The sequence below is a fragment of the Helianthus annuus genome, chromosome 11 (assembly GCF_002127325.2).
Source record: "Helianthus annuus cultivar XRQ/B chromosome 11, HanXRQr2.0-SUNRISE, whole genome shotgun sequence".
In the NCBI taxonomy this organism is placed as follows: Eukaryota; Viridiplantae; Streptophyta; class Magnoliopsida; order Asterales; family Asteraceae; genus Helianthus; species Helianthus annuus.
This window is the reverse complement of record NC_035443.2, coordinates 172,150,988-172,223,076: the sequence shown is the minus strand read 5'-3', so window position 1 is coordinate 172,223,076 and position 72,089 is coordinate 172,150,988. Positions and strand designations below refer to the sequence as shown.

At 35.9% G+C, this 72,089-nt stretch overlaps 4 protein-coding genes and 1 long non-coding RNA gene across 5 annotated transcripts; 2 read left to right on the top strand and 3 right to left on the bottom strand.

Annotated features, from left to right (window-relative positions):
- Window positions 1-16,479: 16,479 nt before the first annotated feature.
- On the top strand, window positions 16,480-22,351 carry LOC110887310 (E3 ubiquitin-protein ligase PUB23-like). Its single transcript, XM_022135021.2, has 2 exons — window positions 16,480-17,151; window positions 21,732-22,351. Exons 1-2 carry the CDS (start codon window positions 16,545-16,547, stop codon window positions 22,349-22,351), a joined length of 1,227 nt encoding a protein of 408 aa, XP_021990713.1. The 5' UTR covers window positions 16,480-16,544.
- A 957-nt stretch (window positions 22,352-23,308) lies between these two features.
- Window positions 23,309-24,625, top strand: LOC110891052 (E3 ubiquitin-protein ligase PUB23). Its single transcript, XM_022138713.2, has one exon. The coding sequence runs from the start codon at window positions 23,390-23,392 to the stop codon at window positions 24,467-24,469; it is 1,080 nt and encodes a 359-aa protein (XP_021994405.1). The 5' UTR covers window positions 23,309-23,389; the 3' UTR covers window positions 24,470-24,625.
- A 2,705-nt stretch (window positions 24,626-27,330) lies between these two features.
- LOC110891051 lies at window positions 27,331-30,792 on the bottom strand. Its single transcript, XR_002564972.2, has 3 exons — window positions 30,541-30,792; window positions 30,220-30,297; window positions 27,331-27,655 (listed from the first exon to the last, which is right to left on the bottom strand). It is a non-coding gene; the product is annotated as an uncharacterized LOC110891051 (long non-coding RNA).
- A 4,253-nt stretch (window positions 30,793-35,045) lies between these two features.
- On the bottom strand, window positions 35,046-36,533 carry LOC110888752. Its single transcript, XM_022136261.1, has 3 exons — window positions 36,041-36,533; window positions 35,512-35,659; window positions 35,046-35,409 (listed from the first exon to the last, which is right to left on the bottom strand). The coding sequence occupies exons 1-3, from the start codon at window positions 36,531-36,533 to the stop codon at window positions 35,046-35,048; spliced, it is 1,005 nt and encodes a 334-aa protein (XP_021991953.1).
- Window positions 36,534-60,005: 23,472 nt separating this feature from the next.
- On the bottom strand, window positions 60,006-65,656 carry LOC110891050 (digalactosyldiacylglycerol synthase 1, chloroplastic). The gene is made up of 7 exons (XM_022138711.2): window positions 64,613-65,656; window positions 63,839-63,871; window positions 63,637-63,724; window positions 63,052-63,533; window positions 62,492-62,758; window positions 61,349-61,704; window positions 60,006-60,674 (listed from the first exon to the last, which is right to left on the bottom strand). The coding sequence occupies exons 1-7, from the start codon at window positions 65,255-65,257 to the stop codon at window positions 60,149-60,151; spliced, it is 2,397 nt and encodes a 798-aa protein (XP_021994403.1). The 5' UTR covers window positions 65,258-65,656; the 3' UTR covers window positions 60,006-60,148.
- Between the last annotated feature and the right edge of the window lie 6,433 nt (window positions 65,657-72,089).

The window sequence follows — 72,089 nt, the reverse complement described above, 5'->3', positions numbered from 1 at the left end:
AAGTTCTCGAGAACAATGTGTTCATTTATACATATTCGGATTTGAACAGGTTATGATTATTTTACATATTGGATATAATTAGAACTCCTGATGAGTTTCTAAAGCAATTGAGTGCTTAAAAGGACCCTAAGGCATAAATAAACTCAAGCTAATTCGGGTCAGAACTGAAAGTCAAAGCAAAGGTCAAACTTTGCGACTTTCGGTCGCGAACCGAGCCTATACTTAGAATTGTCGGGTTGAATCATGCTTAGACATGATCAACTAATAATTACCAAGTTATTAAAGTGACAAAACTGATTTCATAGCTTTTATATTATTAGCTATGAATTTTATTTAAAATAAACCCGATTGACTTTAATTTGACCCGACAATTAAACTAAGTAAACGTGGTAATTAGGAGATGCCCTTTAGAGGGTTAAATACCTACCTAATTACGATCACGTAGCCATGTTCAACGCGAACCATGGCTCAACCGATTAAAAGTCAAAGTGTTTATCGATAACGCTTGACTTTTCGGTTTAAAACGCTAAACGATTAAACTAAGCATGAAGGAATCACTTACAAAAGTCCAAAGGACTTGGAAGAGGTTCTCAAGAAGCTCAAGACCCTCAAGGAATGCAGAGAATTAGAGAGCAATTCAGAATTGAGAAGAGGTGCAAGTGAAACCCAAAATCAAAGGGGTATTTATAGGTTTTCGAGAGCCGTTAGGATCATTCCTCGTAAACCGTGATTCGATCTTGGCCTTACAAGTGTGCCCCCTGATTTAGAAAACCATGGGTGCCCCTAATTCAACCCATAGAATCAAGGATTGAGAGAGAGAAGCAAAACCACAGCTGGTTTTCAATTTTCTGGTTGCTGGCACCCCCATACGGACCGTATGGTCTGGTATACGGTCCGTAAGGACCTTGGCTGCAGCAGCAAACTTTCAATAATTGACATATTTGGCCCCTGCACTCTCAATTGTCATTTCCGACACTTCCAAAGGCCGTTAAACCATTTTTAAGGCTCTACAATGATGCCTAAGCATAAGGAACATGAAACATGCCCAAAAATATGTCGGATGTCGGTTCGTTTGGTCGTACGGTCCCGTTGTTTGGCTAATTACGACGAAACGCGGACGGACGCTAAAAACGATCCAAATTATGCGACGAATGGAATTTTATCAAGCCAAACACTAAAATGAAATATTTTAGTGCTTACATAAATTTTTGGGTGTCCGGGGATATACAGAATGCGAGATATGCGCGAAAGTGCAAACTTGTGCACTTTTTGACACTTTTAGTCCCTGCATGACATAAAAGTGTATTCTTGCGCACCAAACCCCTCTAAGCCTATATCTAAGCTATATAAAGGTTAATTAGAGTATACTAAACTCATGGTCATATTCCGGAAGGTCCGATTCCTTACGAATTGACATACTTTTGCAGTTTGACGCTTTTAACCCCTCGCATACGAATATTGTCATAAATTTCTCATACTTTATCGAAACCTTGTGAAATTTTTATCACACATTCTTGTGAGTATAATTAACCATTACAAAGCTTTGGGTCTGCTAAAAGATCACTCAGAGGTATACTTTAAACATGTTGACACATTTAGCCCCTGTAGTTTGTAATTCCTCACTTTCTTTCACAATTGGCTTCGTATGATCCATGATTTATTCGTTTAAGGGTATAAACATCTTGTAGGGTTATTGAAAGGCATATTTATCCATTTTTGACATTTTGAACCCTTACGTTCACATACTTTCCTTGTTTGTCAACTTTAGTCCTTCATACGTAATCTTTCACACGTTCCAAGCTTATGACACGTGTCAGTACATTATTGGACATGAATTTTTCGAGGTGTTACATCCTCACCCCCTTAAAAGAAATCTCGCCCTCGAGATTTACTGAAATAACTGAGGGTACTTTTCTTTCATTGTGGATTCTACCTCCCACGTGTACTCGGGTCCTCTGCGGGCATCCCATTTAACCTTCACAATAGGCACATGCTTCCTCCGAAGCTTCTTAACCTGTCGATCCTCAATCGACAAAGGTTTCTCCACAAATTTCAAGCTCTCATTTATATGCACATCCGTATGTGGTATGACTAGTGACTCATCAGCTAGACATTTCTTCAGATTGCAGATGTGGAAGACATTATGAATGCCACTGAGCTCTTCAGGTAAGTCTAACTTATAAGCCACTGACCCTACACATTCAATGATCTCGAATGGTCCTATATACCTTGGGCTTAACTTACCTTTCTTGCCAAATCGCATCACTCCCTTCCAGGGTGCTACTTTAAGCAGAACCTTATCACCAACCTCAAACTTGAGGGGTTTTCGCCTTTCATCAGCATAACTCTTTTGCCTATCTCTGGCAGCTTTTAGGCGATCACGAATCTGGACAACCTTGTCCGTCGTTTCAAGGACTATATCTGGTCCTGATAATTGAGCTTCCCCTACTTCTGCCCAACAAATAGGCGTTCTGCACTTCCTACCGTACAATGCCTCAAAAGGCGCAGCCTTAATGCTGGTATGGTAGCTGTTATTGTAGGAGAACTCGATCAAAGGTAGGTGCCTATCCCAGCTACCTCCTAAATCGATCACACATGCACGCAGCATGTCTTCCAGAGTTTGAATTGTACGCTCACTCTGCCCATCCGTCTGAGGATGGTAAGCCGTACTGAAATTTAAGCGCGTACCCAAAGACTGTTGGAAACTTTTCCAAAAGTGTGACGTGTATCTGGTATCTCTGTCCGAGATAATAGCCACAGGCACTCCATGCAAAGATACAATCTTGTCAACATACAATTGGGCCAACATGTCAGAACTGTAAGTTTCCTTAATAGGTAGGAAATGTGCTGACTTAGTCAGTCTATCTACTATCACCCAAATAGTATCATTTCCTTTCTTAGTCTTTGGCAACTTGGTGATGAAATCCATCGTCACCATTTCCCATTTCCAAGTGGGAATTTCAGGCTGTTGCAGCAAACCTGACGGCTTTTGATGCTCGGCTTTAACTTGAGCACACGTCAAGCATTTAGCTACATAAGTGGCTATAGACTTCTTCAAACCTATCCACCAATAATTTGCCTTTAAATCCTGGTATATCTTATCAGCTCCAGGATGAACGGAATATTTGGAATTGTGGGCTTCCTGGAGGATAACTTCCCGAAGTCCTCCATAAATAGGAACCCAAATTCGTCCATTAAATCTTAGGATTCCGTCCTTGCCATAGGATAACTGCTCCTCAGTTACTCCTAGCTTCTCATCAGGATAGTTAGCTTCCAACACAGCTTCCTTCTGTGCAGCTAACAACCTTTCATTCAAACTATTCTTGATCTCAATGCTCTTGGCATTGATTCTTATAGGCTTCACTCTTTCCTTTCTGCTTAAGGCATCGGCAACCACATTTGCCTTGCCTGGATGGTATCTTATCTCACAATCATAATCGTTCAGAGTTTCCATCCAACGTCGTTGCCTCATGTTCAAATCTTTCTGATTGAACAGATGCTGAAGGCTCTTGTGATCTGAATAGATCACACACTTGGTTCCATATAAATAGTGCCTCCAAAGCTTAAGTGCAAATACGACGGCACCCAACTCCAAATCATGGGTGGTGTAATTCTTCTCGTGCACTTTTAACTGGCGTGAAGCGTAGGCAATGACCTTGCCTTTTTGCATAAGCACACATCCCATGCCGGTGTGTGATGCATCACAATATACTACAAACTCATCTATACCTTCAGGCAACGTCAGCACAGGAGCGTTGCTTAACTTCTGCTTCAAGACATCGAAGGATTCTTGCTGCTTAGGCCCTCAATCAAACTTGCTATTCTTGCGGGTTAGCAAAGTCAGGGGTGCTGCAATTCTTGAGAAGTTTTCGATAAATCGCCTATAGTATCCTGCCAGTCCTAGAAAGCTGCGAATCTCCATAGGCGTCTTCGGCTCTTGCCAGTTCATGATAGCTTCAATCTTAGCGGGATCCACTTGGATACCACGCTTACTAACCATATGTCCAAGAAATTGGACTTCACGAAGCCAAAACTCACACTTCGAGAACTTGGCATAAAGCTTCTCTTGCTGAAGTAGCTTCAGTATGCAACGGAGGTGCTGCTCATGGTCAGCTTGATTCTTCGAGTAGATGAGAATGTCATCGATAAAGACAATGACAAATTTATCCAAATATGGTTTGCAAACGCGATTCATGAGATCCATGAATGCGGCAGGTGCATTAGTGAGCCCAAAAGGCATCACTAAAAACTCATAATGACCATAACGGGTCCTAAACGCAGTCTTGTGCACATCTTCATCTCTAACCTTCAACTGATGATAGCCTGACCTCAAGTCGATCTTAGAGAAATAACTTGCTCCTTGCAATTGATCGAACAGATCATCGATCCTGGGCAAAGGATACCTATTCTTGATAGTAACCTTATTAAGCTCACGGTAATCAATGCACAAACGCATTGATCCATCCTTCTTCTTAACAAACAAGATTGGCGCTCCCCAAGGAGATGAACTAGGTCTAATAAAACCTTTGGCTAGCAAATCATCAAGTTGCGTCCTCAATTCCTTCATCTCTGTTGGTGCCAACCTATAAGGCGCTCTAGCAACAGGTGCTGATCCGGGGATGATGTCGATTTGGAATTCCACTTGCCTATCTGGTGGCAAACCAGGTAGTTCTTCAGGAAACACCTCAGGGTATTCAGAAATGACTGGAATATCTTCAATCTTGGGCTTCTGCTCGTCGACTGAGACTTGTGCCATATAAATAACACAACCCTTCTTTTTGCACCTAGATGCCTTGAGCATAGACGCTTGCTCAGGCAGTCCGTGCTTGGTATCTCCTCGAATGGAAAGTGACTCACCAGACGGAGTCTTAACCACCACTTGCTTCTTGTTGCAGATGATCTGGGCTTGGTTATGCGATAACCAATCCATGCCCAATACAATATCAAATCCGGCTAACTTCAAAGGAAGCAAAGACATATGAAAAGAGTGGTTCCTAATGGATATAAAACATCCATCTAAAACGGTTGAGGCGGTTTCTAAGGTACCATCGGCTAATTCCACTTCATATTTCACACTTAAGGTTTTAACAGGTAAATTCAACAACTTACAGAACTTATCATCTACGAATGACTTATCAGCTCCTGAATCAAAATGTACTCTAGCATACACATCATTTATGAGGAAAGTACCTGTAATCACGTTGTCGTCCTGAATTGCCTCTTGCACGTTCATTTGGAAGACCCTAGCATTGGTCTTCTTGGCCTCCTCAGGCTTCCTGGCGTTTTTAGGGCAGTTAGTCTTAATGTGCCCTTTCTCGTTACAGCCATAACATGTAGCATCTTTAATTCTCTTGCAGTCAATAGTCTTGTGCTCTCTAGACTTGCACAACCCACATGCAGGTGGTCCTGATTGAGACTTGGTCTCAAGCCTGCACTTCCCAAAGTGGCGTTTCTGGCAAGTTGAGCACTTTGGCTTTTCCTCTGTTCGCTGACTACCTTTTCCAGACCCACACTTCTTGGACTCAGTTTTCCCTTGTGCTTCCTCTCCGACCCTCGTGAGTTATCCTCCTCACGCTTCCTCTTACTCTCTTCAGAGTTCTTGAGCGATCTTAACCTGACCGCATCCAAGGTGAGGGATAAAGATAGATCAGCAACCGATCTAAAAGTAGTGGGTCTCGAAGCCTTAACACTAGCTTTGATCTCTGGGGCTAAACCCCCAATGAAGCGAGCGATCCTCTTGGGCTCTGGTGTCACAAGGTATGGAACCAATCTAGACATGGTATTAAAACTGGTGAGGTAAGCTTGACAATCTAAATTCTGCATCACCAATGATAAGAAATCCGATTCAATCCTTTCCACCTCATGCTGTGGACAATAGTTCTCCTTAATGAGAACAACAAACTGCTCCCATGACATATTATAGAGTGGGATCTTCCCAGCAACTTGTATGAGAGACTTCCACCATGCCAGTGCCTCTCCTTTGAACGATTGGGATACATACTTCACTATATCCCTTTCAGCACAACCGCTGATATCAACAATAGTATCCATTTCATCTAACCAAGTCATGCAATCAATCGCTCCTTTCTCCCCAGTGAAATCCCGGGGTTTGCAGGAAACAAAGTACTTATAAGTACAAGACTTGGCACGTGGCTCATCATCGAACACTATTCTTTTGGATGGAACACTATGTTGGTTTGAGGAATGTTCGACATTCTCTTTCTTAGGTTCATTCTTCTTCGAGGGTGGCTTACTATGAGCTTCAGAATGAGTCTTAGGAACAGACTTAGGGTGGGGTACCAAAGAGGTTCTACTATACGTCTCACTAACCTCCTTGAATTGCTCCTTTACAGCTTTAGACACAGCTGTATCAATCAGTGAACGGAGCTCTCCTTTGGTTATATTAACCCTATCATTATCATCATTTTCGAGAGAATGACTGTTCACTTCTTCCGACCTTGCCATGTAGCTTTAATTGCTACATAAAATCAAATGAAGGCGGGGTTTATACGGAAGCTTATACGGTTTTATCGTTTTAAACGATTTATTAATTATGGATTTTAATACACACTTTAGTTAATTATACAGGATAACCCTAAATCATATATAATAGCACAAAAGGCCTAGTCACATAGACAGATTTAATTAATAAACCAGGATTTTACAGAATCGAGGTATTAAGGTTCGAATCAAAGTTCATTACCTTTTCCTGACAGGGAGTTGCAGGCTACCACTGTCCTTAGTCCCAGAGGACGTTAATTATAGCCCGTGGGCACTTCATCCTTAAGGGATGATTGTATAAATAAGGGAATTTAGAATAACCCCTTTTTAATAATGACTTATGTGATTTTATCGGATCACACTTTGTCAAGCATATAACATATCAAATGTTAATAAGGGTTGAATCCTTTGAATAGGTTTTACCATTTTGGCCATGTCTGTAATGACAATTAGGCTAGGTTTTACCTTTAAGATTCTTTTAATATTTAAGCGCAGAGCAATCCTAATTTGAGATGTTAACAATGATCTGAATCTAATTGAGGAACTACCATCTTGGCCCTGTCTTAGAACGACACTGGAGCTAGGTCTTGTCCTTTTTAGATTTTGCCATTTTATCATAATGGTAGATCTTACAAAAAGGAATTATATTATTATAGAAATGGTTGCCCTAAATAGGTCTTCTAAAAATGACTTGCCCATGCAAGAGCTAATAATAAATAACAAAGGGAACAAATAAAGGAGAAATAAAACGAATTAGGATTTATCCTATGTTCTTTGTCTAGACTCAAGAATTTGCAATTGTGTAACTGAGATTAAACACAAAAGGCTAGTGTTTAATTCACTCAGCGTTGGCTCTGATACCAACCTGTCACACCCCTATTTTCCACGTGTCACCGGTGGGCCCGGTGGGGAGTATCGTGACGTAATCGATATCATCATAGTCAAACAACACAACATATGAATGCACAGCGGAAGCAAAAGATATAGATTTATTTCAACTGAATATATTGTAATGTTTAAGTATCACAAACAGTCGAAACAGATCCACAGGCGGATCAAAATAAAAAGGAAATTGTTCAACAGACTTTGACATCTAAAGCTTGCGAGACTTGAATAATGATGCCTGGAGTAGCCAGCCTATTTCGTCTAGAACCTGCACTTAGCCTTTTTGGAAAATACGTCAGTTTGCACTGGTAAATACAACTTAACTGACTCATTTTGAAAACATTTAAGAAAATGATTTGAATGCACTTAGGCAAAAATATTTTTATAACTTGGGACAGTTAAAATAATCTTGTATACAGGTTTACTCATTTGTCGTCCGTCAGGGCCGGTTTGTAGGGCCGGACTTAAGTTAACTGACACACCACAGGTATAGTGCCCACAAGGTCGATTCCTTATAGTGGGATACCAGTTTTTACATAAGGCAGCTGTCAGGTGTACGCCTACACCCCGTGCTTAGGTCGTGGCCATTTCATGAATGATGCCAAGGATATCCGGGACATGGTCATTTAACCCCCAAGGGCCATATACCAAATAATACATATCAAACAGGTTATGTAAGTACATAAATCACAATACGATTTAAATGACTACATACACTCGACCAAGCGGTACTTTTATAGTACCGTATCCCAAGCCCGTATAGGGAAAATAAGTTAAGAGTATTTACCTGAGCAATGTATAAATCAAATACAGCAAGTGCACGTATCTTTTACTGGGCTCCTAATCTGGAACGAAGGTTTTTAATAACCTATTAGAATCCTAACGGGTCTTTAATTAAGCCTTGACTTAGACCGGTTAGTTTTCAAAGAAAGACACGGTTCAAACGCATGATGAAGCGAAGACCGGTTAGAATGTGGTTTTGACCCAACAAGCTTGAATACTTGTTTAATATGGGTAACTTAATCACATTCTGGATTTTGAGACGAAAATGATTTGGCTTGACCCGTTTCGGCTAATATATGCAAACTAGTCACATAAGCCGATCCGAACGCGAAACATGCGTAACGGGTAACCATAAGAGTCATGAACATGTTCCATAAGTCAATATGCCTTTGATATGTTGTGATATCAGTAGGATATATTCCATTATACCCAAAATGAATTTAAAACCAACTTATGCCTCGAAAGGGTATTTTGGTAATTTCACATAGGCTTAAAAAGGTTAAAACTAGAATTCTGAGTTTAAGACTTTTGCTTACTGCTAAAGTATAGGAATTTACTTAAAACATCAGTAGGTATCAAGTCTTATACACCCTAAATGGTTTTAATGCATACTATGCGTTAAAAACGCTTAAAAGGCGATTTTAGGCTATTTTCGGGTTCTTAAAGGAAAGCTGATATTTTTACTATTCCAGAAGGCTTAACATATTTTATTTATCATATTATATCAGTAGAAAAAGATTTGGCATCAAAAGGTTTGGTAAAACTCATTTTATGGCTTAAAGGGTAAAACCGACAATTACCGAAATAAGCTTAGAACTCTAGGTTATGATCAGCCTAAAAATAAATAAAAATCTTCAAAAATTCTAAAATATTATATTATATCAGTAGGTATAAGGTTTGGCATCAAAAATTGGGTTTAGATAGGTTATATGCTAATCATACGGTTTATTTACCGAAAAAGCTTCTTAATTACGCTAATGGGCATATCTCCTAATCTAGACCTCAAATTGGTGTGAAATTTTATGGACATGCTTATAGATTATTAATAAAGGCTTTAGTCCTTTCACATCTTCAAGAATCTTGTTTTAACATTAAAGGGCATTATGGTCACATTTAGGCATTATGGAAACATGCGATGTGTTTAATTCTAAAGAACCAAGTAGTATAACTTCGGGAGGTTATACTATCATATAACATGATCACAAAGGACCCTAAGGCATAAATAAACTCAAGCTAATTCGGGTCAGAACTGAAAGTCAAAGCAAAGGTCAAACTTTGCGACTTTCGGTCGCGAACCGAGCCTATACTTAGAATTGTCGGGTTGAATCATGCTTAGACATGATCAACTAATAATTACCAAGTTATTAAAGTGACAAAACTGATTTCATAGCTTTTATATTATTAGCTATGAATTTTATTTAAAATAAACCCGATTGACTTTAATTTGACCGACAATTAAACTAAGTAAACGTGGTAATTAGGAGATGCCCTTTAGAGGGTTAAACACCTACCTAATTACGATCACGTAGCCATGTTCAACGCGAACCATGGCTCAACCGATTAAAAGTCAAAGTGTTTATCGATAACGCTTGACTTTTCGGTTTAAAACGCTAAACGATTAAACTAAGCATGAAGGAATCACTTACAAAAGTCCAAAGGACTTGGAAGAGGTTCTCAAGAAGCTCAAGACCCTCAAGGAATGCAGAGAATTAGAGAGCAATTCAGAATTGAGAAGAGGTGCAAGTGAAACCCAAAATCTAAGGGGTATTTATAGGTTTTCGAGAGCCGTTAGGATTGTTCCTCGTAAACCGTGATTCGATCTTGGCCTTACAAGTGTGCCCCCTGATTTAGAAAACCATGGGTGCCCCTAATTCAGCCCATAGAATCAAGGATTGAGAGAGAGAAGCAAAACCACCGCTGGTTTTCAATTTTCTGGTTGCTGGCACCCCCATACGGACCGTATGGTCTGGTATACGGTCCGTAAGGACCTTGGCTGCAGCAGCAAACTTTCAATAATTGACATATTTGGCCCCTGCACTCTCAATTGTCATTTCCGACACTTCCAAAGGCCGTTAAACCATTTTTAAGGCTCTACAATGATGCCTAAGCATAAGGAACATGAAACATGCCCAAAAATATGCCGGATGTCGGTTCGTTTGGTCGTACGGTCCCGTTGTTCGGCTAATTACGACGAAACGCGGACGGACGCTAAAAACGATCCAAATTACGCGACGAATGGAATTTTATCAAGCCAAACACTAAAATGAAATATTTTAGTGCTTACATAAATTTTTGGGTGTCCGGGGATATACAGAATGCGAGATATGCGCGAAAGTGCAAACTTGTGCACTTTTTGACACTTTTAGTCCCTGCATGACATAAAAGTGTATTCTTGCGCACCAAACACCTCTAAGCCTATATCTAAGCTGTATAAAGGTTAATTAGAGTATACTAAACTCATGGTCATATTCCGGAAGGTCCGATTCCTTACAAATTGACATACTTTTGCAGTTTGACGCTTTTAACCCCTCGCATACGAATATTGTCATAACTTTCTCATACTTTATCGAAACCTTGTGAAATTTTTATCACACATTCTTGTGAGTATAATTAACCATTACAAAGCTTTGGGTCTGCTAAAAGATCACTCAGAGCTATACTTTAAACATGTTGACACATTTAGCCCCTGTAGTTTGTAATTCCTCACTTTCTTTCACAATTGGCTTCGTATGATCCATGATTTATTCGTTTAAGGGTATAAACATCTTGTAGGGTTATTGAAAGGCATATTTATCCATTTTTGACATTTTGAACCCTTACGTTCACATACTTTCCTTGTTTGTCAACTTTAGTCCTTCATACGTAATCTTTCACACGTTCCAAGCTTATGACACGTGTCAGTACATTATTGGACATGAATTTTTCGAGGTGTTACATCCTCACCCCCTTAAAAGAAATCTCGCCCTCGAGATTTACTGAAATAACTGAGGGTACTTTTCTTTCATTGTGGATTCTACCTCCCACGTGTACTCGGGTCCTCTGCGGGCATCCCATTTAACCTTCACAATAGGCACATGCTTCCTCCGAAGCTTCTTAACCTGTCGATCCTCAATCGACAAAGGTTTCTCCACAAATTTCAAGCTCTCATCTATATGCACATCCGCATGTGGTATGACTAGTGACTCATCAGCTAGACATTTCTTCAGATTGCAGATGTGGAAGACATTATGAATGCCACTGAGCTCTTCAGGTAAGTCTAACTTATAAGCCACTGACCCTACACATTCGATGATCTCGAATGGTCCTATATACCTTGGGCTTAACTTACCTTTCTTGCCAAATCGCATCACTCCCTTCCAGGGTGCTACTTTAAGCAGAACCTTATCACCAACCTCAAACTTGAGGGGTTTTCGCCTTTCATCAGCATAGCTCTTTTGCCTATCTCTGGCAGCTTTTAGGCGATCACGAATCTGGACAACCTTGTCCGTCGTTTCAAGGACTATATCTGGTCCTGATAATTGAGCTTCCCCTACTTCTGCCCAACAAATAGGCGTTCTGCACTTCCTACCGTACAATCCCTTTCAGCACAACCGCTGATATCAACAATAGTATCCATTTCATCTAACCAAGTCATGCAATCAATCGCTCCTTTCTCCCCAGTGAAATCCCGGGGTTTGCAGGAAACAAAGTACTTATAAGTACAAGACTTGGCACGTGGCTCATCATCGAACACTATTCTTTTGGATGGAACACTATGTTGGTTTGAGGAATGTTCGACATTCTCTTTCTTAGGTTCATTCTTCTTCGAGGGTGGCTTACTATGAGCTTCAGAATGAGTCTTAGGAACAGACTTAGGGTGGGGTACCAAAGAGGTTCTACTATACGTCTCACTAACCTCCTTGAATTGCTCCTTTACAGCTTTAGACACAGCTGTATCAATCAGTGAACGGAGCTCTCCTTTGGTTATATTAACCCTATCATTATCATCATTTTCGAGAGAATGACTGTTCACTTCTTCCGACCTTGCCATGTAGCTTTAATTGCTACATAAAATCAAATGAAGGCGGGGTTTATACGGAAGCTTATACGGTTTTATCGTTTTAAACGATTTATTAATTATGGATTTTAATACACACTTTAGTTAATTATACAGGATAACCCTAAATCATATATAATAGCACAAAAGGCCTAGTCACATAGACAGATTTAATTAATAAACCAGGATTTTACAGAATCGAGGTATTAAGGTTCGAATCAAAGTTCATTACCTTTTCCTGACAGGGAGTTGCAGGCTACCACTGTCCTTAGTCCCAGAGGACGTTAATTATAGCCCGTGGGCACTTCATCCTTAAGGGATGATTGTATAAATAAGGGAATTTAGAATAACCCCTTTTTAATAATGACTTATGTGATTTTATCGGATCACACTTTGTCAAGCATATAACATATCAAATGTTAATAAGGGTTGAATCCTTTGAATAGGTTTTACCATTTTGGCCATGTCTGTAATGACAATTAGGCTAGGTTTTACCTTTAAGATTCTTTTAATATTAAAGCGCAGAGCAATCCTAATTTGAGATGTTAACAATGATCTGAATCTAATTGAGGAACTACCATCTTGGCCCTGTCTTAGAACGACACTGGAGCTAGGTCTTGTCCTTTTTAGATTTTGCCATTTTATCATAATGGTAGATCTTACAAAAAGGAATTATATTATTATAGAAATGGTTGCCCTAAATAGGTCTTCTAAAAATGACTTGCCCATGCAAGAGCTAATCATAAATAACAAAGGGAACAAATAAAGGAGAAATAAAACGAATTAGGATTTATCCTATGTTCTTTGTCTAGACTCAAGAATGTGTAATTGTGTAACTGAGATTAAACACAAAAGGCTAGTGTTTAATTCACTCAGCGTTGGCTCTGATACCAACCTGTCACACCCCTATTTTCCACGTGTCACCGGTGGGCCCGGTGGGGAGTATCGTGACGTAATCGATATCATCATAGTCAAACAACACAACATATGAATGCACAGTGGAAGCAAAAGATATAGATTTATTTCAACTGAATATATTGTAATGTTTAAGTATCACAAACAGTCGAAACAGATCCACAGGCGGATCAAAATAAAAAGGAAATTGTTCAAGATCACTCAGAGGTATACTTTAAACATATAAAGGTTAATTAGAGTATACTAAACTCATGGTCATATTCCGGAAGGTCCGATTCCTTACGAATTGACATACTTTTGCAGTTTGACGCTTTTAACCCTTCGCATACGAATATTGTCATAACTTTCTCATACTTTATCGAAACCTTGTGAAATTTTTATCACACATTCTTGTGAGTATAGTTAACCATTACAAAGCTTTGGGTCTGCTAAAAGATCACTCAGAGGTATACTTTAAACATGTTGACACATTTAGCCCCTGTAGTTTGTAATTCCTCACTTTCTTTCACAATTGGCTTCGTATGATCCATGATTTATTCGTTTAAGGGTATAAACATCTTGTAGGGTTATTGAAAGGCATATTTATCCATTGTTGACATTTTGAACCCTTACGTTCACATACTTTCCTTGTTTGTCAACTTTAGTCCTTCATACGTAATCTTTCACACGTTCCAAGCTTATGACACGTGTCAGTACATTATTGGACATGAATTTTTCGAGGTGTTACAATGTAATACATGTGCACCAAGAAACATACATAGAAAACTTGTACCCGGTGATTGTGATATCTCAATAAATAGTGTACACGCATGGTACAATATAGATTTCAGAGATAAAAGCAAGTGTTCATGACATTTTTGCATATGATATAGATATCTATGTGTTAAAAGGGCAAATTTTATTAGCAAAACTTCTAAAGAATGAAAGCATGTGCATATTTGGATAAGATGGAACAAATTCCATCATGGATTGATAATGGCAGAAGCATTGATATGAAGTTGATAAAATATATATGGACTAAAATAGTTGGGTCGAGTGTTGTACAACTCGAGATATTCGCCTAAAGAGGGATATAAATTTGATTAAATTAACCATGTTTTATCAACATTCTACTTTTAAAAGTTCTCTATAATCGCAGTTTACAGTGATGATGTCTAGGCATCATCGAGAGCAACTGCCGAGCTTTTAGAGGGGGAATTTTTTGAGTGACATTGGCACGGTCTATTACTCGAACTGCAGTTCGAGTATATATGTAATTATGTTTTATCAATCCCTCAAGTACATCTAGAAGATGATGTTGGGAATAGTTGAACCTTAAAGTATGTTAAAAGTTGTTAAGTCATTTGTTATAAGAAATGCTTATTATCATCTCCTACCAAAGTCGAGATTCTCATTCTAGAAGTACCATCATTAAATGATGTGTGCACTAAAATGTTTTGCTAGATATGTATGGTTATAATATATTTCACTTGAGCTTATTGTCATGATATAACCTTTGTCAAGCGAAGAGACATTGGAATAAGTTCAACAAAATATTTCAGGTATAAACGATATTTGATTATCTTTTACTAACCCATCAAAACAAGTTTGGTTAGTCTTGTAGATGCAGGAATGTAACTAAATACAGTCCTGGAAAATATGATATTTTTTTGAATGAGGCACCTAAAGTCTTGTTAGAAGATTATACAACATTGATCAACATAAAGAATTGCACAATAAGGGATCGAGCGACAAATCATTGACAACACAAGCTTTGATCAACTTTCAAGGAAGATGGACACACGTCACTTAAATGATACATGTTAAAATGAGGGGGATATTTTTTTAAGTTGCACTCTTTTCCCTTGACTAAGTTTTGTCCCATTGGGTTTTCTTAGTAAGGTTTTTAATGAGGCAACATACCTGATCTAGAAGTATCAGGGGGAACTAATGCGCATTACACGCTGCACTCTTTTTCCCTTAGCTATGGTTTTGTCCCACCGGGTTTTCCTAGTAAGGTTTTTAACGAGGTAGCATCAAGCGTATTATGTTGATAACCAAGGGGGGGTGTTATGAATATATTTATTATTAATGTGGTTATCAACACCAAAAATAGATTAGATTTCTCTCCAAGTTTTGTACACCTATATATACCACTATTGTAATCATATCTATCAATGAAATATCAGTCTCTTTCTCCCTACATCTCTTTCTCTTATGGTTTACTATTAGGTTAGTAGGTCATTGTTTCACAACAAATAAGACTACCTAAATGAATAAAGACACTAATTATAGACAATAGCCCTATGAAAGGAAAAAAATCTCACGTTAGACTACCAACTCAAGTGCATTATAAAATTAACCGTTTATCTAATATAATAATTATATAATTATTTAAGATTAATATTGTACATGAGGAAAAGTTAGCATTTGTAGTTATTTATCATGTATTATACATATATAGGGTTAGTATCGAATGAGAAGCACTAGGCTTATTGATATACACACATATGTATAGTTTAAAATTGATTATATACATATATGTATAAATTAAGATTTGACAATGCATATATATGTCTATATATAGTCAATTTTAAACTATACATATGTGTATATTACAAAAAAAAAAAGAACTTAAAGAAAGTGTGTGATTCAAAATACTTCTTAAGTTTTCTTAAATATAGTATACTTATTTTAGGATGCATACTCTATATATATCTAACTAATTATGTTTCTAGATAAGGCATAATTACTTGATGCTAAGATAGTAAGGTGTATCACCTCAAGTTTAGATATTGAGAGTTCGTATCTTGAAAGGTGTATGTATAAGGGTGGATTAGGATTAAAAGGTGTTATAAAAATAAACTAATTAGTGGATGATAAGATAAAAAAAAATCTATAAGAGTAAACCTTATAAGTTTAGTTATGAAAAATAGTATTTAATATTAAGGAATAATACATATTCATTTGTCCAACCATGAAAAATAATACTATTAATGTATTCATAGAATAACTTATTTTGAAAAGCCGCAACCCTTATCTCTAGGAAAATTTGATATTATATAGTCAAAATCACACATTTTTTTTATTTCTAAGAAAGTTGGATATTTAATTCACCATAGTCAAAATCACACATTTTTAACAAAGATTGTTTATTCTTGACACATAGTCCATCAACACAACTTGCCCACACAGTTGTCGGTTATATTGTATTATCCACATGCATTTATGACCAAATTAAAGTTTAGAAGGGCCTCATAACTCTTTTAAAAAGTCAAACCTTTTACGTGTTTTAACTTTCTCATTTTCAATACTAATTTCCCACTCCGGTATATATAAATAACAAGGGACCAAACTATACCATTCATAAGCTTCCACCAATTCAAAAACCTCTCAACTTTCTTACAATTTTCATCTTGTTTTTCAACATCTTGATTAAGTATAAATGGCAGATCTTGAAAATGAAGTTGAAGTTCCTCGCTTTTTCTTGTGCCCGATTTCACTCGAGATCATGAAAGACCCGGTTACACTCTCCACAGGAATCACCTACGATCGAGACACCATCGAAAACTGGTTATTTTCACGAAAGGACAACGTCTGTCCAGTAACCAAACAAGTCGTTGCGGATATCGACCTCACCCCAAACCACACTCTTCGCCGGTTAATCCAATCGTGGTGCACCCTCAACGCCTCATCTGGGGTCGAAAGGTACCCCACACCACGCCCTCCAATCTCCAAAACCGAAATCACCAAACTCCTAAAAGACTTAAACTCCCCTAACCATCAAATGAAGAGTTTAACAAGATTGAAATCTATCGTTTTAGAGAGCGAAAAGAACAAACGATTGACGGAATCCGTTTGTGCGGCTGATTATTTATCAACCATCATAAGTAACGTAAATAGTGGAATAACATCATCTTCACGTGATGAAGCTTTGTATATCCTTTACCACATTAAACTGTCACCGCCCGGTCTCAAAACATTAGGAAAGACCGGTGGTTTCGTTGACGCGCTGACATGCGTCATGCAAAGTGCATCAAGCTACGAGGCGCGTATTATTAGCAGAAGAAATATAAGTTAGATTTTATATTAGATTAGATAGTTAATATATTTTATGTATAATATTTATAAGTCATGACGGTTATGAAGTTTGTTTCATAACCCTCGTATATATATATCATGTAACATCATATAATTCAAGTTACCAATTCAATAAGAACATTATTTATCTTTACTCTGTATTCTCTCAATAACCAAAACCCTAGAGAAACTTCAATCAATTCCAACAAGTGGTATCAGAGCCATCACCGATCCACATCCCCTATTCACACAAAGTAATCTAATCTATAACCAGTCTCAAGAACACAGAAGATCCGCAACATGACATCAAACGGTGGAATACAAACACAGATTCCAAAACTATATGGATCAAAGTATTTCCATTGGCACATACAAATGAAAGTCTTACTAGAATCACAAGATCTATGGATCATAGTCGAAGAAGGATATAATCAACCGGCATCTGGGGCACCCGAAAGTGATCAAAACACATATAAAGAGAATATTAAGAAAGACAAGAAAGCGCTGCATATCATCTTTCAGGCGGCAAGCGATATGGTGTTTGAAAGAATTGCAGTCTGTCAAACATCCAAAGAGGCATGGAATGTTCTGCATAAAACATACAGAGGCGAACAACGAGTAAAAATGGTAAAACTTCAAACCCTAAGATGTGAATTTGATGCCTTACGCATGAAAGAAAATGAATCTATCAAAGATTTCGTAAACCGAACAACAGTCATAGTAAATCAATTACGACAAAATGAAGAAAACGTTAGTGAACAGCGAATAGTTGAAAAATTATTAAGGACCCTGACACGAAAATATGAATCGGTCGTTGTCGCTGTCGAAGAATCAAAAGATTTAAGTAACATGACTGTTGAAGAATTACTTGGTATTCTTCAATCACATGAACTACGTCTAAAACAATATGATGAAGCGCCGATGGAACAAGCATTTCAAGTGCAGAATTTTGAAAGGACTCGATAATTCAGATATGAAAATAATGGAAGAGGACGAGGCAGAGGGAGAGGAAGAATGAGCGGTCAAATTAGATGTTATAATTGTCAGAAACTAGGGCACACTGCACGTTTCTGCAATCAGAGAAAAGATGAAAACGAAAGAACGAATAATGCATTACTGCATGAAGAAGAAGGAGTGAATGACAAGAATGACGATACAATGTTCATGATATTCAATGTAGAGGAGATACCAAAGAACGACTGTTGGTATCTAGACAGTGGATGCAGTAATCACATGACAGGAGATAAAAGTCTCTTTATCACTCTGAATGAGTCCGAGAGAAGAGAAGTAAGAACTGGTGACGATAAAAAACTCGAGGTACTAGGAAGTGGAGATGTTGCCATATCAATAAAGGGAACGGAAAAAAGGGTTCCGAATGTGTTTTATGTAGAAGGACTTAAGCATAATTTGCTAAGTGTAGGACAATTAGTTCAGAAGGGATATGAGGTGAAATTTAGCAATCGAGAGTGTAGAATCAAAGACAAGACAGGGGAGACTATAGGAATAGTCAACATGACAGGAAACAAGATGTTTCCTCTGAATTTAAGTCAAGATTTGATACCTCGTGCATACAGTATGATAACTCAGGATCTATCAGCACTATGGCATCAAAGATACGGACATATAAACTTTGACACATTGCATGACATGGGAATGAATGAAGTAGTTAAAGGTTTACCGAAGATATCAAAGCAACAAAGTAAAGTATGTGAAAGTTGTATGCTAGGAAAACATGCGAGGAAATCATTCTCAAAGAATCCAACATGGCATGCAAGTAAACCACTCCAACTTGTACATTCAGACATATGCGGCCCTATGCAAATATCATCAATAAGAGGTAGTAAGTATTTTATAACCTTCATTGATGATTTTTCGAGAAAAACTTGGGTATACTTTTTAAAACTCAAGTCAGAAGCACTCTATTATTTCAAAACATTCAAAAGTCTGGTAGAGAATCAAATGGATCAAAAGATAAAATGCATAAGAACAGATAGGGGAGGAGAATACTGTGGCAGTGAATTTCAAGAGTTTCTTAGAGAAAACGGAATTCAACATCAACTCACAACAAGCTACACCCCCCAACAGAATGGGGTGGCCGAGCGTAAAAATAGAACAATCATGGAACTAGGACGAAGCATGATGAAAATGATAAACGTATCTAATAATCTATGGGCAGAGGCAGTAGCATGTGCAACTTACATACTGAATCGGACAGTAACAAAAAGGATTCCAAACATAACCCCTGAAGAATCTTGGAGTGGAAGGAAGCCAAATATAAGTCATCTTAGAATATTCGGATGCATTGCATATGCCCATGTTCCAAAACAGAGACGTACGAAGCTGGATGACAAGACAGAAAAAACAATCCTTGTTGGGTACAGTGAACAAAGTAAAGCCTATAAACTCTATAATCCAACAACAGGCAAGGTTATCATTAGCAGAGACGTTGTATTTGATGAAGGTCAAAGATGGGACGAAGTGAAGCCTGTCAAACAGGGAACATACGTTCAAGTAAATGATGTAGACTCGAATGATCATAAGGAGGAAGGACAAAACATAACAGCAGCACCAGAAGATAACAATCCATTAATCAACACAAATGATGAACAATCAGAAAATGAACCAGAAGATGGAGAATATTCATATACGTCCGAGAATGAAGAATTAAGGACTAGAAGTGTCACAGATATATACCAGGAAACACAGCAACTTACAGATGCACAAGTGAGGGATCTGTATGAAAGGAATCAAACAATAACTGAAAATTCAGTGGCCAACTTTGTTCTGTATGCTGATGCAGACCCCACTACGTATAACGAAGCATGCAAGGATGAGAAGTGGAAAGACGCAATGGACAAAGAAATGGAATCCATTATAAAAAATAAAACATGGACATTAGTGGAACCTCCAAAGAATCAAAAGCCCATCGGAGTAAAATGGATCTTTAAAACAAAGTATGATGAACATGGAAATGTGAGCAAATACAAAGCAAGATTAGTAGCGAAAGGGTATAATCAAAAGTATGGAATTGATTATCAAGAAGTATTTGCTCCTGTCGTTAGATTTGATACAGTAAGACTCGTTCTTGCATTAGCAGTTCATTTTGAGTGGCACTTGCATCAAATGGATGTCAAGACTGCCTTTCTAAATGGAAAGCTAACTGAAGATGTATACATAGAACAACCAACAGGATACGTCAAGAAGGGAGAAGAGCACAAAGTTTGTCAACTTAAAAAGGCCTTGTACGGATTAAAACAAGCCCCGAGGGCATGGTACAGCAGAATAGATGGATACTTTCTATCACAAGGATATAAAAAATGTGTTTATGAACACACATTATATTTCAAACATTCAACAAGTACAAGAATCATAATATGCCTATATGTGGATGACCTCATTATTGCAAGTGACTCATTAGATCAAATTCGCCAACTGAAAGAATCTATGGAAAAGGAGTTTGAAATGACTGACCTTGGAATATTGCACTACTTTTTGGGAATGGAAGTCAATTATAATGAAGGGAATATATCCTTATCACAACAGAAGTATGCAAGGAACCTGTTAAAAAAATTCAACATGGAAAATTGCAAACCAATATCAACACCTATGGAGTATGGGATTCGTCTAACAAAGGAGGATCCAGAAGAAGATTTCGATCAAAACATGTATAGAAGCTTGATGGGATGCTTAATGTACCTAACAAACACAAGACCGGATATAGCATTTGCTGTTAGTAAATTAAGTCGCTTTATGGAAAGACCCAAAAGAAGTCACTGGGAAGCAGGGAAAAGGGTATTAAGATACATGAAAGGAACTCTAAATCATGGTATAATATACTCGAAAGCAAGAAAAGGAAAACTCACAGGATATAGTGATAGTGACTGTGCTGGTGACACAGATGATAGCAAGAGTACATCAGGTTATATATTTCATCTAGGCTCAGGTGCAATTGCATGGCAATCAAGAAAACAAAAGGTGGTAGCCCTATCATCAACAGAGGCGGAATATATTGCCTTATCAATGGCCGGATGTCAAGCTATTTGGCTGAAGGGAATCCTAAAGGAACTGCATATACATATGGACTGTACACCTGTGATCCATTGTGACAACAGATCAACTATCTGTCTAGCAAAGGATCCTGTCTATCATGGAAAGAGCAAACACATAAGGGTAAAGTATCATTTCATTCGTGACCTGCTGAAGAATGATGAGATTGAAGTTCGTTTTTGCACAACTAAGGAGCAAGCTGCAGATATTTTTTACAAAAGCCTTACAACCCAAGGATTTCCTGCGAATCAAGACTCTTATTAATGTAGAAGAACTCTAACTTAAGGGAGGGTATTAGCAGAAGAAATATAAGTTAGATTTTATATTAGATTAGATAGTTAATATATTTTATGTATAATATTTATAAGTCATGACGGTTATGAAGTTTGTTTCATAACCCTCGTATATATATATATATCATGTAACATCATACAATTCAAGTTACCAATTCAATAAGAACATTATTTATCTTTACTCTGTATTCTCTCAATAACCAAAACCCTAGAGAAACTTCAATCAATTCCAACACGTATGTACGCGGTCATGTTACTGAAATCAATGTTTGAGGTGGCGGAGCCAATGCAAGTAACGTCATTAAACGTTGAGTTCTTTAAAGAGCTTGTAAACATATTGACGGATCAAATCTCCGAAAAAGCCACAAAAGCAACGCTTAAGTTGCTAATTAGCGTGTGTCCATGGGGACGGAACCGAATAAAAGCGGTGGAGGCTGGAATAGTTTCAGTGTTGATTGACGCGCTATTGGATTGTTCAGAAAAAAGAGTCACTGAGTTGATTAGCATGGTTTTGGTTCAGGTATGTCAGGCTGCGGATGGGAGGGCGGAGCTTTTGAAACATGGTGGTGGTTTGGCGGTTGTTTCGGGGATGGTATTTGGTGTGTCGCCGGTGGCGAGTGAGAGGGCGGTGAGGATATTGTACTCGGTGGCGATGTTTTCGGGTAGTGGGCGTGTTTTGCAAGAGATGACTGAGTTGGGGGTGGTTGAGAAGCTTGTGTTGGTGTTGCAAGTGGACTGTGGGAGAAAGATGAAGGAGAAAGCTAGGGAGATATTAAAGTTTCATTCTAGGGTTTGGAAGAAATCTCATTGTTTAAATTATGATATGATTTAGAAAGAATAGGGTAGAGTGATTGGCGCAAATTTGTAATTAATCCTGTTTGTTTTTGGGCCGCCTCGTTTTTAGGGTTTGGCGCTGTTTTTAATGATGTTCACTCTTCAAAAAAAAATAAAATAAAACGCTTTCTGAAAGAGTCAAGTACTTGTAACCTGAGGTCCCAGTCCCGAGCTACCAGATTGTAAAACTATGTCCCATATATACTAATAGTAATAAAAGATAACTTTATCATCAATATTAAGAACACTAGCTACCTATTCTTTTGTCCGTCTTAGCATGGAAGAATAATACTATTAAGGGAAAGTTACGAAATTGTTGACTGACCAAGAGGGTTTTCAATTTTGTCACTCTCCTGCGTCCTTGGAAGGACCACTGAGCTTCGGAAGAGTCCGCATGTTATGTTAATGCGTCCATGTCCCTAGAAGCTGACACGTGTCCCACATGTTTATGGGAAGAGTCGGTGGACTCTTCCGAAGTGTCGGTGACTCTTCCGAATCCGAAGGAGCGTGATACATGGACTCTTCAACATGATACGCCGACTCATCTCATACTCAGTGATCCTTCAAAAGACACAGGAAAGTAACAAAATTGAAAACTCTTTTGGTCAACCAACATTTTCGTAATTTTCACTACTAATAATGTATTCATAAAATAGTCCACTTTGAGAAGCTTCAAACCTCATTTCTTAGAACGTTGGATATTTAATTCACAAGGGTCAAAATCTCACATTTTTTTAACAAAGAAATTGTTAATTCTTGAATCGATCTTGACACACTGGCACACATTAACACCACTTGCCCATACAGTTGTCGGCTGAATTATCCCACATGCATTTATGACCAAATTAAAGGTTGCCAACTCTTTTATAAAGTCAAACCTTTTACGTGTGTTTTGACTTTCTCATTTTCAAACCCAATTTCCTCTTACAGCATATATAAATAAGAAGGGACTAATTCTTATCATATCACCAATTCAAAAGCCTCTCAACTTCCAATCCATTTTCATCTTGTTTTTCAAAACCTTGATCAAGTATTAATGGCCGATCTTGAAAATGAAGTTGAAGTTCCTCGCTTTTTCTTGTGCCCGATTTCACTCGAGATCATGAAAGACCCTGTAACGCTCTCCACAGGAATCACCTACGATCGAGACACCATCGAAAACTGGCTGTTTTCTCGAAAGAACAACGTTTGTCCCGTAACCAAACAAGTCGTTGCTGACATCGAGCCCACCCCAAACCACACGCTTCGCCGCTTAATCCAATCTTGGTGCACCCTCAACGCCTCATCCGGGGTCGAAAGGTTCCCCACACCACGCCCTCCAATCTCCAAAACTGAAATCATCAAACTCCTCAAAGACTTAAACTCCCCTAACCATCAAATGAAGAGTTTAACAAGATTGAAATCTATCGTTTTAGAGAGCGAAAAGAACAAGCGGTTGATGGAGTCGGTTGGTGCGGCTGATTATTTATCAACCATCATAAGTACCGTAAATAGTGATGAAGCTTTGTATATCCTTTACCACATTAAACTGCCACCAACCGGTCTTAAAACACTAGGAAAGACTGAAGGTTTTGTTGATGCGCTAACGCGCATCATGCAACGCGCCTCAAGCTACGAGGCGCGTGCTTACGCAGTCATGTTACTAAAATCAATGTTTGAGGTGGCTGAGCCCATGCAAGTGACGTCATTGAACGTTAACTTCTTCATGCAGCTTGTAAACATATTGGTTGATCAAATATCCGTTAAAGCTACAAAAGCAACACTGAAGTTACTCATCAGCGTGTGTCCATGGGGTCGGAACCGAACAAAAGCGGTGGAGGCTGGAGTGGTTCGTGTTTTAATCGACGCGCTATTGGATTGTTCGGAAAAAAGAGTCACTGAGTTGATTAGCATGGTGTTGGTTCAGGTCTGTCAGGCTGCGGATGGACGGGTGGAGCTATTGAAACATGGTGGTGGTTTGGCAGTTGTTTCGGGGATGGTATTTGGTGTGTCTCCGGTGGTGAGTGAGAGGGCGGTGAGGATATTGTACTCGGTAGCGATGTTTTCGGGTAGTGGGCGTGTTTTGCAAGAGATGATTGAGTTGGGGGTGGTAGAGAAGCTTGTGTTGGTGTTTTAAGTGGATTGTGGAAGAAAGATGAAGGAGAAAGCTAGGGAGATATTGAAGATTCATTCTAGGGTTTGGAAGAAATCTCATTGTGTAAATTATGATTTGATTTAGATTAAAAAAAAAACAAATTATAGATAGATGATTACAATCCTGAAAAAAAAAAAACAAAAAAAAAACTACATCAACAAGATGTTAGATTTAATTTTTTCGACCCAAATTTTTATGTTAGGGTTTCTGGTAAAGTTGTTTTAGGATATATTTCTGGGGGAGAAAAGATAGATCTCCGTTTAGGTTTTCTTTTGTTATCATATGAAAGTGATAGAGCAAAACTTTTGCATATGCACATCTATGAAAATTTGTTGCAGTGATCTTATTTGGCCTAATAATGTTTTAATCCTTAAAACTTCTTTAAATTGTTGCAATATTTTTTTCCCACGTGTTTTATCATAGTGCTTCTTTTACTTTGTTAGTCTATACTTTCTAAGGCTTTTATCCGTAATTATTTGGTACTGGTTTGACATGCTTATTATCCTTTTGGAGTTTGTAAAATATTATTATTTTAAACCAAATCAAAGAACTCCCTCAACCAAATCGTCTTCAATTCTCAGCAAGTTGGTAGTTGGTACCACCACCACCTTACACTGGGCCGACCATTAAGTGTTAAAAAATCTTAAACTGTAGCCGCCTATTTTGCCCAATTTATTATCGGTCAGGGCTATACATGGTCAAAGTTCGGTTAAAGAGGGATTCGAATCTGAGCACTCCAAGGCAGGAACCTACTAGGTAGTATACCTTCCCACCTCCATTACCACCCGGGCAACTTCATCAGATTTAACTTAAATGTTAGTATTAGAGTTGCACCGGGAGCCTTGGAGGTGGGAAGGACCGTTGGAGACAACTCCTACTAGATTCAGATTGATGATAAGAACCTACCATACTTATCATCTAAAAATGAATTTTTCTAGTAGTGTGCACCATTTACGCCATTTCCCCGACAATATTTCATCAAGTGGTCATGCTAGAGACATAAGCAGTCATGGATAACTATGAGATTAGATCCATCTAGATGCAAAACTCGTTCGTCAACAAAGACAAATCAATGCGCCAACGTGAGCCTGGTGTGGACAATGATTCCTTTGATCCTTTCCTAAAGGAGTAATGTTAATGAAATTGTTTTAGTTTGAGTTATGAAAATGTTATAAGAAGTGTTATTCTTTCAATTCATGATTAAACGTTCGGTTACTCAAGGCTGTCAAATTGTTTGAACTTGATAACTGCTACGTTTACTTAACGATTAATTGATTAAACTTCTACTTAGTTGATTATTTTTCTAAAGGGGTATAATTAGTCAAATGATTTATCGGCCATAAAAAAGCTTAGAGTAGACAAGCCCAACACTAAGACCCCAACAAGTTGAAGCCCATACATTATACTAATAATATAAAAAAGTATATAGATATACAATGCGAATTTGGGTGAATCGGTTATATCAAATTAATTTAAATTCGAATTAAAAATTCTGCTAAAATAAGGATTCTATTCAAATAAACCGAAATTTGAGTTAGGCCATCCGTAGTCATAAAGCCCTTTTGGGGGCGTTATGCGACATGTGGCATGTCACGTCACCACGAGACTTTATGGGGCGTTATGCAAGTTGGGGCCGTAGTCATAAAGCCCCTTTGTCATCATTACTAAATTATTTTAATTTTCACTTTTTAATTAATTTCTAAGTTTTATAAAATTAAAAATCATTGCATTAACTATGAATATGATGCCCGAAGATGAAGACCAACTTTATATCACCCTTCAATTCGAATTAAAAGCAATGTCTCCTTGCATAATATGGATTCCAAACATTCATGATCTATGATCTGGATGTGAATGAGTCAAATTACTTCTCCCTAGGTCTATTAGTGAACCTTCATTCCAGGGATTATGAAACTAGAAATATTCTTGTTATTGTTTCGACTCATATTCCCTAAAAAGTGGATCCTGCTCTAATAACTCCGAATAAATTAAATACGTGCATTAAGATACGAAGGCTTCTTATTCCACAACAACGAAAGCACTTTTTCACTCTTTCATATACTAGGGGATTTCACTTGGAAAAGAAAATGTTCCATACTAATGGATTCGGGTCCATAACCATGGGTTCCAATGCACGAGATCTTGTAGCACTTACCAATGAGGCACTACAAGAAAACTGGGTTTTTAGTACGCGCAAAAGCGTCCTAAAATGCTATTTATAGGACCTTTCATTTAATAGGACCAACGGTAAAAGCGTTTCATGTAAAGGGGTCGTAATAAGTCCCGGAACTAAAAAAGCGTCCTAACATCTCAAATAAGATTATGAAACCAATTTTATGGTCGCGTAATATGTCTTTGAACAACCAAAATAGTGTCCTAATAAAAACATATTAGGACACTTTTACGATGTTCTAACATGTGCTTACATACTTTTAATCTTTTGATACACTTACAAGCGTCCTTAGAAATTAATTGATAGGACCCTTATGATGTAACATTATAGCTAATTTAGTACAAAGAAAAGGGTCTTAATATACCAAATAAGATTATGAAACCAATTTTATGGTCGCATAATATGTCTATAGACAACTTAAATAGCATCCTAAAAATAACATATTAGGACATTTTTACAATGTTCTAATATGTGATTACCTACTTTTAATCTTTTGATACACATACAAGCGTCCTTAAAAATTAATTTACAGCACCCTTATGATGTAACGTTATAGCTACTTTAATATCAAGAAAATGGTCCTAATATCCCAAATAAGATTATAAAACCAATTTTATAAACAGACCATCAACATATAACATCCTAATATTTATTGTATAACATCAACTAATAAAAGAAATAAAACTTCATTATATTTCAAATAAGCATGTTCATAACAAAAACACCACCCATTGCTCTGCACTACTTGAATAATTAATTTAATAGAAAAATAAACTAAAAGCAGAAAACCATCTTAATACCGACACCTTGTGGTCCACTCAACAACTTTTCTAGCAATGTTGTCATCCACACACAGCGCTATCCACATCAAAGCATAATCAGCAGCAGCAACAAGGCACGACCTCAATGGTAAGTTCGGATCAACAAGCAGGTACAAACCCATACTGGGTGGGTTTGCAACTGTTACTTGAGCAGCGGCAGCAACAAGGCGCAACCTGAATGTTATACAAAATGTCAAAACATTGACCATTAAAGTTCAACCCAATCTATGCTTTACTAAACAACTAGTAAAATTATCAAACAATTGCACAACGATGTCAAATGGTTCGACATTAGGGGTGTAAACAAGCCCAGAGGCTCGAGAGCTACTCGTGATCAGCTCGGTTAAAAGCTCGAACGAGCCGAGCCTTAACAAGCCCGAGCTCAAGCCTGAAATAGAGCTCGTTTAGTTCTCAAGCATGAGCCCGAGCCTGAAATACTAAAGCTAAATGAGCACAAACAAAATTTTATTTTTATATATAATATAATAATAATAATAATAATAATAATAATAATAATAATAATAATAATAATAATAATAATAATAATATCAATGGTAAGGCGATCACGAGACGAGCTTTGGCTCGTTTAAGCGAGCTCCGAGCATTTAGCTCATTTAAGATTAATGTAGTATTTAGATCTGCACTAAGTAAACCGGGTACCAGGTGTGGGATTAAACCGTGTTCCTCAACTAATCACTACACAAATTAATAAAAATAACAGTTAAGTTGATATAATGTCTAAAAATCAAATAATTTATTGCCATTTAAATTCCAAGCAAAAATATGTATGGTAAAAATCAAATAACAGTTCAATTAAAAAAGTATTAATCCACATTTAGTTCAATTGAACAGCTTCAATAGCACCACGAAAACATATACCAATAAATTTAGAGGGGGCAATCTTGACCCAAAGCCTTCCAAGTGGGTCAACTTGGGTTGCTTTTAAAATTATGTGGGTTGGTTTGGGTAAGATATTTTAACTAAATGGGTCACAATGGGTCACTTGAAATTCCACCTTGTTATTTTCGGGTCAAAGCGGGTCGACAACATTAAATAAATGGGTCGATGTGGGTTAGTGTCTTAAAGAGACGAGTTTCGGGTCGGGACGAGTTTTGTACTGTTTCGAATCGAACCGTTTCGACGCGTACCGTTTCGACGCGAACCGTTTCGACCCGTACCGTTTCGAATCAAACCGTTTCAACGCGAACCGTTTCGACCCGTACCGTTTCGACCAGTACCGTTTCGAATCGAACCGCTTCGACGCGAACCGTTTCGACCCATACCATTTCGACTAGTACCGTGTCGAATTGAACCGTTTCCACGCGTACCGTACGTAATACGTATGCGTATAATACGGTTCCAATTCGCGAATTCGCTCCATCAATTCAGCGCATCATGCTATCCAATTCTGCGAATTTCCTGCATCAATTCATTGAATTTCCTTTTTCAATTCACTGAATTTCGTTCGCCATAATAGCGAATTTTTAGGGTCAATACGTACATGGGTGTTGGTAAGAAATTCTTGTTCACGTTCTTAGTTAAAATATAAAACAGAAACAGTTGATAGTTTTGTTACCAATCATGAACTTCATTACTACATATGCTGTTAGTTCTTATTATAAAGCTGCTAATCATACTGAAATAAAGCATCTAAACTAATATAATTTCCCACTGTGCTTGACACACAACTTTGTGGAAGTGATTTGACCATTTTTTATCAGCAAACTTAACTATATAAATCCAAATCAGAATCTGTTTTTCAGCTTGCAGTAGACCTAATAAGGACGCAAAATTAAAGACCAAACTCACTAGTTCACAGAAACAAAGGTGCGTCTCTCTAATACCTAGGTACGGTTATGTAATTGAGCACGTAAACAACAGATTCTTCAAACTTGAAGTAGATCAAGGAAGAAGAAACTGAAAAAAAAGTGTCTCAGTGGAGTATATAGACGGTTACTGCAAGTCCATAAAAAAATTCTGACCCGACCCGACCCGAAACCCGTTCTGACCCGGACCCGTTTCGACCCGAACCCGTTGTGACCCGAACCCGTTTTGACCCGAACCCGTTCCGACCCGAACCAAAACAACCCTTTTTTAAATTGACCCGTTTTGACCCGAACCCGTTCTGACCCGAACCCGTTTTGACCCATGATCCAACCCGACCCGACCCGTTTGCCAGGTCTACAAATGTATTAAATCATTTAGTCCACATTTAAAATGTATGCTTTATCCGAGCACCCGAGTCACACCCGCTGAAAAAAACTGATTTGAGCTTAAACGAGCTCGAACCGAGCTTAAAACTGAGCTTGTTTAGTATATGAGCCGGAGCCTAAGCCTAAAAACAAGCTTCTTTAGTAAACGAGCTTGAGATGGCTCATGAACGTATACAAGCCGACTATATATATAATTTTTAGTTAATATATTAAATGTGTTTTAATTATTAATAACTACTACTAATTACAATTTATGAAAAAAATGCCAAATTATATATAAAAGAATTTTATAAATTGATATAAGTTAAATAATAAACAAGCCGAACCAGAGCTAGAGCTGAGAGCCTGAGCTCGAGCTTTAGAAACAAAACTAGATTAAAAAGAATATGGAGATGTTAAACCTTAGATAAAATAAAAGGTTGGATATCATTGCAATAGCAGATCATCTGCATGATTAATAATGTAACCCTAATAACAAATGTTAAGCATTATCATGTATTATATTGCAGCATAGAGTGAGCAAACCTGGTAGTTCTTCAGTATTTGCAAGATTTTTTCTGTCATGTTTCTACTGAACATTCTTTTCCATTTCCTTATGTAGACCTATATTTGAATCTATACACTCAGTCATAAACTAGGGCATGGCGTTAGAGACAATTAACCACCAAAAACCACATAAATAGATAGCATCATCAAGTATAAAAATTAGAGATTTACAGCGATGAACAAAATACGAATATCAAACAAAACACATAACAATTAATTACATATTTAGAGTGACTAAGATCATACAAAAAAAGGCTATAAACCCAAAGATTTGATTATACACGAGTGGCAGTGTTATACCTGAGTGACGGGTTAAACCTAACAGGAAGGTACGACTTGAACAGTAGTGGTGACTTGTTGCTGCTACGAAAATCAGACAGAGGGGAAGAGAACAGTTATCGCAATTTGGGGAACAAAATTGATTGAAGATTAGGAAGGAGCGAGAATATCAAACGATTGGGGAGGAAAACTGATTTTGGTGAAACCTAATTTGAAATTGGGAAACTGATTTTGGGGGAAAACTAAGACCAAGGTAATGGTTAATGCCTACTAAGGGGCATTTTTCACCACATCATCATTATAATGCCCTTTTAAAAAATGTGTAATGGTTAATGCCCATTTCATTTATTACTTTCCATTATTTTTCTTCTCTTTGGGCATTATTATAGAAATGCCCCACCCTCTTCATGCCCTTATAATGCCTAAGGGGGTGGTGTTGAGGGCATTATCAAACTTTTTCATGCCCTTATAATGCTCATTACACATGGTCTAAAATGTTGGCGTCCGAAATAAATTTTAAATTTTACATTTAACAGGAAATTTTATTTGGTTTTAAATTTTGGGTGTTAAACGGGCTCTTTTCATGAGTAGGGTGTAACTGAACCGGGTCGGAGCTCGACTAGGCTCGAGCTCGGCTTGTCATGTTTTTATGAAGCACGAGCTCGGCTCGCGAATAAAACCCAAAGCTCAAGGTTGGCTTGACTCGGCTCGAGCTATTTTGAGAACAACCTCAAACAAGCCGAAAGCTAGGCTCGAGCTCATTTTAATATCGCTTAAAGGAGCCAAAGCTCGACTCGCCAGTGTTATTATCATTATTATCACATTATATATAAAAAACTAAAACTTTGTTTGGGTTCGTTTAGGACCACGAGCCTAAAAGAGCTTTGCATTTTAGGCTCGAGCTCGGGCTTCATAACCAAAACGAGCTCTATTTTAGGCTCAAGCTCGGGCTCATTTGAGCTTTTAACCGAGTGAGTCGATCACGAGTAGCTCTCGAGCCTTTGGGCTTGTTTACACCCTTATTCGCGAGTTGGCGGGTCCAACCTGATGCGAATCCGAACACAAACCCAACTTGAAAATTGTGTCTTACATATGAATCTAAACTCGATTTGAATGTGCGGTTAGACATGAACAAGACTTGTTCGACCCAAAATTTTTGTATTTAGTATTTTAAGATTAAAATTTTACGAGATAAATACAAATGTAGGCAAATGTGGAGCTGGTCTACTTGGTAGAGGAATATTCCTTTTAAAGATGAGGTCCTAAACCCAACCTATTTAGCTAAACGGGTTTACAGGTTGAACCTGAAACTGACCAAAACTCATTTAGGCTAAACCCAAACCCATGATTTTAATATTAGAGTTGTATCATGTTTATAGGTCGTGTGAGTTTTAACGAGGAGAAGAGAGAAAATTTTAAAATGAAATGTTTTACAATTTAAAGTGTCATTAAAAGCTTATTGTAAAGTGCCATTAAAAATCTATATTAATGGCATAAAAGGTAATTGCCACTAAAAGTGTTTACTAAGGAAATATGGCATACACAAAGTGACACTAAAAAACCGTGTGCCACTAAATGGACTTTTTTTTGTAGTGCCTCAATTGTAAGTTATTAGGGTTCCGGTTTAGAGAAAATAGAGTGGGAGTATTGTTCACGACTGAATATGTAAAATGAAGTTTGGGTTTCTCATTTGAATTGATTAGTGTTTGATTTAAGATTGGAGGGGACTAAGAAAATAATGAAAATTTGGGGGAAATGAATTTTGTTAAGAGGAGGGAAATCAAATTTTGGATCACTTTAGTTTGGAGGGAAATGAATTTTTTAAGAAGAGGGAAATCAAATTTTGGATCACTTTAGTTTGGAGGGAAATGAATTTTATTAAGAGGAGGGAAATCAAATTACGATTTGGCTTCGGTTCAAATTTACAGTTTTTTTATTGTTTTAGTTATTTTTTCCTGTTAAATTACGGATTTGCCCCTAGTGTAAAATTATAGTTATGCCATGGTTTTAATATTTTTTTTTTGACAAAACTATGGTAATGTTTTCTATTAATTGGTTGACTCGGTGTAATTTTTATTCGTGTCAGTCGGCTGTCTGGCACACGCTCATTTGTCCTATAAAACTGATGTTTTATGACTCAAATATAAGGTGTCCTATTACAGCGTATTATAATAACACCACAACGATTAAGCGTCCTATAAAGATTAAATTTATAATACACAAGTGTCAAGTGTCTTTTTAAGTTATATTATAATAAAACTCTAGCAAATAAGCGTCCTATAAAACTAATGTTTTATGACTCAAATATCAAGTGTCCTATTACGGTGTATTATAATAACACCACAATGATTAAGCGACCTATAAAGTTTAAAGTTATAAGACGCAATTGTCAAGTGTCCTACTAAGTTAAGTTCTAATATGACTTCAACTAGAAAAGGTTCTATAACACTGAACATTTATGACTTAACTACAACGTGTCCTATTAAGTTATGTTATAATAGGACCCCAGATGATCAAGTGTCCGAATACAATACCACATAATGGGACACTAACAATTAAATGTCTTATAAAGTACTTTATTAGGATCTACATTTTAAGTGTCCTATTAAATTATATGATAATAGAACCCCCAAAAAATCATCCATCCTATTAAATAGTTTTTTAGGACACCGGTTTAGTAGAGTATATTATAAAAGGACACCAAAAATTCATTAGTCCTATTAAATAGTTTTTTAGGACTCTCTTTTAGAAGTGCCCCACAGAAAAGGTCCTAAAAAGCCATTTTTGTTGTAGTGAGGCCATATCGATTAGTATTACACAGAAGAAATCAATTATAGATAATAATAAAATTAGATTCGCTCTTCATAGACAAATTTGGGATTTGCGATCCCAGGAAAGATCGGTCCAGGATCATGGGATCCTTTTCTATCAGATAGGAAGGGCTGTAACACAAAATGTACTTTTAAGTAATTGCCCCATAGATCCTATATCTATCTATATGAAAAAGAAATCATGTAACGAAGTGAGTTTTCTTGCCATATATTTATGTTTACTTTTATCTTAAAAATTACAAGTTTTAAAATAATTTATCAAGTAATCCCATATTTTAAGTCAACGTTTATTTATAACTATATATCTCTATATTTATATTTATCTTCTAATATAATCTTTATACTTATCTTTAGTTTATTATTTTGCAAGTAAATTGCACAAAACATCCTTTATGTTTCCTCAAACTTGCAGGTTACAGCCTTAACTTTTAAAACTTGCGAAAAACATCCTTTAAGTTTATTTTTGTTGCTCGTTTAATCCTTTATGACTAACCAAGTTAATTATCTCAGTTTATTTCCCTCGCATGCCTAACATGTGAGGATCCCACTATCGTTTGATGACCGACATCAACTAACTCGCAAAATGGAATGGGGATGTGGTGCAAACGCAAAACTGCCTGAAACCCAAGCAAAATTGCCTCGGTTTTCACCGGAGATGTAGTCCAAACACAATTGGATCTCTTAAATTTAAGGGGCCATTCACATGGAGCAAGCCCCTTTTCATTCCGAGCTATCAACATCCACTCGGAGGAGAGATCCAACCCCGTTTTGCTGACTAAATGCCAAACAAGCCATATTTGCAAGTTGATAGCCCCATGTTAGTTCTGTATGTGAATTCAAATTGAAAAGTGCATATCATTTTTTGTAATTGTTTTCCTCTTTAGTTTTGATTACTTGATTGAGATTACATGTATTAAGTAGGGAAGAATAAAAACTAATATTTAGGTACAAAGCAATGGGTCATTAATGGGGAAATAAGAAATAAGTGGATTTAATGGACTTTTGTAATACACAAGTTTATAACCTAATAATAGAAAAATAAAAAAAAACAAAGTAAAATGTTCTAATATGTAAATAGTATATCAAAGTTCTTTTTACCGAAAACGTATTTTAACGACTATGTGTGTTAACTGATTACATTGTATTTATTCAAGCCGTGTAGTACACGTGCTTATTCAAGTCGTGTTATACACGAGTAATTAAAGATATAACTATTTATTATATAAAAATATATTTAATCAACCCGTGTAATACACGGGGTTCTAACCTAGTACTAATAATAATAAAAAGTATATAAATATACAATGCGAATTTGGGTGAATCGGTTATATCAAATTAATTTAAAGTCGAATTAAAAATTCTGCTAAAATAAGGATTCTATTCAAATAAACCGAAATTTGAGTTAGGCCATCCGTAGTCATAAGGCCCTTTTGGGGCGTTATGCGACATGTGGCATGCCCCGTCACCACGGGGCTTTATGGGGCGTTATGCAAGTTGAGGTCGTAGTCATAAAGCCCCTTTGTCATCATTACTCAATTATTTTAATTTTCATTTTTTTAATTAATTTCTATGTTTTATAAAATTAAAAATCATTGCATCAAATAAAAAACAATACATTAAAATTAAAAAAAAGTTAAAGAAAAAAAACGTTACACCTAAAAAATAAATTTATTCTTCGGCTTCATTTTCGTTCTCTCATTCTTCCTCTTCGTTTTCTCCAGCATCCAAACCTACGTCTTCAAAGTTCCCGTCTTCGGATTCCTCAACCTCTTCTTCCTCGGAATCTTCTTCGTCGTCACTCTTGTATCGAATTGGGCGAATCGCCCAAGCATGCTCAACCAAATCCGCCTTCAACGTGTTATGTATTTCCTTAGATCGCAATAGTTGAGCATCTGCGAGTCTCTCTTCCATTGTTGCTTGGGTTCCTTCGACCAAATGTTCGGGAATATAGTTTTGGCATATCGTTCTTCCATCTTCCTCAATGATCATATTATGCAAAATGATGCAAGCATACATGGTCATTCGTATTCTATCTTTATGCCACATGCGATAAGGATTTCTGATAAAATGCCATCGTTGTTGTAGAACCCCAAAACACCTCTCGATATCCTTTCTCGAAGACTCTTGTAATTTTTTAAAATATTTTCTTTTCTCATCGAACGTTTCAGAAAACGTTTTAACAATAATCGAATACTCCGGGTATATACCATGGCCCAAATAGTAGCCATGCTCGTAGTCGTTCCCGTTCGCATGAAAATCGGCCTTTCGTATAGTTCCAGAAATGTAGCTCTCTAATAATGGTGAAGCCTCTAACATATTAAAATCGTTAAAACACCCGGCTACACCAAAGAAGGCCGACCAAACCCAAAGGTCGTATGACGCAACAGCTTGCAATACCAAATTTGGCCCTTTTTTATCACCCCGTGTATGTTGACCTCGTCATGCGGTTGGACAATTATACCAACGCCATTAACGACAATCCAAGCTACCAATCATGCCAGCTATTCCATGTTTTTCTAGATGCACCTCATATATTTGTTGAAAGTCGTTCCAAGTGGGACTTCTCAAATAACGTTTTCCATATAACTGGCATATACCTCAAATATAATTTAATACATAAAAGTTTTACTAGTAAGCTACTAAAAAAATAAATATATAAAAGTAAATAAATAAAAGTCAATAAAAAATACCATAGTAAAAATGTTCCAAGCAATCTCGGGTTGTTTTCTCCGCCATCTTCAAGTACTCGTCGTTGATGTCGTACGTGTTTCCGTATGATAATATGCGTAAGGCGGATGTGACCTTTTGAATTGAGGTGAAGTCTAAATATTCTCGCGCGTCCATTCTTTGCTTAAAGAAATCATACTTATTTTCCAAATCATTATTAATGCGCAAAAATAACCTTTGGCTCATTCGAAAACGCCGTCTAAAAACATTGGGTCCGTGAACCGGCGTCGCATCAAAATAGTCTTCCATCAAACGCTCGTTCGCGGCTTCACGATCTCGCAAGATATAGGTGCGCCGCAAGATGGGTCGTGGAGGGGGACTAGGCCGAACGTGCTCAAGTGCTTGTATCATAAAAGTACATGCACTCGTAACCGCTTCTTCCTCCTCCGCATCTTCTTCGGGTGAAAAAAATCTTCGGTAAATATCGGTGAAGGAGTCTTCCGACGGGGAACCCATTTTTTTAATAGGGTGGGAGTAGCTTCAACACTTTTTAAAAAATATATAGAAAAGGAGAGAATAGTTGAGTATGAATTGTAAAAAAAATGTAAGAGTTGGGAGTTATTTATAGAGTGAAATTAAAAAAAAATGATTTTTTTTTTTAATATTATGACCGTTGTTTAACGGTCAAATTTTCAAAAAACATCAAAATCGCGCTGCTATAATACTCGCGCCCCACCTCATTTTGGCATTCATACCTCCCTCCGTGGCGATGTTCCAAGGCGTTTTTCGGCGCTATGGGGGGGCATAGCGCCCTACTACGTTTGATCTTAGGGTGTAAGGGGTGTATGCCTAATGAGTTGGGGGAGAAATTTCACCCATCCAATCATAATATGACATGTCATTTCCCCTCTCATTCTCCTCTCTTGCCCAAAAACACAAGGGGTGGTTTCCCCTAAACCATTTAAAAAAAGAGGAATGATTGGTTGAGAAGATATTGGGCCCCGCCACTTACCCGTCTCCCTCAAGTTCCCCGCAAGCGGCATATGTTCACCGCACAAACCCCTCTCCTCACCTTCCTCGTGCGGCACATCAGAGACGACGGCACATCCCCGTGCGGCAAAACCTTTCCCCGCAAGCACTTGTCGCGACCACCCCGAACACCCTTAGACTTGATTTAATTCGAATAATGTATACCCCTATCAATGTTCACAATAAGATTAGAACCCCTGACTATTTGATAAAAAACACTTTTATCACGCACTTTGATACCGTTACACTAGAAGTCCTTTGATAATTGTAACTAGCAAATTCACCGGCGCATTGTGGCCGGATATGTCCAAAAGGAAATCGGCCATACAAACGAATACGGGCATCGGTTCCGATAATAACGGTACCGGTATCGATTTTGTTCGATCGAATCCGTTCAGCAGGTACAGACACTTGCAATAACTTACAAAAGCAGAAAAGTTACTCTATTTTGCATACAACTTCGCCTTCAACAAAATTATAGTGGAATGTCAAGATAACAAATTTAAACACAATTGTTTAAAAAATTTACCGAGCGCACGTTTTTAGAGAAAAAACATATTAATAATTACTAAGTGAGTTATAATCGTTTATTACTTATAGTATAAGGGTATTAAATAAAATCTTAACATGTGAAAAATAATTAGCGTTTATTGTATAAGAGATGAAATCGAAACTTAAAAAGAATCAAACATTATGAATAAAAATTACATGAGTACATTCACTTTTGGTAAATGTCAGATATACTAGCAAAGATACCCGTCTACGTAAAATAGTAAATAAAGTCTACAAAATATATAAGTGCGTTATTTTACTGATACGTGTCAACTTTCTAACTATATTATTAAACTGTTTCAAGGTCCATCCATGCTCATGAAGAAAACTTAAAATAAGAGTACGTCATACATATTAAGTTAGAAGAGCCCAAAACTAGACCATACCCAAGTTCAGGTACTATTTAAAGACATTTCCTATACTACATTTACCAAGTGGGGGAATAGTGTCTGGCACTCCCCCATTGAACCAACTTTTTTTTTTAATTTAATTTTATTTTCAGTTTAAAATTATGCTTTCGTCTTTCGTTTAAAAATTTGTTTTTACCCCTAGCTCAAAATTACGCTTTTGCCCTCGGTTCAAAAACTCACTTTTAATTTTGTTCTCAGCTTAAAATTACGGTTTTGCCCCAAGTTAAAAATAAAACTTTGGTTTCCCCTCTACCTTAAAATTACGATTCTTCCCTCAGCTCAAAATTACGTTTTTGCCCACAATTCAAAATAAAATTACGATTCCCCCCCCCCCTCAAGCTCAAAATTATGATTTTGCGCTTTCGTCCTTCGTTGAAAAATATGTTTTTGCCCCCAGCTCAAAAAAAAATTGCCCCTAGCTCAAAATTACGCTTTTGCCCTCGGTTCAAAAACTCATTTTTAATTTTGTTCTTAGCTTAAAATTACGGTTTCACCCTTCGTTTAAAATTACGGTTTTGCCCCAAGTTAAAAATAAAACTTTGGTTTTCCCTCTACCTTAAAATTACGATTCTGCCATCAGCTCAAAATTACGTTTTTGCCCACAGTTCAAAATAAATTTACGATTCCCCCCCCCCCCACCTCAAGCTCAAAATTATGATTTTGCTTTCAGTTTAAAATTATGATTTCGCCTCCAGCTCAAAATATAATTACAATTTTGCCCTCTATACAGACATATATCTTATGAGAGAGAAATATTCAGTTTATTGCCCCGCAACGTGGGCGGGGCAAAAACTAGTTTTAAAACATATTGAAACTTCAGCTAACTGTTTGAGAAGTGTGAACAGCAATAAATCTTGTATAATCAAAACAAGAGTACATATTTTTAAGCGTAAATCAAAAACGGTGAAACCACCGATTACAAGCAGCAAGATTAAACAGGTCTTTCAACTGAAAGATTCTGCACTTGAAGATGAACAGCAGCAGCAAGATATGATGAACTCGAACAAGACGAACAGCAACAAGCTTGAGAAATGTTCTAGAGAGCACCAAGATCACTGCACTTTGTTTGTTTTTGTTGCTGAGACAAAGGAGAGGACCGAGAATAAAAAGGGCAGGGGAACCCTAGAAGCAGCCCACCGAAGAGAGCCCAAGAGGAAACAACCCAAACATGCACCAATGGCCCAATCTCGCATAAACGGGAAAAAACACCAAAAAAGGAAAAAATATTGTAAGAGTATTGAATTGGAAAGAGAAATATGCATAAAGGATTAGAATATTTTAACACCCCCTCTCAATTCAATACTTGAAACAATCGAACATATTAAGAAGAGAACAAACCTTTTCATGCGGTCCACAGATAGGCCTTTTGTGAGAATATCAGCAGCTTGATCTTCTGTTTTGATTCCCACCGTTTGGATAACACCTTTAGATATTTTTCTCTCAAGAAATAGATATCTATCTCAAAATGTTTTGTGCGTTCATGAAATACGGGGTTGACTGCTATGGATATAGCAGCCGTGTTATCACAAAATAACTGAGTAGACAGTTTGACATCAACCTTTAATTCCGTTAATAAGTTGGAGATCCACATAACTTCACATGTCGCAGCACACATTGAACGATATTCTGCTTCGGCAGAAGATCGTGAAACGGTGGACTGCTTTTTACTTTTCCATGAAACAAGATTATTTCCTAAGAAAATACAGAACCCATTAATAGATCTTCGGGTTCCCAGACATTTAGCCCAGTCTGAATCAGAGAAAGCTTTCATTTCTAAGGAATCCCCTTCTTTAAAGAAAATCCCTTTCCCAGGGGTACCCTTTAGATATCTTAAAAGTCTCATAGCAATTTTAAAATGAGCTTGAGTGGGAGAATGCATAAATTGACTGAGATAATGGACAGGATATGCAATATCCAGTCTAGTGTGAGAAAGGTAAATTAGTTTTCCAACCAGTTTTTGATATACAGTTATATTTTCTAATGGCTGATTATCTTTCTCACACAAATGATTCAAAACATGATTGGGTTCCATGGGATAACTAACCGGTTTACAACCAGTCATACCAAATTCAGCAAGTAAGTCTAAACAATATTTTCTTTGAGTTAGGCAAACACCAGCATTATTTTTAACAACTTCAAGACCCAAAAAGTATTGTAGGTTGCCCAAGTCTTTTATAGAAAATTTGGATTTTAGCAATAACTTGATTTCACTAACCTGCTTAGGACAATTACCAGTTATGATAATATCATCTACGTAGACAAGAAGAATAGTAAAACTAGAATCTTTTGTCATAGTAAACATGGATTGATCACACTTACCTTGTTCAAAACCCAGATTGAGAAGAACGGATACGAGTTTTTCGTTCCACATCCTTGGTGCTTGCTTTAAGCCAGAAAGGGATTTCTTTAATCTACAAACTTTAGTCCCATTAGATTGATCATAACCATCAGGTAAGCACATAAATACTTCTTCATTGAGCTCACCATAAAGGAGAGCGTTATTAATATCAAGTTGGAAAACTTCCCAGTCAAAGTGGACAACTAAGGATAAAACACATCTAATGGTGACCATTTTTACAACTGGTGAGAAGGTGTCAAAGAAGTCAATGCCTTCTTTTTGGCAAACCTTTAGCAACGAGTCTAGCTTTATATCTTTCTATTTCACCATTAGATTTGTATTTTATTTTATATACCCACTTACATCCAATAGCTTTTCTATTAGGAGGTAAGTCAGCAATTTCCCATGTGTCATTTTTATGTAAAGCTTCGATTTCTAAATTCATGGCATCAACCCAGTTGCTATCAGTTTTAGCTTCAAAATAATTTTTGGGTTCACATCTTTTATTAAGGACAGTAGCAAAACACATTCCTTCAGGAGATAGATTAGCATAATTAAGGACCCTTTCTAGACCATATTTAACTTTTCCATCTACCACAAAATCATCAAGTTTGGAAGGAAATTTAATATTTCTAGAAGACCTCCTAAGAGTAATGTTCGGTTGATCCTGAATTCCTCCCTCAGAATTGTTGTTATCCTCACATTCAGTGTCATGCTCAGCCCTGTCTAGTCCTGATTCTTCACTACTGGGTTATTGATTGTCAGCCGTCCCTAAAGTAGCACCTGAATCAATCGACTGCTCAGACCCATGTCCTGATGAGGTGCTAGTTTGTGTATTTTCATCATTGAGAGGTTGGTCAACATTAGGGTTTTGGGTGTAGTTTAAATCGAATAAGTCAAAAAAGTTTAGGGTATTGGCTTCAGAAAAGGTATCAAGATCAACAGATATTTTATTTTCTTTAAAAGGAAAAACGGTTTCATAGAACCTAACATCCCTAGAATAAAACATCACTTTTGATCAAGACTCCAAAGTTTATACCATTTTTTCTCATTTGAGTATCTAATCATCACACATTTTTCAGCATGTATGTTAAATTTATCAGAGTTATGTAACACAGTGCTAAAACAAAGACACCCTACCACCCTAAGTTGACTTAAAACATGGGCAAAACCAAACACTAGATCATACGGAGATTTCCCATTTAAAACGGATGAAGGGGTCCTGTTAATCAGATAAGCAGCAGTGAGAACACATTCAGACCAGAATTTGAGAGGAAAACCTCCTTGAAAAAGTAAGATTCTAACAACATTTAATAGATGTCTATGTTTTCTTTCAACGACCCCATTTTGCTGTGGGGTATGAACACATGAAGTCTGATGAAGGATACCATTTTCATAGCAAAAGTTATTCATTTGTTTATTAATGAATTTAGTTCCGTTGTCACTCCTGAATATTTTAATCGATTTACTAAACTGGGTTTTTAGCATATTGAAAAAACCTTTAATATGGTAAAATACTTCCTCTTTAGACTTCATAAGGTATACCCATACAGCTCTAGTGAAGTCATCCACAACAGTAAGAAAATATCTAATACCATCCCTACTTGGAACTTTATAGGGACCCCAGACGTCTAGATGAACCAGATCCCCTAATAACTTAGTCTTGTGTTCACTTAAGGGAAAAGGTTCCCTATGTTGTTTAGCCCTATGACAGGTTTCACAAGGTGTTAACTTAGAGCTTGTTTTAATGTTTAATTTATTTCTTAGAACATGCAGAACAGGTTGTGCAGGATGACCTAACCTAGCATGCCAAAGATTAACATCACAATTAGCACCACACACCTTATTTGAAACAAAAGAACTACCACAGAAGTAAAGACCATAAAACTGATTACCAGTCACCAGGACTTTCTTTAGATGAGAATCCTGTATATAACAGTTGTGTTAATCAAAAGAAACAGTAAGCTTACAATCTCTAGCAAGTTTATGAACAGAGATTAAGTTAACACAATAATTGGGAACAACGAATACATCGTAGAGAATGACTTTGTCACTTAGTTTTATATCACCAATTTTGGTTACTAAAGCACTAGTGCCATTAGGATGTTTAACTTTTATGTTGAATTCAGTAACATCCTTTTGATTTATAAGGCAGTCATCAGTTATAACCATATGCTGATTTGCACCAGAGTCAATTATCCACCCAACCTTTTTCCCATTGTTAATAAATTTTGAAAAACAATATGTGACATCCGTCATTTATCCGTATTCATAACCCGACCCGTTTCATATTCGAATTATATTCTCAATTAATCGCAAGTATATACTATGTATTGTTATTATTTTTATTATTAATATTATTTTTGACGATGTGATGAGAAGTTTATGTAAAAAAAATGAAAACTATGTACATATACATATATATATAGGGGGAGGTTCATTTGAGAAGAATCTTCTTGAAAGAAGAAAAATAAATTAATCTAGACCCTATATTTTTTTGATCAATGGTTGAGAACTAAGATATTATTTTTATCCACTTTTAATTAATGCTTTAATTACTAAGGGTAGTATAGACAATTTGATGTAGAATACTAATAAATATTTTATAGAGTTACAAAACTCTCATTAATGTCACCATAATTTTCTTCTTCACCACCATTCATGTGTTGGATCCTATACTAATTTTATTAGGAGTGACAAAATTATATAAAGGTGTTATGTCCTACACATATTTTATTATGATTCGCAAAATTATCTAAAAGTGTTGGAGTCCTACACATTTTGTACCATACAACAAAACATTGTTTTAATAGTGTAGGAAATGTTGAATATTTAAGATCATGTGCAAAATTGTTTTATTGTGTAAGGTGCACAACTATTCTATAAGATAGACTCATTAAATGATTAGAGTCTATTAATTTGAATAGTAAAAACAAATAATAGACTCATTAAATGATTTGTTCAAATTACCTTTATATCCTTTGATCTTTTTATTCTTAATTTATAATTTCTTCTCATTTGAACTCTCCAATATATATATATATATATATATATATATATATATATATATATATTTATATAATATGAAAGACAAAGGTCGGTGGACCTTTGTCTTTATATGTATCTCACAAAAGAAAAAGTACAAGAGGCGTGTACGATCTATTGGGTGACCTATTCCTCCATTCTCTGATCAAATCCCCCGCCGGAAAACAGTCAATTCCGGTAATCATCTCACTAAATGAACAACTGAACGAACGATTGATCGATCGTGTACGTATGGTGGATAAGAAGAAGATCAAGAGCGAAGCTAGCAGCAGCACCAGTACGATCGAAAATGTCAAAAGCGAAAGCGTCGTCGTTGACGTTGGTCGCCGGAGAAGCTCCTGCGGTTAATGCAAATCCGGTTCCAACACTAGCATCACTCACGGTTACTTTTAGATTTCACGCACTAATTAGGTTTACTGTGGCTGTTTAATTTGTTGATTTCACTAATCTGATTAGACATATATTATGTTACAAAAGATAATATGTGAATTGTGATCCTTTTGATGAATAGAAAGTGAACAAGTTTGTACTTTTTAGGGCCAAATTGTGAAAATTTGGGAACTGTTTGGGGCCAGGGTAAAAGTAAATAGATTTCTTAGGTCAAATTGTATCTTATATGAATATTTTAGCATGTTTGAATAAGGTGGAGAAAAATGTTATGATACATGTATAACTTGATTAACAGTATATCTGTTACTATGCAGTTAACTCGGTGATATATCCGTTATCACCGATATATCGGTTATCGGTCCCCATGTAAAATATCGGTGTCAAATATCGTTCGGAATATCGGTACCAATATTATCCGATAATTGATCGATATTTGACTATATCACAGATTTTCCCGATATCAATACCTTTCTTCTTAGTTCTATCATTCGTATTTCTTCTTATTGCTGCTATTAGTGTTATAAGTCTTAATTGGTTAATTGTTAGTGTTTAATGTTTGTGTTTTAAGTCTTAATCAGTTCCTACTTGCTACAATTGTTAGCGTTTTGCAAGTTGTAAAAGGTTAATTTGTTAATGGTAGGAGAGTATACTAAATTGTTAGTGTTAAATTGCTATAAATGTGTAAGTTCTACATGATATTAAATTACCGATATCCCACCGTAATAACCTCTATCTCAAATGTTGGTCCTTGACTGATATCCAGTTTTTTTACCGCATTAACTGCTTAGTGTGTAGCAGTCTCAAATCAATTTGTTTGAGATTTAGCTTTATAATCATCAAAAGTAAGGTGAAAGTGATCTGATACTAGGCTGAAAACATATAGGTTGGAAAAACCATCACTTGAATATTTACTTTCTTAGCATTGGACGCGTGGAAATATTCATAATAAAAGTTTAGGTAATTGCTAATACTTTTTCAAATCTTCTTTGATTTTGTCATGTATTGATTGTTTTATTAGACATGTGTTTTAGATATTCAAATCGTTTTTTAGAGATAGTTAGTAATTGATCCGTTGAGTACTCTATACTTCTACGCTTAATTTGGCGTACACAAAAGTGAGATGATTTAGGTAATTCTTCGACAAGTTTGAACTTGGCGAGTAGATTTAACAATTTCTCTTTAGTGTATACTTAAATTTGCAACAATCTAAATAGTAATTTGTTTCATTTCTTTTCTTCAAAGTTTTGAACCAACAAAAAAGACCCTTACACTTTCAAGTTTTTCCACTTTACACCCTTAATTTTTTGACATGAAACACTATTAACCCTTATATTTAAGTAAGTTGCACATTCACATCTAACTTTTCGGTAATTGACAACTTTGACCTTCTTAACCTTTTCTACTTAATAACTTGACACCTCCTTTGGTTTAAATGACTTTTACGACTTTACACGGTAACGTGGACAAATTATTATACTTTTTTATCTATGTTTTACTTATTTTGTGCATGTTCGTAAACTGTATTTGAAAGCAAGTCGGGTCAAATATGCTACGTTTTCATTTGATGGCGATGTAATTTTTTTAAGTAAAAAAGTCGGGTCAAATATACAGTATAAATTCGAGTTACTTTAACTTTCGACGCCGCCGCAACGCGCGGCGGGTCAAAATACTAGTATATATATGTATATATAGGGTAGGGTTCTAGAGTGAACAATGGTTAATTTGTGAACAAAATGAACAGATCTTGGCCTTTGATTTAGTAGATGATGAGATTTAAGATTAATGGCATTTTTGTAATTATTTTGTTATGTTTTAGTAATAAATAGTTCTCACAAGGGTATTATAGTAAAATTCCATTAAATGTAACATTGGAAACTCAGTAATCATCGCATGATTTTTAAAAATCATGAATTCTCTCTCTATACATTCAAAGTGAAATAACTCCTTCCTCCGGCGAGTTCCTTTCCTTCCTCCGGCGGTGAGTTCCTTTCCTTCCTCCGGCGGCGAGTTCCTTTCCTTCCTCCTGCGACGATTTCAGCATCTCTGTAACCAACGGCGATTTAGGGTTCCTCATCCGTCGATACTCAAGGTGTTGCATTCCGGCGAGGATATGCATCAAAATCGTAGCAGTGGTAAGTTCCTCATCCGCCGATTTCAGCATCTCTGTTACTCTGGTTATTAGGCATCGCCACCGTCAAGGAGGAAAAAACTAGAGTGACATATTTGGTGGATAAAGGTTGTGTCTCACCATCGCCGCCGTCAAGGAGGAAAACCAGAGGAGGTTCGTCGAAGATATCCAGTTGCCGGCGAGTTCACATGTGTGGATTTTACTATGTTTTTATGCGATGTACACATGTGTATTTTATGGGTATTTTTCTGAATGCCAATGTATAAGTGTGTACACATGTGTATATTGCAGGATAGGGTTGATTTAACAAGATAGTGGATTTTACTCTATTTTTATGCGATGTACACATGTGTATTTTGTGCCTATTTTTATGAATGCCAATGTATTAATGTGTACACATATGTACAGGGTATTTTTTATTAATACACTCGGTTATGAAGATTTACTAATACAATGTGTACACATATGTATACGGGGATGTACACATGTGTATATTGTTCGTAATGCAATCTAAGAACACTAAACATACAAATGATGGCATAGAAACCTGTGAAAGCATAGAGCAACATGTTATAGGCCTGCAGTTCTGAGACCTCCTGGACAGACATCGGACCTCTATACCAGCACCAATTCTGTCAAATAAAAATATGGATGGTCCATCCATTATTGCAGATGTTCCTTTTCATATTATTATTGTGTTGTCAATGATAAAGCAATCAAACTGCACACTACACTTAATTGGTAGATGAGATGGTGCATCGTTAATTGCTCCAATTGGTTATTTTATTGAAAGATTAAAGAACAAAACTAGATAATAGCTAGGAACAAAACTACAACATGTACAATATTATTCGAAAAAGAAGCTACTCCATTGAAACCATTACCTGACAAAATATTACTTATAAAAGTGGGAGTATTAAAAATGTAATATATGATTTAATAAAAGGTTATATTTTTACACAATTCAATAAAATAACATATACTTTCAAACCGGAAAATTGCTCTTGGATTTGGAAAATATAGGATCTGGGGAAAATCATTTTGAATTTCAATTTAATTTAGGTAAATGGGGACTGCCAATTTTTTTTTGGTGAATCTGAATTCAAAATTAGAGTATGTGTAGTGGGGCGTTATATGCCCTCATAAAGCCCCTATAAAGCCCCACACACCACTACAAGGGGCTTTATGAGACAAAAAAAAGTGGGTGGCGTTATATATATGGCGCCTGATGGGGGAGGGGATTTCAAAAATGGACCAATAAAAAAAAAAAGCAAGTGTTTTTTTAATTAATTAATAAAATTGAAAATTAATAATTAGGCAATGATAGGTATGGGCTTTATGACTACAGGCTCTAGTGATATAACGCCCCATAAAGCCCCTGTGTGACGTGGCACGACACGTGTCGCATAACGCCCCACAAGTGGCTTTATGACTACGGATGGCCTTAGGACTAATGAATTGGATCGCAAGATTATAGGGAGAAGTTACATAAAATATGGAAACTAATCTTGATAGTCAATATCAATTTTCGATTATAATTAAATAAAAAGTTAAGTTTAAGAGGCTAATTACAATCCTACCCTTATAATCTTAAAAACAAATCAAGGGTCAAGATGAGTTCATTTAGTTCACAACCAAGGGGTTGTTCACTCGTGATCCTAACCCTATATATATATATATATATATATATATATATATATATATATATATAGGGAGCGGTTAACGTACATTACGAGTAATCGTACTTAACGTACGGCACAATCCTGACCGTCAGATCAACTTATCACGCATGGATAATTAATCACGCATGTATCAACTTATCACGCATGGGCACTTATCACGCATTGATAATTAATCACGCACGTTATAATCTCGAAAACCCAACATGCGTGACTTTTCCTTATACCATGCGTGATTACCATCATCATTATCATCTTCAAAACTCCCACCTGGTTTCAGCAATGGACATGAACGTCGAACTATCCGCATTCGATTTCATCAGGCAACCCCTATTCGATGAAATCGAAACCACGTCTCCTCCACCTCTATTTCCAAATTCGACTTTCGAACAGAGTATGCAGAAACATCATTATATTTTGATCATCGTTCCGTAGAACAGAGTACGGTTATATATAACAGAGTAAAAAAATTCAAAATTCATCGTTGATTTTGATCATATTTGAGTTTATAAACGTGCGTAATTTTCAAATGAACGTGCGTAATTTGGTCGCGTACGTGATGTACGTTAAGGCGTAATGTACATTACACTTTCTCTCTCTCTCTCTCTCTCTATATATATATATATATATATATATATATATACTATATAATAAAAGAAACCAATAAAGGGACACTTGTCATTATTCTAGACCATCCTTAATTATAGATAATTATTATTAAATTTAAATAATTAAATATTAATTAAATTAGTATAAATTTTATCAATTTATCATTATTCTAGACCATCTTTAATTGTAGATAATTATTATATAAAATTATATTTACTCAATACGTGTAATAAATAAGGTGTTTAAAAATATATTGTTTTTTTCTTTAGTATATAAAATAAAATAGCATATGACGACCTTAACTAAAAGAACATGACTAAAATATCGATTGGTATGAATTTAAGAATGTGTTGGATTGACAAAAAAAAAATATGCAAGGTCTTCTCAAAGTAATTCTCCTACCTTTTATTTTAAACCTTTCTCTTTATCTTCTATCTTTTAATATGTATATAATAATTTCGTAATCTATACTATATAATAAAAGAAACCACTTTTCGGACACTTGTCATCATATTAGAGCATCTCTTATAGATAATTATTATTTTAATTTAATCTTTTTTAATTAATTATAGATAACCATCCTATTAAATATTATTTAATTTAATATTTTATGGATAATTATTATTTAGTTTAATCTTCTTCTCAGTTATAATATTATTTAGAGAAAATCACGATTTTGGCCCCTGTAGTTATATCACTTTTACCCTTTTAGCTCAAAAAAGAATTTTTTTAACATCTGAGCCCCCAACGTCTTTTTTTCTAACCCTTTTGGCCCCTAACACTAACCCCATCCATTAAATGTTAGGGGCCACAATGGTTAAAAAAAGACGTTAGTGGCCAAAAATGTTAGAAAAAAAAGACGTTGGGGGCTTAGATGTTAAAAAATTCTTTAGAGAAAATTACGATTTTGCCCTGTAGTTATATCACTTTTACCCTTTTAGCCTAAAAAAGAATTTTTTACATCTGAACCCCCAACGTCTTCTTTTCTAACCCTTTTGGCCCCTAACACTAACCTCATCCATTAAATGTTATGGGCCAAAAGGGTAAAAAAAGACGTTAGGGGCCAAAAAGGTTAGAAAAAAAGACGTTGGGGCTTAGATGTTAAAAATTTTTTTAGAGAAAATTACGATTTTGGCAACTGTAGTTATATCACTTTTACCCTTTTAGCCCAATTTTTTTTAACATCTAATCCCCCAACGTCTTCTTTTCTAACCCTTTTGGCCCCTAACACTAACCCCATCCATTAAATGCTAGGGGCCAAAAGGGTTAAAAAAAAAGACGTTATGGGCCAAAAAGGTTAGAAAAAAATTCGTACAATACACGAGGTTTTTTAAGGATATATATTTTTTATTATTTAGTACAGAAAATTACATTTATTCAAACCGTGTAATACGCATATTTTTAAAGATGTAATTTTTTTTATTATTTGGTATATAAAATTACATTTATTCAACCCCTGTAATAAATGAGGTTTTTTAAAGATGTATTATTTTATTATTTGGTAAACAATATTACATTTATTCAACTCGTGTAATACACGTGCTTTTAAAGATATAACTTTTTTATTTTGTATATAAAATTACATTTATTCAACCTGTACAATATTGTTCTTATAGACATAACTTTTTTATTATTTAATATATAAAATTATATTTATTCAACTTGTGCAATAAAAAAGGTTTTTAAAGATATATTATTTTATTATTTAGTATATAAAATTTATTTATTCAACCCGTGTAATACACGGGGTTATAACCTAGTAATTTATATACAATACACGGGTTCTTAAATATAAAACTTTCTTTTTTATTATTTAATATATAAAATTATATTTATTCAACTCGTGTTAAATGAGGTTTTTAAAGATATATATTGTTTTATTATTTAGTATATACAATACAATTACATTTATTCAACCCGTGTAATACACGGGGTTCTAACCTAGTATATATATATTAGTTATTAAGTTAAGGACATTAATGAACATGCTAGTTAATATGGACTTTAAACATTTGAGATGTATGGGCCTTGTAAACAACCGTTTGAAGTTTTTTTTCTTTAATTCTATAATAACTATTAGTTTTTCGTTTTCAAGTTGAAAATATTAATTTCGAAAGGAATATGTACCATCATATTTATCATTTGTAACCACCGAATGATGAAGCTAGTGAATGACCATTAAAACACCACAAGAGCATGGTTGGTTTTCTATACATGAATGGATACCACTAATATCATGAATGACTTACTTGTAAATCCCTCTCTATCTCATTTCTGTCATTCACGAGCACCAAAATAACTCTGACACATCGAACTAGTTCACCGTTACCGTTTTATAGACAACGCCACGCAGTGGCGTCTCTGAGAATTCACGTACCATGTTCGAGCTCGAAAAGTGTGGATAAACACTATAATTACGAAAATGACAAAAATTGTAGTATTTGATAAACAATGCAATTATGATAATGACAAAATCATAGTATCCTAATGAGTTACATACCTTAATAAGTAATAAGTTAATAGTTAACCAATGATTGGTGCAACCGTCCTTGCATTCTTCATAGCAAATTGCTAGATTAACTCTTCATAGCAACTGTCTAGTATGATTATAAACTCATCATATTAGTATTGCACCAATAAACCTAATATGTAGTGGGTTAAATTATAAACCATTAAAAAGTATTTGATAATGGGTCTATATTAGAATTGGTATGTGTTTACATTTTTTTTAAATAACATATATACCGAATTTTAAAAAAAAAAAATCTCGTGCCCCTTGAAATCACAGGCCTTGTGCGGAAGTCCTCCCTGCACACCATCATAGCCGGCCGTGACGCCACGCCACCCCTCGCCTATGCGGTTTGTAGCCGAATGGCACCATAACTCATGAAGGACGTAGAGCAAAATCATCTGGTTGAACAAGTTGGAGTGGATACAACACACATGCTTGACTGTTAGTCCATATGCCCTTCTTAAAGTTTGTATTTCTACTGGTCTCCATGTATTATTGCTTCACTAGGCTATGAAAGATTTGAGTAGGTAAATCCCTTGCTCTGTATTTTCTTTTCTCTTTTGTAGTCTAATAAATTAGTTGGGACTAGTTAGTGAATAATTAATCAAGCTCCTTTCTTTTTCTAGATAGTAGAAATACAAAACAGTAACTCGACTTTTTTACATATGGATTATGGGGAGTTTTGCATAAATTCTTTTATCAAACAAAAATAATATAGATTCACGTTTATATTTTCAACAACACTAACTATAATGAAATTGTTTCCTTGGATACTTACTTCCATATAAAATAAACAATTATCGCTGAGTTCATTATTTTTTTTCTTAGCAGAATGTGTTTAAGAGATTAAGTTGATTAGCAGCCCAACTACACTAGATACAATTGGGAACCAGATTACTTTGAGTTATACATCTTTTATAGCGTTATGAAGTCAAATATGACAGTTTATTGCAAGCTATTCAAAACCCCATAATCTATTGCAAGCTATTCAAAACCCCATAATCTATTATTTATTTACTTATTCTAAATAAATTGTATATATGTTTCATTATAGAAATTAAGCATACACATTAGATATTCTCAAACTAAAACAAGATTCATAATCTTCCATATAGCCTAGTTTATTAACTTATAGTTCCCACCAATATTAAATTAGCATTATCTAAATGATTAGAGTGAATTTTTAGGGTGAATTATTTGGAGTCTACTTTCCACATCATATTACAAGAACTGGTGTGCTTAGATTGCTAGCTAAAACTCTCTCCCCTTTTTATCACCAACTTTTTAGGGTGTATCAATGTGTCTCGTTCAATTATTTTAATCTAAATTCAAGTACGCAATATCTGATGTGTCGTATATGCATTTATTGGATGTTGTTATTGCTGTTTGTTGAGGTTATTGTTGTTGTTGTTGTGTTGGTCATTATAGTCAATAGTCATTCATTCAGTGGATCCACGGCTGACCTTTTCTCATGACCTGGAGATGTCGGTATCGCCCCATTAGTCCTGGGCTGACCTTTCCTCCTAACTATGGGACGTTGGTATCGCCACAGTCACACCCTTTATGGGTGTGGGACGCAAGGAGTCGGTTTTGGTTTTGGTGTCGGTCTTGGTCTTAGTCATTACTCTGTTACCATTCTATGTTCATATTACTTGTGCATTGCTTCCACATGATTAATTGCATGCTTGCTTAATTTTCAAATTAATATTTGGAATTAAAAAGGTAAAACATATTACTTTTATTTCTAAATTTTAAAATGGTAAACCTGTTTTACTTAACCAAATTTTACTCGCCAGCTCTTGTAGCTGACCCAAAAATACTATTTTACACATGATACAGGTGTAGAGGATTGAAGACGGGACTGGATCAGGATCACATAGGAACTTTGCCTTAGTAATTAAAAAGACAAGTTTGATGTATTATTTGAATATTTGAAACTTATATGAAAAGTGTGACATTTAATCATGACATGTTTAATTATGAAATTTTAATAGTGTCATAAGCTTTGGGCAATCATCATGCCCCATACCATTCCGCTGCGAGTCGGGGTGTGACACAATAGATAGGTTTAAGGTCACAATTAGGTTCAGATGTGATAAAGCTATTAAGACAAATAGAATTTGCACACATACCAGCAAAATTACTATTCTGAGAATCACTCTTAGGTTTATCATTCAAGAGACTAAGCAATTGCGTAACCTGGTCACTGGTCAAAGAACTCATAACAGGAAACGAATAAGTAGTATCAGTAGTGACATTATTACTTACCCTGTTACCCTTGTTCCCACTTGTTTTAGATTTCATCCAAGAAGGATAGCCAACAAGTTCAAAGCATTTTTCTATTGTATGACCAGTTTTATTACAGTGAAAACATTTGAGATTAGGATTAAGAGTTTTTACCCCTTTTTTCTTTATATCAACACTTTGATTTGCTCTGGCAGCAAAGCCAACAGCACCATTAGGGGTTTTATCAGAAAAAAATTTTGAGTGTAAATGAGACTCTTCTCTAGAGATGATTGCAAAGGCATCTTTCACAGTAGGAAGAATTTCACGAGTTAATAAATTGGTTCTAACAGATTGATATGAACTATCAAGACCCATCAAGAATTGCATCAGTTTTATAAGATGATTAAAGTCATTAAACTGTTTAGACGCATCACAAGAGCAGGCAGGTAAAGCAAGAAGTTGATCTAATTGTTTCCACATGCAGTTCAACTTATATAATTATCCAGAGACGGGCATACCATTTTTACTAAAGGAGTTGATTTTTTGATAAAGATTAGAAACAACAGAACCGTCTATCTTATCATAAGTTTCTTTTAGATCTTCCCATACCTCAGAAGCAATTTTAGAATAAACTTAGCCAATATACAATTCTTCAGACACAAAATTAAGAATCCATGTAAGCACAATAGAGTTGCATCTATCCCATTGTCTACCCAAGACCTCATCAGTTTTAGACCTAGGGCAAGAACCATCAACAAACCCTGTCTTATTTTTCACTTGTAAAGCCAGGTACATAGCATTAGACCAGATCCTATAATTTTCTGCCCCTTTGAGTTTAACACTCACTATAGATAAATTAGCAGAGTCACTAGGGTGTAAAAACAAGGGGTCACCAGCATCTATCTTGCTAACTAGGGTAGTACCAGGGGATGTAATTGCAGAATCATCACCAGACATTTTGCAAACAACCAAACAAGAACAGAGAGAAGCACAGATAAACAAAAATAAACACAGAGATTAGTGAAGCCTGAATAGCGGTCCGATCAGAGGTTCATCACTCAAAAGGGTCACTACCAAACTCACCTTTGAGGGTATTCGTGACTTGATTATAAATGAAGATATCAGACGGAGAAGCAATAATGAAACTTCCAGTTTAAGTTCTTTATTGCACATAGAAAGTAGAGGAAGAAGAAACGATAGAGGAACTAATCGAGGTAGGTCAAAGTCCAGAAAAAGAAGGCAGTCAAATAACAGAAAAGACATTGAATGTTGGAACTGCAAAGAAAATGGTCACTTTAGAAGCCAATGTACAAAACCAGCTGCAAAGAAAGAAGTAAACAGTGTAGTCTCTGAAGAATCAGGAGATGCTCTCATATGTTGTGTTGAGAATTCAATGGAATCCTGGATTATGGATTCTGGTGCTTCTTTCCATGCTATCTCATGCCCAGATATGGTCAAGAATCTACGAACAGGTAACTTTGGTAAAGTTCGTTTAGCCGATGATCAAATGCTTGATATTACGGGTATTGGAGACGTAGACTTGAAGACCTCATTGGGAACTATATGGACATTGAAAGATGTCGGGGTTATTCCTGATTTGAGGAGAAAATTGATTTCAGTTGGAAAATTGGACGATGAAGGGTTTAGTGTTCACTTTGGGGGTGGACAATGGAAAGTGATCAAAGGCAACTTAGTGAGTGCCAAAGGAAAGAAGCAAGACACTCTATACATGGCAGAGATTCATGCCGAAGGTGTTCATGCCATGACCACCAGTCCGAGTCCATCTACTTTATGGCACAGTCGACTCGAACACATGAGCGAGAAGGGATTGAAGATGTTGGCTCAGAAAGGGAAGTTTCCAGACTTGAAGAAAGTGGAAACTGAATTCTGTGAATCTTGTGTCTTTGGTAAACAAAAGAGAGTCACTTTTGTGAAAACAGGGAGGACACCGAAAGCTCAGAAGCTGGAGCTTGTTCACTCGGATGTATATGGACCAACATCAGTTTCATCTCTAGGAGGCTCGAGATACTATGTTACTTTCATCGATGATTCAACACGCAAGGTATGGGTCTATTTTCTTAAACATAAATCTGATGTATTTGATGCTTTTAAGATATGGAAATCTGCTGTTGAAAATGAAACTAATTTGAAGGTAAAGTGCTTAAAGCCGGATAATGGTGGTGAATACATAAGCAAGCACTTTATTGACTATTGTGCCAAGAAAGGGATAAAGATGATCAAGACGGTTCCTGTAACTCCTCAGCAGAATGGTGTAGCTGAGAGAATGAACAGAACACTGAATGAGAGGGCAAGAAGCATGAGGTTGAATGCATGGATGCCCAAAACATTCTGGGCAGATGCAGTTAACACTGCAGCCTACTTGATCAACCGATCTCCATCAGTTCCCTTGGGTTTCAAACTGCCAGAAGAAATGTGGCAAGCAAAGGAGGTAAGTCTCGAACACTTAAGAGTCTTTGGTTGTAGTTCTTACGATTTGTTAGAAGATGGTGACAGGGATAAGTTAGACTCAATGTCCAAGAAGTGCACATTCATTGGTTATGGGTCAGAAAAGATGGGTTACAGGCTTTGGGATAATGAAGGCAGAAAAGTAATCAGAAGCAAAAATGTCATCTTCAATGAAAACGAATTGTACAAAGACAGAAACACCAAAGGACCAGAAGTTCAAAAAGAATATGTTGAATTCGAAAGTGGTGAGACAAGAAAAGAAGCTTCAGTCGACATTCCAGAAAATGGGGATGAGTCAAGCGACAGTGGGAGCTTAGGGGATGATTCTAGTAATGATTCGGAGGAAGAAGAAGCTACTCCTTCAACTCCAAACCCCCCAGAAACACCTCAAGTTCAACCAAGAAGGTCGTCTAGAGCCACTAGACCACCAAACAGGTACTCACCATCAGTCAACTACATACTTTTGACAGAAAATGGTGAACCCCAGTGTTACTCTGAAGCTATGGGGTTGAAAAATTCATTGTAGTGGGAGCTTGCATTGAAAGGTGAAATGAAATCGCTTGAGAAGAACAAGATCTGGCACTTGACAAAGCTTCCATCTGGGAAGAAGGCTCTTCAGAACAAATGGGTTTTCAGGGTCAAGGATGAACATGATGGTACCAAACGGTACAAAGCAAGATTAGTAGTCAAGGGATTTCAACCGAAAGAGGGAATTGATTTCAATGAAATATACTCTCCAGTGGTGAAGATGACTACCATCAGACTTGTTCTCAGTATTGTAGCAGCAGAGGGCTTGCATCTAGAGTAACTAGATGTCAAGATAGCTTTTCTACATGGTGACCTAGAAGAAGACATCTATATGACGCAACCAGAAGGTTTTCGGGTTAAAGGCAAAGAAAACTTGGTGTGTAAATTGAAGAAGAGTTTGTATGGTCTGAAACAAGCGCCTAGGCAATGGTACTTGAAGTTTGATAACTTCATGGGAAGAGTTGGTTACAAGAGATGTGATAATGACCATTGTTGTTACATCAAGAAGTTCAAGGGTTCTTATATCATTCTACTACTCTATGTGGATGATATGTTAATTGCCGGTTCAAACATGACAGAGATCAAGAAGCTAAAGAAGCAAATGTCTGAAGAATTTGAGATGAAAGACTTGGGAGCTGCAAACCAAAAACTCGGGATGAGTATTTTCAGAAACAAAGAAGATGGTTCTTTGACACTCTCTCAAGAGAAGTACATTGAGAAAGTGTTAGAGAGATTCAGCCTTAAAGATGCTAAGATCAGAAGCACACCTTTGGGAAGTCACTTTAAGCTTTCTAAAGTTCAGTCACCCAGATCAGATGAAGACAAAGCAGAAATGGCTAAAGTTTCGTATGCATCTGCAGTTGGTAGCCTCATGTATGCAATGGTATGCACGAGACCAGATATTGCTCATGCAGTGGGAGTTGTTAGTCGGTTTATGTCCAATCCGGGAAGAGAACATTGGGAAGCAGTTAAATGGCTGCTAAGATATTTAAAGGGAACTTCAAAAGTGGCATTGCAATTTAAGGGGAAGATGTTATTCTGAAGGGTTTCGCGGATGCTGACCTTGGTGGGTGTAAAGAGTCATTCAAAAGCACCACGGGGTATGTCTTCACAGTGGGAGGCACTTCTGTAAGTTGGATGTCAAAACTTCATAAAAGTGTTGCCCTTTCAACCACAGAAGCGGAGTACATGACAGTTGCTGAAGCAAGCAAAGAGCTTATTTGGTTGAAGAATTTTCTCAAAGAGCTTGGCAAGGAACAAGTTGATTGTGCATTGTTCCGTGACAATCAAAGTGCAATACACCTTGCAAAGAACCCTGTCTTCCATTCGAAGACGAAACATATACAGTTGAGATATCACTTTATCAGAGATCAAGTCAGTGATGGCACTCTGAAGTTAAAGAAGATCAAAGGAACTGAGAATCCAGCTGACATGTTGACTAAGGTTGTCACCTTAGAGAAGTTGAAGCTTTGCATAGCTTCAACTGGCCTTCAGGTTAACTGATGAGAAAGCCGCCCACAATTAGTAAAGATGAAGAGGTTATAGAGGTACTTATGAAGATGAAGTTTTAAGGAGAGTAGTTTGAAGTTGTCAAAGCCTTCAAATGAGAGATTGTTGGGTTGTGGAGGTTTTGACTAGCAGGGGTGTTGTTACACTCCTTCTGCATCTAGCAATCTAGCAGGGGTGTTATGTGTTACACTCTTTCTGCAGCTAGCAGGAGTTTCTCTGTTAATGTAGTAAAGTCAACAATCCTAATTGTAACCCATATAAATACTTCTCTTCATGTATTGTAAACTTCTTGAGCACCTAATACAAAGAATACTAGTTGTGGAGATTGGATGTAGATCAAGCTTGATCGAATCACTATAAATCCTGTGTTCTTGTGATTTTAGAGTGTGTGTGAGTGTGTAAGCTTGTTGATTATTGTTCTCGTGTTTGTGTGAATCGTGTTCTTGACCTATCACATACACATACAACTATCAGCTTTGTGTTTAATTGTGTGTATGATACAAGGAATTTTTTTAGCAAGTAAAGTGATATCTCAGTTTAAAGAGGAAGTAACTAATCTCCGGGATGTTATGTGTGGGAATTTCTTTATTTCAGATCTCCGAGAGTAGTAAATTTACACAATATTAAAAGGGTTCCCAAGCACAGAGAAGATGGATTGATGGAAGTTATTGTGTGGGAATTTAACTCAAGTAACAAGCTCAATGATGAACATATTCCGATAAGTTTGAAATTGAGATGTTATGAAGGAACAATGTCTGGTCTTATTGTATATGGCATTGAATTTCGACCCATGTGACGTTTCAAAAAGAAAAGAACTTTGATCATGTAATGCCCCTAGTATTTATGTGTTACCTTAATTTGTAAGCTACTGACCTGAAATTCATTTCAGAATTCAGAGCACATAGGTAGGTATAACTGAGCACAAATCAGTTAGGCTGAAGTGTAATTTATGGGTCAACCATGTTTAATTTCAGAGCACGGGGACGCCTAGAACCATAGGGTAGGACGTTATGGGGACGGGGACGTTATGGGGACGTCCCCTAAATGTTTCCGGGTATTGGGGATGGCAACTACACGTTTCGAGGACGGTGACTACAAGTTTCGGGGACATATCCTATTATTTTTAGGGTTTTATCTTTTAAACCTTTCAAATTCCATAACAAACAGTCGGCCTATCAGTTAAAAAAACCCGATCAACATTCAATTATACATAATGTCGGCTTTTCAGTTCCTTCTCTTCTCAATTCATCATCATCTATATTCATCATCGATTATCGCTTCTTAAGAAACACAAGGATCAACAACTACCCGTTTATATTTTTTATATTTTTTTGGCATACCCGTATCTTGAATTTTTGAGTTTTTCGGTTCCCCGTACCTATATCGTCCCCGTACCCCAGACTCATACCCGTTCCCGTGCTACATAGGTGATAATTTCTTCTTTTTTTGAACGGCAAATTTGGATAATTGGCGGACCACTGAAGTCATCATACCACCAGCGGAACCACCCGATCATATCGAACTTGAACTAAGCCCAGCCACCAAAACATCAAATCGATGCTATCTGGGATGTCTTCAAACACTCCTTTTTGTGCCCAATTCGTGTATGTAGGGATTGGCAAAAATATCCGAGCCCGGCGGGTATACCCGAAACCCAACACAAATGGGGCGGGTATACCCGATACCTGACTGGTATTGGGCCGGGTATGGGATTAGTTTTAAAAATTTTCGCGGGTATGGGTCGGGTATGGGATTAGGTGATACCCGACCCGATTACCCGAAACCACATACTCGTTTACCCGAACTATATACCCGATCATATACCCGATTTTTTTTTAATTTATACTTTTATTTTTCATTAACCCTTGTCTGTTAGTGATTTAATTTAGTATGTTCATGATATGAAAAAATAAATTTTCTTTTAGTATATGCATTTGATAATATTATTTATATTTTATATGTTGTGAAGTAAATGCATGTAAGTGTATAAGTATTTTAAAGTTATTATTAATTTATGATAAAACTTATATGTATGTAATGTATATATTTAATTTATAATAGTTGTATAAATACAATAGTATAATAATTACAATAGTAAAAAAAAATGTATTTAGAAATCCCAACGTATATCTTTTAACAAACTAATGGGTAAACTCGATACCCGCAGGTATACCCGACAAATACCCGACGGGTAATTACCCGACAAATACCCGACGGGTATTGGGTCGGGTAAGGGACGCGATTTTATAACCGGGTACGAGTATGGGATTACTAATACCCGACCTGAACCCGACCCATTGCCATCCCTACGTGTATGCACGCTTCCTTGTACATAATAATTTCATGAAAGGTAATTTCTAGACTCAATCTTGATCACCTTCCAATTTTGGTCATCCCAAAATTTGTAGTTCAAAGTGTGTTCTTGACTCAAATTTCCTAATCTTCCTAGACTTTTCGCTGTCTTTATTTTTATGCCTAAACTCGTAAATTCCGTAACCAATGTTTTAAAATATTTTTAGACCTTTAATTACGTCCGTTAACCTATAATTGTAATATAATATAATGACTTGTTTAAAGGTTCACTCATTCATTCAACTGAGAGCAATAATTACAAATGCATACCACCAAGAAAGGATTGTAAGCCTAAAACTACAAACATCATTTCTACATCCAAACTATATATTATTATGTTTAAATTTTCAAGCCTATCTTACCAGCCATAAATCGGGTTTTCTACGTGTGGAGGTAACAGACGAAGATCTTTACAATGCTGTTTATTGTAATCTCGTGTCCCTGGGACTGCACCCGTGCATTGCCTCAAAAACTCATTACCCGTCAAACAATAGTGTGCAAAAGCCAACCCTCCATCGACCACTGAAGTTAAATTCGGGACTGATTTTGACCTTCGAACAATCCCATTGACTTCATTTGATTCTGAAGTAGAGGCGGTTAGTATCTTGTCAAGTTCAGAATACTGCATGAACCTTTGGGTAGCTGCTTCCCATGAAAGATTGTATCTTTCTTCTGGTGTAAGAGGTTGCGGGTCACGTGACATGGCTTCGTTTATTTTGTTTACAAATTCTTCAGGTGTCTTGTAAGTCAAGCAATTGGGAAATGATCTGAAGAAGTCGTTGGATGGATGGTCCGCACACACTACGAATTTCCCCATTGCTAGCGCTTCAGCTGTGGCTGTGCAGAGCACGTCACTCACACTGGGGTTTACGAACACTTTGTAACTGCAAGCAATCAACAACTATTTAGCAAATATTCTATAATGATCACAATGAATAAATTGCAATTTTGAAACGGGTTAACAATGAATGTAAAGAATTTAGTTAACAATGAAAAGGGTTGAAGGGGGCTCCGCGGGTATTTATATGCTTACAACTTCTTACATCTTTTCATCATAAGGATAAGGTACATATCCAAATAATAAAATTAATTGTCAGTACAAAAATTATTATATATCCAAAATTATTATAGCTTTTTCAATCAAATTAATACAATCATTATAGAAATTCGAGAAAAAAGATATAAAATTGTTGGTGGGTCAACCAGACTCATTTTGGCATATATTATAATGGGTTAGGCTTAAAAAGTTAAGTGAAACGGGTCAAATGTTACGATATTTTTTAACGCTTGCATCCACTTGAGTCTTTTCATTTAAAAAACTAGATTAACATATATAAATAATATTGTTTTTAATCACATTTAAATTAAATTTAATACATAAAATAACTATCAACAGATATCAAGATAAACGGAAAGAAACGGATTTCATGGGCCAGCACAACCCGTTGGGCCCTTTATTATAAGATAAGCTCATTTTGACCCAACCTGTTTTGACCCATTACCCAATCCAGCCATCAGTCAGCACTAACACTTATAAATATAAGTTCAGAATTCTAACCCGTGAAGCGAATCATCAGCATGGTCTCTGCCCTTCATAAAATTGACATTTAAATCCAAACTTTTTGCCGCAGTTTGTACTTCATGAGCATCTTCTCCATTGCCATAAACATCGAGTTTAAATCCATTAAGATCCTGCTTTTGTTTGGCCAACAAATCTATCAGTTCTCGGTATCCCTTGGCCCACACCATCTTACCCAAGAAATACGCTCCTTTTGAGAACTTTTGCTCCCCACCCTCTTCCTTATCTGCAGCAGCCATTCTTTCCCCGATTTCCAAAAACTTAGGGTTCACACCATGAACATTGCATATCACCGATTTCGGTAAATCTTGGGTTGCAGCAGAAAGACGGAGAACCTGAACAGAAAACATAAAACAGTAAGTAAATGGCACATATAATTTCTGTTAGGCCTGTAAATGAACCGAACGTTCATGAACTGTTCGTGAACTTGTTCGGCGGGAAGTTCGTTATTTTAATAAATGAACGAGCATGAACACATTTTTTTGTTCATTTAAATAAACGAATGAACATGAACACACATTATGTTCGATCAATTATGCTCATGAACGTTCGTTTATGTTCGTTTATGCACAGTTGTTTATGTTCGTTCGTTTATGTTCGTTTCAATTTAAATACATAATTAGTTATATTTATACAAATATTAAACATAAAAGGAACTTTCTACTACTTATATACATATAACTAATTGGTAATTGTTCTCTCTAGTGATAAAAATGGGTTTTCCAATTGAATTTATCGTAATTAATCACTAATTTACATAAAAAAATTGCTTTATGCTCGTTTATGTTCACCCAATTATGTTCATTTATGTTTGTTCAATTATGTTCATTTGCGCTATTTATTATTTGTCAAATTAGGTCGTTTAAGTTTATTTGTTTATGTTCGTTTACGTTCTTGAACTGTTCATTTAGGTTTTAAATTGAGCGAACATAAATGAACACAAACATGACCATTTTCTTAATAAATGAACATGGGCAAAAAAAGCGTTCGATTATATGTTTGTGCTCGGTTATAGTTAAATGAACGAACACGAACATGCCTCTGTTCGTGTTCGTTCGGTTCATTTACAGGCCTAATTTCCGTTAACCAGATTATGACCAGAAATAATTGTAAGTTGTGTACCTTGTCACAATAAGCTCGTGTGACCCAATTGTTGATGTGTTTGACAAAGAAAGCTTGCAGAGCTCCATTTTTCTCCCGCTTGATATACTCCAAGTAATTTGTGTGAACAACACCAACAACATGATTGAATTTATCAGTCCACCGTTTACCATGATGATACCAGTTTAAATGTTCTGGTTCTTCAAGGATAGCAATATCCGCATCTTTTGATGAAATAAACTGTGAAGTATCTCCAGCAGGTATTATACTACGCCTTTCCTTTTGAAACTGCACAGAAGCCATATGCATATTTTCAGTCCAAATTACATACTCAGACAAGCTTATATGATTACCAGACATAGGTTGGATAATATAGATCAAAATGGGCAACTCTTAATGCAGTTTGACCCGCCAACACTTTTTGTCCATATTTTCTATTATAAGCATTTAATGTATTAAATATTACTATAAAACACCAGTATTACAAAAATATAAATAATTTGTCTCAAGAGTAAATGGATTATAATTGACACCTCTAGTGATTATTGAAGAAGAAGAAGAAGAAGAAGGTGAAGTAGTACCTTTCCAGGATAAAATGATATTTTAAAATCGGCATTGAAACCGACTCGTTCCTTGAGCCAGTTACGTATATAATCTTCTTGTTCTTCTGGTGAGCTGAATGTAATGTTATTAGGATAAACCAATTCTTGATCTGTTCTGGTAAGCCAAGGAACCAACAATGTGACACTCTGTTTTTGAGACTTTGCCAAATACGCGGCTCGAAATAGTGGATTTACAGCTGTCCCCGTCATCCAAGGAAGACTAGCGGTTGTGACAATGGCTACATGTCTTCTTCCGTCAGAGTCTCGTTTAGTAAAATCATCCCATAATCCACCTTCGTAATGATGACCTGTACTTTGAAGCACGCTTGCTAGTCTTATATCCAGCTCATCGTTTATGTTTTCACCTTCAAGAATGGATGATTCTCCATTGGGAAAAGAGCGTAACAAAAGTTGATTTTTCTTTTTGCTGCACAAGCTTTCCACTATCTTGTCAGATAAATCTGCCACATAGATATTAACACAATATTTAGTATCATTTTGGCCTAGATTATTTATTGCAGCAAAAAATTAAAAAATTAAAAAAAAAATGAGGATTTCTGTTACCTCTTTTGACACCAAGTTGATCTAAGAATGGCCCAGACTGCCTAACCAGACATGCCAGAAGTTCTTGAAAATCCAAAGGTGGAACTTCCTAAGAGATTTGAGCAAAATAAAGGCGAAGTTTAGTACATTGATATCTATACTACGTGATTACAAATGTGAACAAAAAATAAGCAGGTCTATTTTGCTAGATCGAGATATATACCTTTGAGTACTCTGGTTCCTTACAAATTGCTTTCTGCAAGATAAACAAAAACATTATATAAGAAGTATATTTGTCTGGCTACTTTCACTTAAACAAAAAAAGCCCATTTATAAGTCACTAAATCCTGATACACCACAGAATTAAAGAGGAATATAGTTACTGTTGTCAATTTATAAAACATATTTAATGAGCAGATAGAAAGAGTTCTCAAACATCTACTAGCATCAATAAACTAGTCATATAACTAATCTTATGCTATAAGTCTATGATTAACTATGGACAAGATATATGCTCACACTATTTCCAAATGTCATGCAGTAAACTAGCAACATAACTCATGTTATGCTATAAGTCAATAATTAACTATGGACAGTATAGATGCTCATATTGTTTTCAAATGTCATACAGTAAACTAGTAATATCACTCATGTTATGCTATAAGTCTATAATTAACTATGGACAAGATATATGCTCACACTATTTCCAAATGTCATGCAGTAAACTAGCAATATAACTCATGTTATGCTATAAGTCAATAATTAACTATGGACAGTATAGATGCTCATATTGTTTTCAAATGTCATACAGTAAACTAGTAATATCACTCATGTTATGCTATAAGTCTATAATTAACTATGGACATTGAACAATATAGATGCTCATCTGTTTTCAAATGTCAATCGGTTAACTAGTAACATAACTCATGTTTGCTACTCAATGTTTTCATTGTTACAATAACTCAAATTCAATATATAACTCAAATTCAACACCTACCAGACTGGACTTAACTTTCTCCACCAGCTCACTGTGCCTAATCCCCTCAATAATCTCCGAAGACGAACTCTTCTGCTCGAGCTCCCTCAACCGCGTCTTCAACGCCCTAATCGGCTCCCAGTTTCGACCAACCTGTCTTTCATCCCCTTCTCCTTTCCACTCCCAACTAAAATCTCTCACACTCATCCTCCCACTCCCATACCTCCCACCACCATCCACCTCCTCCACAATCGCATTCTTAATCGCCGACAAATCAATCCTAATCTTCGCCCTAGGGCTCCACTTCTCCAACACTCTCTTACTAAAATCCGGCGAAGAATACGCTCGCCGGAACTCCGTCAGCTTCGGCTGCAACTTCTTCATAAAATCAATCTCCGCCGGAGTAAGCGACGACGAGTTCGTTACAGCAGTCACCGGAAAACTCGATCTGGACGCTGACGTCAGAAAATTCTCAAACTCTCGGTCGAACGATGACGCTAGGTTTTTGAACGATTTCGCTCTGTCTTTCATCAACTGTAGATCTGCTTCCGTTGAGTCCTTCACTTCTCTCCATCCTTTCGATATGAACGAAAACGCTTTCTCCGCCGTCACGGCGGAGCTCGTCGCCGGTGACGTGCGAGTCTCCGCCGGCCTGAAATTGATCATCGTATTAATAATCGGTCACGACTCCGGTGACAGTTGAGATTCCGTTGAACAATTTGCCCTAAATTTAGCTACTGTCTGTGTGTGTTTAGGTGTGAAACGCGTGTGTAAGAAATTAACAATCGTAACAATAATCTGTTACGATTCCGGTAACGGTTGAGACTCCGGTGACAGTTTTGCCCTAATTTTAGGTACTGTGTGTGTGTTTGTAGGTGTGAGAAAGCGTGTAAAAGCGTGTGAGAGAAATTAACGGTCTAAACAATAATCGGTTACGATTCCGGTGACGGTGTAACCCTAATTTGGATACTGTGTGAGTGTGTGTGTTTTAGGTGTGAAAACTGAAAACGTGTGGGTGAGAAATAAACGGCTGAAGGTTGACGATGAAGAAATGATGATGTTTCGGTTCAATTCGGTATCTTATTGTTCAGATGCTAGAAACTTTGTTGCTGTGTGGGCCCGGATGGCAGCCCATGTGGAAATTGGATTTTCTGGGTGACGTGGCAGTGAGTGATAGGTGGTGTGGGGCCTTTAGGATGAAGGAGATACTGACGTGGAAATGTTGATTTTCTTGTTTGAGAAATTTCTTGATTCTGCCGGAAGATTCTTGGGCATATCCTCTAGACACTTGAGGATGATATAGTGTTATTTTGTTGTTCTCTAGAATTTACATTTGTTTAATTAGGATTTTTTTTTTCTTTTTGGAAAAAATAAATTAATTAAAGCATATAAAAGGTATAAGTTTATCAAAGTGTAAAATATTAAATTGTATCATTATCAGTAAATCTTATAAATAGCAAACTTAATGTAGGGTATGAGGAATGTAAAATGTAGGCAATTTTATCTCTATATCGTAGGAATAAAGATGTTGCTTTCAATGAATCCACCGGCTCAATAATAGTTTTGTATCAAACATTGGACATAAAACACATAACACTTACAATTAGGATACTGATTTTGATTATAGTTTGTTACATTTCTATGTATACATCTTGTACAAAAATTGTTGAGTCACTATTTATAAATTTGTCTTTTGTATGACTTTTTTTTGTTATTTGATAGTTCTCTGTTTAAATATTTTCTAGGCGGTTGTTTGTGAACTATTTGTATTAGCGTTGGGAGTCTTTCTGAAAGTGGTCTTTTCATTTTAGTGATAGAGGTAAAGTTTGTCTGCATCTCATCATTCTCATACCTACAAATATTTAATTTTGCTATTTGTGGGATTTTGATAGTAATGTTGTTGTAGAATAGAATGTTATTAATATATATGTGTTTTTACTAGAGCACAAGTTAGACAAGACATTTTTAAATATTTGTTTAATAATATGAATTTGCAAGGTTAAATCTTACAAATTGTAACCTTTCGTTATGATGATAAATTAAAATCTGATTGATTTTCCTTACTAGGATCTTAAAGCTACACAAGGTATTCTCTAAAATACTCACACGTCATGACATACGATTTAACAATGTGTAGAATTGATATCACAAGGTTGCTCTTGGTTAAATAGGTGCGTCTTTTTTTAGAATTTTAAATTTTTTAATTCATTTTACATTATGATTGTTATTCGTCATATTCTTTTGTTGTTAAGGTATATAGAGCTCGGATATGTTGTTTTGTTTTATGTGTTTTATAAGGTTGCATTATACATTTATACAACATATTATACGATATCATATAGTATTCTACAATCTATAATACACATAAAACTTAAAAATTAAAAAAAAAAAATAAAGAAACTTAACAGTTCTCATATCACATATGTAAAGAAAATGAAAAGAAAAAGAGCAAAAGAAATGATAAGAATCATAAGATGTTAATTGATTTGAACTCAATGACATCATATCTACCTTTGTACTTTTCTTATTGAAGTTCATGGCTACAAATATTTGGCCATGTAGAAACCATACACTTCAAATGCCACCACCCCACAAATATTTGTCACTAGGTAGCAAACCTTACTTTCGCGTTAAACGTTAAACTTTTCACCTTGTCGTCACTTTCTATTTGTAGGTGTTTTGTAATCATCCAAGTATGTATTATGTAAACTATGTAAAATTGTAAATTAAGTTGGTTATTGTAACATCTGCCAAGATGAGTACCCGTTTTGAAAAAATTAAATCCGAACCGTTTGTAAACTAGTTCGAACTGTTATAAATAAAATATATTAATGACCCTACTCCGATTTTTATGAAACTTAGGACATGTCATAGAGAAAAATGCGCTCGTTCTAACGATATGTTCGAATTTTTATAAAACGTTATACTTTTCAAATTATATGAGATAAACAAATTAATCAGCTCAATTATATTTATTTATATATATATATATATATAACAATAATAATAATAATAATAATAATAATAATAATAATAATAATAATAATAATAATAATAATACTTACATCCTTAATCGAAGATGGTTGCCTTCATTGTCCAAATCAATTTCGATTGCTCAAGTATTTGTCTTTTTCTACTATGATATTTTTGGTGAAAACGTATTTTCTAAATAATAATAATACTTACATCCTTAATCGAAGATGGTTGCCTTCATTGTCCAAATCAATTTCGACTGGTCAAATATTTGTCTTTTTTGCTATGATATTCTTGGCGAAAATGTGTTTTCTCCATTCATCCAGCTCATGATTTATGTAAAATCTTTCTTAAATGGCAAGGCTTTATTCGCTTAATCAAGTGATTAATGCCTTGCAATTTAAAAACCAAACCATACTCATTTCTTTATCATTCAGTGGCGGATCTAGAAAATCCGCCAAGCGGTAACGTTTTATAAAAAAACGGTAACGAAATCTAAAAAACGTCAAATTTTTCCAAAATTTACACTAATTTTACACCACCGCCGGAGCGCCAAGCGGTAGCGGAGCACCAAGCGGTAGCGGGCATTCCCCCTTGTAATGAAGTAGATCCGCCCCTGTTATCATTTACTCTCTTTCTCTCTCTCTCTCTAAAACCAAAACTCTAGCCTCCCTCGTCATCTCCTTCATCTATAATTTTACCAATTGACACAAGAGCATCAAGAGGGGAGCAAGGATCATCACACTCGTGGTTAAATCTTTATCGCGATACCATCATCTTAGAGTTAGAATTATAATTTATTCGTTGTGTATTTTTTTATTTGATTCATGTTCTTATTTTTCTTATTCAATACATAGCACTTGGGGGTAGTTCATAGGTTGCGTTTTGATCTAGTTGTAGCTTTTATTTTTTAATACTTAGTTTTTATTTATTTTAATATAGTGATAATTATGATAGGATTTTTGTCTAGAAATCATAAGATCCTTTTCCTCAATAACATAAATGTTGTTTTCTCAATATCATGAATTTTATTTTATCATAAGTCATTTTCACAAAATCATACATATCATAAGTTTTATTTTTCTTAATATCATAAGATTTATTTTCTAAACATGATTAGTTTTATAGATTTTTTATGTCATATGAAGTTTTGTCACATTTAAATTTCGGCGTCATAATGTGAATATAGATGGCTTTATGCCTAATGGACATACAAAAATATATATTATAACGTCCAACAAATAAAAGAAAAATTATAGTATATGAAGCTTCATTAAAAGATCTAGATGTATTTGTGTGACAAAAATCGACATTTGGATATTTTAGTAGATTAATAACATTAAAATTATATAGATTATAGTTGGTAAGTAAAATATCTTACTTAATTCTTTTTACTTGGTAATGCTTAAAATTAGGGTAAAAAGAAAAGATATTATTTTTAAATAAATTATTTTTCTCTAGATATAAATCCCAAGTACTAGGTTGCAAAGTATTTCATATATTTAGGTTGTAAATTATTTTATATATATTTAAGTGTGTTTTATTTTAAAAAACATTTGGTGTCATATTACTAAGGTTAATTTGTTTCGTTCGGAACATTTATTTTCGGCACTCGTGCGGTTTTAGCGAACGGTTTAACGGAACGCAAAACTATGAGTAGATCTTATCTCTCCCTCCTTTTTTTACCGCTTTAACGTTTTGGGGTGTATCATATGCCACGATTTTCATAAGTGTTTTTTTTTTTTTTGTTATTTCGCAAACATGCAAATTTAAATGTCTTGTGTGCTCATGAATTATTTCGCATTTTTTGCTAGTTGTTTCAAATACAAGAACTACGTGTTTACCGCTTTGTGTCTCTGTTTCGCTGTTTCGCGTGGATCTACCACCGGTTGACCGGTTCCCCCAAGACCATGGGACAAACTCGGTATCACCACATGGTTTCCTAACTTCGCTTTTCACCCCTAGGGGTTTGAATTGCATTATTGTTTCGCTATTGCATGTTTTATTATGTCTCATTACATTGTTTGTCGATGTTGTGTATTTTGATGAATTAATTGACGATGTCACTTTTTCATCTGATCTTGCATGTTAAATAATGTTTATAAAATAAATCAAATGACTTATTTTATCACAAACATAAAACAAGGATCTATTCACCAACTATTGTTGACCAAGAAATCTATTTTACATATGATACAGGTACACAAGGTTGAAAGTGGAAGTGAAGACACATAGGATTTGTACCTTAGTAAAATAAACTGGATTTATGTTATGTTTTCATTTGGATTATTTGTATTGGATTATGTTTGAATTTACATGTTATGTGCAACATTTAATATTGATGTTATTAAATATTTAAACTTTTAATAAATGTCAAAAACTATGGAACAATCATATCATGCCTAGTGTCATATCCGTTGCAGGTTGGGGTGTGACAGTTATCCAGACTTATAATACTTGATTAGATGGTAAATCTATTTAAAAGTTAGAAGTACAATGTTTAATACAAGGTAATGGATTAATCCTAAATAGAGATGTAGAAAAGTGGAGTTGGCTGTTGGCTATAGATCAACTCGTTAAAAGCTTAAATCAAAACAATTATGTATGAGTGTTATGAAAAATATTGAAAAATATTAACTAGTCTTGTGAGTGTAAACGCATATTTTACTTACTCAAATACAAAATATGAAACACAATGCAATACATCATAAGTATTATCATCAATTTATTCATTGCTAAAATAGAGCACAAAGAGTACATACGCGTCACATCTAAGAACAAATAAGCCAACAATCACGCAAGGTATCATGATGGTCAACACCCCATTCACATAGGTCCAAAACAATCTCATCATATCAAGTGAGAATTGATAAACAAAGAACACACTAACTTTGGCTAACTCTCAAAAACGTATATTGATATCAAGAAAACTCCACAGAAATTTGATTACAAAATAATAACTCTCCACATAATTTTATAGACTAGCCTAAGACATATATCATAAGAAAACATCAATTAAAAAGAGAATGTATTTGTTACCTCTCATAGTTGGTGGGGATATCGGTCCACAAAGGTCACCATGGACTCGCTCTAATACATAGGATAACCTGAACAATGCTTTGCTCAGGAATGGTTTTCTTATTGTTTCCCCACCATGCATGATTCACACAACTTGTTATCATGGTGAATCTTAGGTAGACCCTTATCCATCCCCCCACTTGTTGTCGATTTGAAAATTGATATGGCCAAGTCTTGCAAGCCATAACCAATAATCTTCGTTTGTCTTTGATATTAAACAAACCATACTCCTAACTTTCAACTTGATCTTGTACATATCACTTTTTTTCTCGTGACCTTCATGAGCAATTTACCTCCTTTGTCATGCATGGTTAAGTACTTTCGTTCGAACATCGCAACCAGATTCAGTTGCTTGCCCAAGACATATCACGTTGCTTTGAATGCTCGTATTATATATCGATTAGAAGTTTTTGTCACCATTAATCCCTTTGAATAATATATATATTTTTTCCTATAATCATAGCACATGACCCATCCCCAAACTTTGCCCTTCCAGTTATACGTACATTAAGCTCCACAAAGTAAGCTCAGTTTCCCAACATGTGATTGCTCGCGCCATTATCAAGGTACCAAACATCTTTCTTATTCGAATCAACTTTAATATTATTTGGTAAGAACTTTTCTTCGTTGAGTGTAGACTGTTTCTTGGATGCAATTCATCATGAAGAACGATGCATCAACACCAATGGTTTCTTCGTCATATGTTCCGGCCATGTTTGATTCTTGCTTCCGAAATCTCTTAAGGCATCTCAAAACAAAATGGTCGAACCTATCACATTTGTAGCATTGAATTTTTTAATAAACTTGTTCTTTACCCTATTTTTTGTCATCTTCTCGGGTTTTGTATGTTCTTGATGGCCACAATTTTGACTATTATTTTAGCCATGACAACGACCTTATGATACATTGGATCCTCGACCTCGACCCCCTGCTAAAATAACAATTTCGGTTATAGGAGGATTCATATTTAATGAATAGTAATTTACCTTGATTATGGTTCGGATGGTCTTTGCCTTTGGTTCTTTCCACGTAGGATTTAGTCACCTGACAACATCTTCGAATCCTAATTGATGTCTAAGATTCGTTCCCAACTCATTCATCTTCAAACCCTCAAATTCGGCCATTAAAATTTAAAGCCTTACTTCATTGACACGTTCATCCCCTAGATGCCGGATCTTTATCGTTTCCCACATCTAATTGGCTATACTCTTATTGCCTGCTTATTGTATCTAATCATCAGGAATGGTCTAAAACAACAAGGTAGTTATTATGTTATGTTTATTGGCATCGTTACAACCTAGTTTGATAACATCTTAGACTCCGTGAATATTTTAGAATGACCTTCACCCAAATAGACTAGATTGTGTAGTTCGTGGAATTCAACATTAGACAATGAAACGAAGTTGGGCTCGTCTCTTTTACTCTAATCACGGGAGGCATTGTTTTT

What these genes read in the sequence shown, in the direction of transcription:
- LOC110888752 (XM_022136261.1), bottom strand. Translation starts at nt 36,533, where the DNA reads ATGGGTTCCCCGTCGGAAGACTCCTTCACCGATATTTACCGAAGATTT. An exon ending in CTTGGAACATTTTTACTATG is followed by an intron (nt 35,660 to 36,040) that starts GTATTTTTTATT and finishes TTAATATGTTAG; the next exon opens with AGGCTTCACCATTATTAGAG. An exon ending in GTTAAAACGTTTTCTGAAAC is followed by an intron (nt 35,410 to 35,511) that starts GTTCGATGAGAA and finishes GCATTTTATCAG; the next exon opens with AAATCCTTATCGCATGTGGC.
- LOC110891052 (XM_022138713.2), top strand. Translation starts at nt 23,390, where the DNA reads ATGGCCGATCTTGAAAATGAAGTTGAAGTTCCTCGCTTTTTCTTGTGC.
- LOC110887310 (XM_022135021.2), top strand. Translation starts at nt 16,545, where the DNA reads ATGGCAGATCTTGAAAATGAAGTTGAAGTTCCTCGCTTTTTCTTGTGC. An exon ending in TGCATCAAGCTACGAGGCGC is followed by an intron (nt 17,152 to 21,731) that starts GTATTATTAGCA and finishes CCAAAACCCTAG; the next exon opens with AGAAACTTCAATCAATTCCA.
- LOC110891050 (XM_022138711.2), bottom strand. Translation starts at nt 65,257, where the DNA reads ATGATCAATTTCAGGCCGGCGGAGACTCGCACGTCACCGGCGACGAGC. An exon ending in AGGAACCAGAGTACTCAAAG is followed by an intron (nt 63,725 to 63,838) that starts GTATATATCTCG and finishes CAAATCTCTTAG; the next exon opens with GAAGTTCCACCTTTGGATTT. An exon ending in GCTGATGATTCGCTTCACGG is followed by an intron (nt 60,675 to 61,348) that starts GTTAGAATTCTG and finishes GATTGCTTGCAG; the next exon opens with TTACAAAGTGTTCGTAAACC.